At 49.0% G+C, this 70,850-nt stretch overlaps 1 protein-coding gene across 1 annotated transcript; it reads left to right on the top strand.

The window, feature by feature from the left end:
- The first annotated feature begins 47,307 nt into the window (after positions 1-47,307).
- Positions 47,308-55,010, top strand: LOC134432916 (serine/threonine-protein kinase PAK 3-like). Its single transcript, XM_063181788.1, has 6 exons — positions 47,308-47,446; positions 48,102-48,219; positions 49,064-49,163; positions 49,580-49,776; positions 52,840-52,977; positions 54,318-55,010. Exons 1-6 carry the CDS (start codon positions 47,370-47,372, stop codon positions 54,402-54,404), a joined length of 717 nt encoding a protein of 238 aa, XP_063037858.1. The 5' UTR covers positions 47,308-47,369; the 3' UTR covers positions 54,405-55,010.
- The last annotated feature ends 15,840 nt before the right edge of the window (positions 55,011-70,850 follow it).

The following is a 70,850-nucleotide window of genomic DNA, read 5'->3' as shown; positions in this document are numbered from 1 at the left end:
TGGCAGATCTACTTGTTCTCACACAGAATCCTTGGCTGCAGGGACACATTCCCTTTGTTCCTGCCCAGGTTTCAGGACTCAGAGTTGTCTTTCCTAGGAGCTGCTCCTTCAGCTGCCTCGGGAGGGCCTTTTGGCCTCTGGACCCACACTCTGGCTCCATTATTAGGGCTGCTGCATCCAAACCCTTTATCTCCACAAATGGTGGTGACTGGAGGTGGATCTCCTTTTTTCACAATCATTCTTAAAATTGCAAGATTGATAATTGTGCTACCCTGTCATGGGGTTGAATAATCCAATTTTGTTCATTATTGTTTAACAGAATTACTGTAATTTCTCCTGGATATTCTGCATCAATTCCTCCTGCCATGACAGGAACACTTTACAAGGCCAAGCTCCAAGGGAGCAGTTACCAAAGCAAAGTGTCCTGGAGGAATCTGAATTCCTGTTTCAGAACTGATAGCTCTCATTTGCTTTGAATTTCTCCTAATGAATTCCAATGCAGGAAGGCCCAGCCCTGCAGCCTCTGGGCTGGCCCTGCCAGGGGCCATCACAGCCACAACAATTTCCCAGGCAGCCCAAGTTTCACTGCCCATGGCTGGATTTGCAAATTGGGGTCAGCCATGCACAGCCAGGGGGTTTCCATTTTCCCAGTGGGCCATTGTGAAGGACATGGAGCACATCTGGGAGATGGGTTCTCCATGGGCAAAGGTTCCCATCTCCTCATTTTTCCAACTGCTCTTTTAACAACCCCTTCACCCTTTCAACCCTTCCTGCAGCTCGTGCATAGTCTGGTACATGAAAAACCCTGCAGGCAAAATCACTGTATTTTTCACAGGAACAGACAAAGAACTCTGCATCACAGTATCAGCACACCCTGCATGAATAGCCAATTTCATCCCTTCCTCCTTTTTCCGTTGTATACAATCTCACAAAGTTGACCACAGACATTAGGGTCCTGGCCAATTCTGTTCTGTAGGGTATTTAGTGTTACATCCCTGAGCAGCCAAAGCTACCAAATTAGCATTGTCAGCACTATTTCACATTATTATATAATTTTATACATAGATAGTGATATTTTATACATTTATCTATTTATACATAGATAGTGATATAGAAATATAGATAGATACAGACATAAATAAATATATATAAATAGATATATTGAGGTCTTATTATACTATAAATACATATATAATTATTATGTATATAGATATTTCACTTGCACAAATGCATCTGAGCTCAAGATTAAAACCTTCTTCTCTTGCTCCATGTGGGAGCATTCCAACCATAATTGTTTCTTCTGAAGGTGCTGTTTCCTATGTACTCTCAACAAATTCATCTTTGTCTGCCCAAACCCACAAGGTCTTTTCCTTTTCCATGTGCAATTTTTGGATGCATTTGAAGACATCCAGGGGTTCAGCTTCTTTTACCCGACTGCCCCACGGCCCACACAGGGCTCCAACCTCAGCCCACTCCAGAGCCAGGGAACTCCAGGGAAGGGCTTCCCAGCTGGGAATTTCTGATGGCACTGATTCCTCACATTTACATTGAACAAGTGACATTTTTTTGGGATCTGGACAGACTGTGCCAGTTTTTGTTTTACCAGTGGGCAGGGTCAGCACCAGAGACACAGAGTCCAACTGAAGGAATCAGTGTCATTCACTGCAGCTCCAAGCAGCAAAGAATCACAAAAGGAGCAGCTCAGCAATGTACCCAACCATCCCCACCAAAGATTGCCTGCAGTGATTAAGAAAGATCCAGCAGCATTTACCCTCAGCCTTTACCATCCCGCAGACCCACACAGCAGCTGGGGAAGCTGTCACAGCCAAGGGCTGCAGAGCCACTCCAGGGCACTGGGAATTCCTGCAGGTGCCTCCAGCCCCAGGTGAGGCTCCAACCCCGCTGGGAGAGGGCCCAGCTCTGACAGTGCTGAATGAACAAACTGACAGCACTGCTAATGTGGCAACATCTGCTTTCATCCTGCTCTTGGGTCCCTCCCAAAGCCTGGCCAGGTATCAAGGAGGAACCAAGGGAGGTGACTTTGACCATACAGCCCCAAACAAGGCCAGATGTCAGATTTCATGGCCTTGTCTGGCTTCTAAATACACAAAGGTCAATACATGTTTCACTAATGAGTGGCTACATCTATCTCAGTGCTAAAATCCATGCCCATTTCATTAGGGAGCAGATACAAAGATAACGTTTGCTTGGAAGGTTCATCCAGAGGCCACCTTTGGCTCAGGGCCTGCTGTCCAGGCCTCACTCAGGGCTGGTGTCCAGGCCTTGGCACTTCAGGGACGTGCTTTAGTGCTGGGCTTGGCACTGCTGGGTGACCGGCTGCGCTGGGTGAGCTCAGAGTGCTTTTCCAAAAGAGAGGATTCCATGATTCCATGATTCTATCCACTGCATTCAGTAGGGGCTATTTTAGCAGCATTACTTTGCTCCAAAAGTTCCCTCTTGCCCAGCTCCTGTGGCCTGAGGCTTCAGCTCCTGGCGCTGAGCTGCTCATGCTGAACGAGACGACTCAGAGAGAAGAACACAGTCCATGCAATTCCTTCTGGGACACGGAGAGAGGAGGCTGTGCAAACAGGAGCATTGTTTGCTGTGGCCTCCTCTCTGCCCTTCACGCCTTTCAGCGCTTTGAACCAGCCAAGAGCTTTCTCCAAGAGCGCAATGGAGCAGCTGTTCCTGCTCCCAGGCCTGGCTCTCTCCAGTCTCTGCCCTTGCCTGCTTCTGTCCCTCGTGCTGTGCCCTCTGTTCCCCCAGGGCTCGCTGGCTGCTGCCCAGGACTGTGGCACTGGCACAGATCCAGTGCTCCAGAGCCTCCTTTCTGTGCCCTTGCAGCTGCCTGGGCACAGCAGCCTTTTCCATCTGGAAGCTCCCCATGGACAGGGAGTGCCCAGCTCCGTTCCTTGCACAGCCTCCAGGAGCCCAGGGCTGCCATCTCCAGTCCCTGCTGGCACTGGGGGCTCCCAGGTGCCTCAGGCTGCTGTGACACCGCTGCACACGGGAGGGAAGAGGGGCAGGGGCTGTGCTCAAAGTCAGCTCCATCTGCTGCTGCTGCTGCTGCTGCTGCTGCTGCTGCTGCTGCTGCTGCTGCTGCTGCTGCTGCTGCTGCTGCTGCTGCTGCTGCTGCTGCTGCTGCTGCTGCTGTTGCTGCTGCTGCTGCTGCTGCTGCTGCTGCTGCTGCTGCTGCTGCTGCTGCTGCTGCTGCTGCTGCTGCTGCGGGGTCATTTGTGCAGCCCTGGCCCAGAATCAGGGATCAGATCCTGCCAGTCTCTTCCAGCCCTAGCTGCTCAGAGTTTGGGCCTTGGAGCCTCAGGTGGCCAAAGGCCGCTGCTGCTGCTCCCTCTGTGTGCCCGTGTTCAGCAGTGCTGCTCCATCAGTCTGTGCCCAGCAACGGGGAAAAGCCTCAGTGTTGAAGTGAGGGGAGAACGACCATCCTGTGATGCATCGAACTCGATTTATTGATCGATCAGTCAGCTTAAATAATAGTGTTAACGAACTTCATGCATATTCTGAAATACAGGTTTATGATAGGCTAACAGAGAAAACTCTAACCACACCTTTTGTTTTACTACACCATTGATTGTTTACACAAAACAAAACCAGTGTTCTCACTGTGATATGAACGGTTCCCAAAACTTCCACATCTGTTCTCAGGGTGCCATCTTTTCCCAGAGAGAGTGTTACACTTGTTATGAGAAGACTGCCTGAGAACTTTATTGTTTATACAGTGATGCCCGAAAGAGTCTAATTGTTTATAGAAGTCAGGCTGGGAACTGCTTCACAGCTACCTGTTACTTTTCTCTCAATTGTATGCCTTCATGGCCTTTTTCTTTAAGCCATGCTTGAACTAAACTCCCGATATTTCCCCCGCTTTTTTCTTTAAGAGAAAGGAGTTTAGTTTGCCAGGTTTTCTCTATCATCCTACTAATCATCTTTTGGATACAGCTACAGAAACAAGGTAATATAAGTAATAGCAATAAGAGTACACTTAATATCTCTATAGCATATATTATAAGGTTTCTTAGCCAGGGTCCCAATCCGAAACTTTTAAGCCACTCATCAATACCTAATCCTTCTTCTTCCTTAAGTTTGTTGAATCCTACCCGTAGCTCTTTTAACTTAGCATGAATAGATACAGAATGATCAGATAAGTTCATGCAACACATCCCTTCAAACTCCTCACACTCATGGCCTTGTGCTAATAGTAAGAAATTCTATAGCAGCTCTATTTTGTAGAACAGCGTGATTAACACTCTGTACATCTGAAGTTAACATATCTAATATCTGTGAAGTTTTATTCAGTTCACCCTTAGCCCAACACCCTATTTGTTTTGCTAGAGTCAATGCTTTGCTTGCAGCACCCCATGGTAGGAAAGCTGAAACCATCACTTGCTTAAATTTACTCCACGGATCTCCTATTTGACTACAGTCTAAATTATGTAAGCTACGCTTTTGCCTGCTTATCTTATGGCTTAATTGCATTAGCACAGATATATTAGGGTGGAATAGAGATAACTTGCCTAAATAACAAGGTCCACTCTGCGGCTGAGCAGGTATACCATTCCAGGCTCTATCTCCGCAAATTAGAAATATACCCGTAGGTAATTTCTTAGGTGTTATGATGCTAGAGCCTTTACAATGGTTGTAGAGTTGTTTAGACACTATATTTGGCTTTAGAGCTGAATCCAGGGTAGCCCACATTTGTGTATGTTGATTCATCTTTTGAGGATTAGAATAATCAAAGCTAAACCACCCACCGTCAGAAGTGCTGGTCATGCTAGCATTTGCACTTCCGAAAAGCTCTAACTCCTCAGGTGGAGAATGCAAAGGAATATTAAGTGATTGAATTAACAGGCATTGACGGTAGCCGTCACTCTGACTGGCAGTATACCCTTTAGGCAATTTAATATTTACCATACTGCGCATACATAAGGCACGGTTATTAATAAAACTGCAGAATTCTTGAGGAGACCATACTGGAAGTCCTACCAAACATGTGCGAAAGGGGTTAGTAACTCCTCCAATGCTGAGACAAAGCGATGTCTGATTAATCTGCCTAGCAAGTGTTAACCATACATTATCTCTAGATTGACTAAAATGTGTTTCTTTTAATTCTTCAGCTACCACTACACCAAGTAATATAATAAAAGGAAACCTCATTTTTCTGGTTTTACTTTGACCTTCTTCTTCTTATCAGTTTTTAACCTTACTGTTCCCGAGGCCCGAAAACCACACCTTTGTAACCTTCTAATGCAGTTGTCTAATGCCTGATTGGGATCTCCTTTTATAGGCCCTACAATGGAATGTTGTGTTAAAGGCACCAGTTTTCTACACCTGACAGAGGTAATATATGATGCACTTTGAGCTTTAACCCTTTTCAAAATACACTGTACCTCCCACCGATAATAAGCCAAGATTTTCTGCTCATGCGATTCATAAAGATCTAAAGCTGAGGCAGTGTTTAGTCCTGTTTCATTCTGTAATGCCCACTCCCAATTATGTTCTCAGTTATGTCTATAATTACAGGTATTACACCATAAACGAAAAAGTGACAACTGATCCACCCAAAAGGTCCTGTCACAACCCCCACAACACAGTGCAACCCAAGCAGCACAATGTGGGCTGTGACATTCAAGACAGTTCTCTTTTGCCGGTCCTTTTATATGGAAAGATGATAATGATTCAATAATGTCAATCAGTTCTCTGGTCGTCCGGCAACGGCGTTTTATCCCAAAGGGTTAAACGCACCCCCAGCTGAGCCACAATGTCCGGCCTTATCAGGCATTGCAAGATAGGTGGTAATTGGACTAAGAAAAGACAGCTGTTAGCTGTTTTCATTCATGCGAACCTGGAGAGGAGGTGAACGGCAATTCTGAAAACAATCCTTTTTGTCCTTGAGATTTTCACATCCACCCCTTCCCCAGGCCTCTCAGAAAAGTTCAAAATCAGTTTTACAGTCTGTAATCCTTTAGTCATTTGGCTGAAATGGCATCAGCTGGGCGAACCTCAGTCCTTTGTTGATTTGGAGTGGTGAGAAAATAGTATACACTTAAAGCACTTAAAATATTTAACTTAGCAGACTTATTTGTAAATTAACAGAACTTAACTGGCTTCAAAATTCTATGGGCTAGCTGTGTTACACTCTTTGCAACATAAGAATAGGCAATTCTAATAATTAAATAGTATTTTCAGCTAGCAAGGTTTCTCTGAAGTTCACAACAACACTTTGCACACAAGCCATAAAATAAACGCCTATCGTAAAAGCATAAATCTATCTAACATCACTTAAACTTAATAGCACTTATACTTAAAATACTTAAACTTAAAATATTTAAACTTAATAGATCTTAACATTACTTAAACTTATCTTTACTTAAACTTAATAGATTTTTAAATCAACAGAACTTACATGTAAAATCTCTTAATTCTAATAAAACTTAACTATAACAAAACTTAACTGACTTTAAATAACAGACTTATTTGTAAATAATGTAAGATCAAACTTAACAGAATCTAACTTAACCTAAACCTAATATAATTTAAACAGAATCTAGCTTTATTTAAACTTAATAACACTTAAACTTAACAGGAGATCAACTTAACAAAACTAAACCTTAACAGTATTTAACATTTAACGGCACTTAATAGATAATTCAACTTAAACTACTTAGCAACGGATAAAACTTACTATAGAAATAAAATATAGCATTTACTATAACTTACTTACAGGCCTGATTCTAAAATATTAAGCTAAAATAACTTTCTTCATGTGTTTGCTATAGCATTTCTATACCAAAAAGCACACTCACAACATCTCACTCATACAATCAATCCAACACATCTTAACATTTTTAAACTTTTCAAAATATAATTTTAGAGTCTGATGTTCCACTGACTGAACCATCCGGGCTTCTGATGTTAAAATCTACGTTAATGCAGGTGATTTCAAAACAGCATAACCAATGCCGAGCCAAATCGGCTGAAATTTGACCCATGCATACAGTACGCTGATTCCAGTTTCATAGTCTCTGCCAGGAAGAACAAAAGTGCCTTTAACTTTCCTTGTTTACCATCACTTGTTTTTTAATTTCAACAGGGATCTTTTCCTTTTGCTGACAAAAGTTACATCCATTAGGCTGTTATGTCCTAGACCGAGGCATCCATTAGGCTGTTAGGTCTTAAACTGAAGCTTTTGCCGGCTGTGGGGGGAGGGAGAAACGCTCCCGCTGCAAAAAGTGCTCCAGTCCCGCGGCGCGTGTGTCGGAGCGGGCGAAAACCCCCCCGCTGCGCTCGGCTCTCTGTTTACTCGCCGGCAGGCTGACTCCGCTGCAGGCACCGCTGCACCCGTGGCGGCTCCCCCCGCGGCGGCTTCGCTCTCTCCCGGGGCGGCGCGCCTCGGCTCCCGCGGCTGCGGCTCCGCTCTCCCCGCCGCTGCCTCCGCTCCCGCGTCGCTCGCCGCGGCTGCTCGCCATGGCGGAGCGCCCGTGCCGAGTTCGGAGTAGCACAGCCCCGCAAGCTCCACGAGCTGCGGCCGCTGTCTTGCACTCAGAGAGATAGTAAAACAGTGCACCATATATCACTCGCCATGGCTTGCCTAGCTTCTTGGCAGGTTTACCACTCTCTAAAGCAGCCTCTGACAATAAATCACCGAATTCACGCAATTCCGTTAACTCGTAAACTGTGTGGGGATTCACGAAGACTCCCCATTCCAGACCATAAGCCAAAAGAACTTGCAATTCCTTCCGTAAGTCTATTCCCTTAATTTGCCTTTTTTGCAAAAACGTAATAAAAAGTTCATATGTGGCTTGCCTTTCCATACCTCTTTTAAGTGCGCACTTTTACCTAGCAGCGTTTTCCAAGGCGTCGGCCACACGTATCAGCTGGTCCCATCTATATGGTCGCCAGGGCACGGCGCGTATCGGCGGTTTTTTTTTCCTTCGCTTTGGTTTCGCGCTTATTTGCCGCTCCCGCTGCTTCGGAGCCTGAACCAGTCCTCACTTCTCGTGGTGTTCGCAATCCCCGTGGTGGTCGCGATCGTCGTGTCCGCTATCACGTCCGGGTGGTCACCATTTGTTGAAGTGAGGGGAGAACGACCATCCTGTGATGCATCGAACTCGATTTATTGATCGATCAGTCAGCTTAAATAATAGTGTTAACGAACTTCATGCATATTCTGAAATACAGGTTTATGATAGGCTAACAGAGAAAACTCTAACCACACCTTTTGTTTTACTACACCATTGATTGTTTACACAAAACAAAACCAGTGTTCTCACTGTGATATGAACGGTTCCCAAAACTTCCACATCTGTTCTCAGGGTGCCATCTTTTCCCAGAGAGAGTGTTACACTTGTTATGAGAAGACTGCCTGAGAACTTTATTGTTTATACAGTGATGCCCGAAAGAGTCTAATTGTTTATAGAAGTCAGGCTGGGAACTGCTTCACAGCTACCTGTTACTTTTCTCTCAATTGTATGCCTTCATGGCCTTTTTCTTTAAGCCATGCTTGAACTAAACTCCCGACACCTCAGCCCTGCAGGGCCAGGAGCTGCCGGGCTCTGCCTGAGCAGCTCAGCCAGCAGGAAGGGAGCTGCTCCACACGGGAACCAGGAGCAAAGAACATTCCTTTTGTAGGACATGTTTTCTATTTAGAGGGAAAAAAAAAAAGGCAATAAAAAACTTTATAAAATGTGAAAGATAAAACAAAACCCAAGTCTGCAGTGGAAAATCTTCTCAAACTTTGATTTAAGAGGTAACTGATCTTTTGAAACAGTACTCATTTATTTTGTAAATGTGCTGATGGCATGGATCCATCTTACTTACCTCAGCAATCTTTATAAAAAGTTTTTGGGGATTGTTTCCAATATTGTTATTTTAAATTGTGGTCGAAGAAAGAGGCAATTGCTTTGTGCCATTCCAGCTCCAAGCAGGACTGGGAATCGAAACTCTGTCAAAGCCCAAATCCTTTCCAAGATGATCTTCCTTCTCAGCCTTTGAATAAGCTACACATTCCTTTTGAAACTGTCAGGGATTTCTTAGAGACACAAAGTCCCACTGACAGCTTTTTGCTCTGGTTTGGCAGTGCAGATGGGCAATTCTCCATCCACCAGCTCCAGACTGCACTGCCTCAGGAGCACGGCCAGCTTGCCAGCTTTGGCCCACTCGTGGCACTTCTAGAGGAGGAAGAAAGTGCAATTGCACAATTCCAGACAATGAAGAAGGAAGAATGGGACACACAAAACACCCTGTACAGATCGAGGAATTCAGCTGGGACTGTGGAGAGTTTGGGTCCTTGCCAATTGGATGTGTGTCCCCAGCTGCAATCTCTGGGCCTGCAGCAGAGTCTCACTCACCTGCCAAAGCAGAAAGCTCAGGCGCTGTGCTCGCAACGGGCTCGTCTGATGCAGAGCTGTCAGAGCAATGTGAGGGCAGAGCCAGCCCAGCTGGGCCCAGGGCTGAGCCCAGCAGAGCCCTGGCAGAGCCCAGAGCAGCCTCAGCACCCGCAGAGCCCGGCTGCAAGGAGAGAAAGCAGAAAGTGCCCGTCAGCTGAGGGCTCCTGTGCCCTTGTGCCAAGGCCTGCGGTGCCCAGGCCATGCTGGCTGTGCCCAGAGCTGTGCCCAGAGCTGTCCATCCCTGCTGCCTTTGGCAGCAGAGCAGGAGGGCAGCACATGTGCCCAGCCTGCAGCCAGCCACGGCACATTCAGCCCTCAGCAGCTGCCCAGAGCAGGATGCTCCTGTGCTCGCTGCCAGCTCCCAAAAGCTCTGATCCCACCCTGCCAAGCACACAGGGACCCACCTCACGCCAGGCACGGCTGCAATAAAAGCTGCTCCCAAACCACGGCCTCAGCCTTCTCCAAGGGCACGGCCCATCCACGCCACAGCTGTTCCCCAGCACTTCCCCATCCACACTGGACCACCTGGAACATTTCCTCTGGAAAAATAAACAACACATTCTTGAAAAGAGATTAGAGACAAAAAGGGAAAACAAGAAAAATGGTAATAAGTCTTATCTCTGTCAGAGCCTTGAGGAAGGCTCCCTCTTGGGTGAGGGAAGCCCACACTTTTCTCTCTTCCCCCCTGCACTGTCCCCCAAAATCACGGTGACCCCAAAGCAAACAAGGGCAGTGGAGCAGCCCAAGCCCTTCCTTGCCTGCAAAGCAAAGCAGCTGTGCACAGGTTCTGGAATCCCACCTCTGCTCCCACCATGGGGCTTTGTTTGTGTCGGGCTGGCTGCCCCAATCCCAGCCCCAGACCGGGGCACGGTGGGTGCTGGGGGCTGTTGGCAGGGCCAGGAGCCCACTCCCATTTCGTACCCACACCAGCCCATCCTCCCAGCCCTGCCAAAAGCAGCTGGGCAGCCACTGAAGAATGAGCTGCATCTGCCCCAGCAAAGGGGGAGCCTTTGGTTCCCCATCACATTGGGTCATGCCCAAATCTGGCAGAATTTCCCCAGATGGGGACTCATCTGCAAATTCCCTGTTGAGTTTGGCTTTGAAGAAGGTGCCAGAATCAAAGTGCATCACCTTCAGCCTCCTGTGGCCAGGCTGAGGAAGAGCTTGTCATTACTGATGTCACCCTCGCTGTCTCCAGCAGCAGCAGCAGCAGCAGCAGCAGCAGCAGCAGCAGCATCCCCACCCGGTACAGCTTCTCCAGGGGCTCCTTCTCCTTCCCTGGGTGCAGACCAGGCTCTCAGGGCTCTGCCCAGGGCCCCAGCTGTCAGGGAACCAGGACAAGCAAAACCAGCTGGGATGGCGGCCACCAGTGCTGGGCAGAGCAGCTCAGCTCCAGCACAAGGGCTGTGTGTTCCCATCCCATGACCCCGGTGCAGTGACACTGGCAGCACAAAAAGCTCTGGGTTCCTTTGCTTCTCATTGCCAAGGCATGTGTGGAGCTGGAACTTACCAGGGCTCTGGATCAAAGTGTGCCTGTGGCTCTCTCCTTTCTTCTATGGCACAGGAATATCCCATATCCAAGGATCACAAAACAGGTCTTGCAGTGCGGGTCTGTCCAAGGGGTTCACGGATAAACACCACCTGATCAGGTCTTTGCACTCTGGGGAGAGAAAGCAGAAAGTGACGGTCAGCCGGAGAAGGCTCCTGTGTCGACGGAAGGGAACCAGGACATCAGTTTGATCATCACAGGCTCGATTTTATTGATCAGTACGGCGGGTTAAATACAGTTATTAATGAGCTTCATACATATTGCAAAAGTTGAGCTCAGGATTGGTCAGCTTACATATCAGCACCTACGCCTACTTCTACATTCCTATGGCTCTACTTTTGATACTTTCTACATATTCTTAGGATGTATTCAGGACTAATCTCAACTCCCTATCCTCATGTTGCAGCAAGGTCACTGCTGACTCTTCCTTTCAGCTTGCTGACTGCTGACTTTTCTCCTTCAGTTTAACCAGTGGCATTATATCAGTGTGGCCTTTCTCAGCTAACCAATTATTAATAATGCTCTCCACATTTCCCCCGTTTTCTTCTTGTGCAAGGAGATTAGTTTGCCATGTTTTTGCTATTGTACGGCTGACCATGTTTTGAATACAGTTAAAGATACAAGGCAAAATAAGCAAAAACAGTAAAATTACACCCAGCAGTCCTATAGCATAGATCACAAGGTTCCTCAGCCACGGTCCGAGTCCCAAGCCTTTAAGCCATTTGTCAATTCCTAAACCGTCTTCTTCCTTAAGTTTGTGAAGTCCCTGTTGTAATTCTTTTATCTTAGTGTGAATGGACACTGAATGATCAGACAGATTAATGCAACACATTCCCTCAAACTCTTCCCATCCATGCCCTTGTGCTAAGAGCAAAAAATCTATAGCAGCTCTATTTTGCAAAACAGCATGGTTAACACTTTGCACATCTGCAGTTAACATGTCTAGAATTTGTGATGTCTTGTTCAGCTCATCCTTTGCCCAGCATCCTAATTGTTTTGCTAAATTCATGGCTTTATTGGCAGATCCTCCTGGCAAGATAGTTGAAACCACCACCTGTTTGAATGTGCCCCAAAACCGTGGATCTCCTATCTTGCTGCAGTCTAAGTCATGTATGCTGTGTTTTCTCCTGTTTGAATTTTGACTCAGCTGCATTAGCAAGGACACATTAGGATGAAACAGTGACAATTTTCCCAAAAAACAGGGTCCACCCTGTGGTTTAGCTGGTATACCATTCCATGCCCTGTCTCCACAAATCAAAAATATTCCTGTGGGTAATTTCATTGGTGCTGTGATATTTGTGCCGATACATTGACTGTAATGCTGTGGAGAGAATTCACTCACATTCAGGGATGAATCTAGGGTGGCCCATGTTTCTTCAGGTTGGTTTAAATTCTGAGCACCCGAAAGTTTGAAGCTAAACCATCCACCAGCTGTAGTGTTAGATATGCTGGCATTTGTACTTCCAAAAAGATCCAATTCTTCAGGAGGAGAATGCAAAGAGGTGTTAAGTGATTGGATTAGTAAGCATTGACGATAGCCATCACTCTGACCTGCAGTATACCCTTGTTGCACCGGCAATGTGATGTTTGACATGTTAGACATACATAAGGTTTGATTGTTTATCAAACTGCAAAATTCTCCAGGAGACCACACCGGAAGTCCCACCAGGCATGTTCGAAATGGGTTAGTGACTCCTCCAAGGCTAAGACAAAGTGATGATTGGTTAGTTTGATTAGCAAGTGTTACCCATAAATTTTCCCTTGGTTGACTAAAGTGTGTTACTCCTACTGCTTCACTTGCTACAGCATTGAGCAGTATAACAAAAACAAACCTCATTTTTCTTTCTGCTTGCTTTGCTTCTCCTTTTCTTCCTTCTGCTTACGTTGTTTTTCCTTTCTTCGCTGTCTTTTCCCTGGTTTGCTAGATTGTCTATTGTAAGGCTGAGTCAATTCTTGAATATACTGATCTAATTCTAAATCAGCATCCTTGCCCACAAGTATAGCACGAGGTAAGTTTGAAGGCAAATCAGCTTTGCAGCGAGCTGCTATGATGCGTGAGGCTTTAGTAATTTCAAATATTCTAAGGTTTTCCTGTAACTTCCACCTAAGATATGCTATAACCACTTGTTCTGCACTCTCAAAGAGCTGTAATCCTGTCCGTCCTGGCAGGCCAGTACTTTGTTCAAGAGCTCTAACCCAGATATGATTTCGAATCCACTTTCCAAAACAAGATGTACACCATAAATATCCCAATGACTTCTGTGAATACCAATAAACCTGATTACAATCTGCACAATGCAAAGCTACCCATGCATAGCATTTATCTTTATCCTTTTTGCAAACATAACAAGGAAGCGAATGTAAGTATGGACCAGTATAAAATTGTGTATCTTCAACCCAATGCAACCAATTCAATGGTGGTGATTGCAAAGCCTCTTCAGCCTTTTTACTATATGAGGCTAACAGCTCAAGGTCTTTCTTTAACACAAGGTGTATCTTATTTCGTAATCGTAGTTCTTGTTCGTTATCCTCCTCAACAACTATATCCTCCCGAGGGTCCCACAACAGTAAAATTGTTCTAATCATAGAAAATTAATTAGCAATCACTGATACCCCTATTCAAATGAGACCGTTCCCTTTTTTGCCTTCTTTTTCTTATCTGTCTTCAATCTTGCTGCTCCTAATTTCACTGGTCCTGCCACTTTCAAACTTAATTTTTGCAACTTATCAATGCAGCAATCTAATGCTCTATCAGGATCCCCTTGGAACGGTCCTACAACTGAATGCTGTGTTAAAGGCACTAATTTCCTACACCTTATAGAAACTATACGTGATTTACTTTGAACCTTAATTCTATTTACAATACATTGTATTTCCCATCGATAATAAGCAAGAACCTTCTGTTCAGGAGACTCATAAAGATTTAAAGCTATATATGCGTTTTGCCCTGTTTGTCTCCTTAATTCATCTTGCCAGCTTTTTCCCCACGTATGCTCGTGTTCACAAGTATGACACCACAAATCCCGTAATAAAGATTGTTCTATCCAAAAAGTTCTTTTACAACCCCCACAACGTAGAGCTATCCAGGCAGCACAATTTTGATTGTGACAGTCAAGGCAATGTAGTTTCGCTGGATCTGTTAAATGAAAAGTTGATAATGAGTCAATGAAACCAATCAACTCCTGGGCCGTCCGGTAGTGACGTGTCAGTGCTCTGTCCACCACTTCCGAGTACCCCTTCAATTGAAACAGTAGTGGTTGTAGGACTAGAAGCAGTTTCTTCCCCAGCCACTCCTTGTCCTCCTCCGTAAGGCGATCCACCAGAGGCTGCATGAAAAACAGGTTTAGTCCACTTAGCAGGCACCCACAAAGGCCCTGTAAATGAGGAAACACAAAGATACCCCCGACCCCAATATAATACCTTTGCAGGTTTTTCCCATAATCCTGTACTTGGGTTCTTATACTTAACCCAGACCTCTGTTTCCTTAGTATTTTCCTGACCTGACCTTGGATGATGTTTCATTGCAGGGGGGGTATCATCTTCCCCAAAAATGCATAAATGATTAATCACATATAAAACCTTAGCCAAACATGCTTGTGGATCTGTCAAATCTTGATGTTTTTCAATATACTGCTTAAGGGTACCGTTTGCTCTTTCCACTATTGCCTGTCCAGTAGAAGAGTGTGGAATACCTGTCACGTGCTTAACAGACCACTGATTCAAAAATTTCCGGACCCTAGCACTTACATAACCTCGACCATTATCTGTTTTGATACTCTTTGGAACTCCCATAACAGCGAAACAACTTAACAGATGTCTGATAACCTGTATAGCTTTCGGTCCTGCCTGAGCCGTAGCCCATATGTAATGACTGTATGTATCTATGGTGACGTGCACATGCTTGACTTTACCGAATCTAGCTATGTGTGTAACATCCATTTGCCATATCTCATTTATTTTTAAACCTCGAGGATTAACTCCAATGCCTAGACCTATCCCACCATTATGATAACTACATGTTGGACATGCTCTGACAATGGCCTTGGCTTCTGACAAACTCAGCTCAAAGTGTTTTGCTAAACCTCTTGCATTTTGATGATATCTACTATGTGCTTCTCTGGCCAATGTGTGCTTGTCAATAGGACAAGAATTATCAATGGGTAGGGTAACCAATTTATCTGCATGTTCATTCCCTTCTCCTAAACCTTCAGACCACTTATGGCTCCTAATATGAATCACAGAATATGCTGCCTTTCTTTCTCGTAAAGCCTTCCTTAACTGTATCAGTAACTCATACAATCGTTTATTATTCACTTCCTTAATTGCTGCTTCCTCTATTCGTTTGACTACTCCTGCAACATACATAGAGTCTGTGACCACATTTAAAGGCTCCTGTAAGTTGGACACCGCCCATACTACTGCTAACAATTCCAAAGTTTGTAAGCTATCTGCAGGGTCTGCTGTGAGGAGTTGATGCTTCCATTGTCCTTTTTCTTGCCAGGTAACAGCAGCACGCCTTGATTTCTTTCCTGCATCTGTAAAAACTGTAATAGCTCCTTCTATGGGGTTTTCTTCTCTTAAAGGTCGAGTAATCCAGTTCCATTCTGTCATCCATTGCAAAACTCTAGGCACTAATTTACTAGTCTCTACTTTAGCAGGTGACATCAATAATGCTTCTTGTAAATTCTTTGAATTTATCAAGTACCAGTCCAAGGTTTCTTTTTCCATAGGCAATCTAATAGTAGCAGGTTCTCTACCATCCACTTCAAGAATTCTGAGACGCCCCTTTTTGATTAATGCAGCCAATTGTTCAATTTTTGAAGATATTGTTTTCTTATGCTGTAGTGGTGGTGATAACCATTCCAACACCTGTATCTCCCCCGTTTTCTTTTGCAACTTAGAGAGAGCACCAAGCAAGTGGCAAGGGCTATTCCAGATAGTAAGGTCAATGGGGTGGTCGAGTTGTCGACGAGACACATACCCTTGCTGTACACAGTTACTAATTTGCTGCAAGGCAAGATGATGCTCCTTTGTCAGGTGTACAGGAGTAGTAGGGTCCACACCTTTTAACAAAGGCCGTAGGGCTTCTAATAAATTATTTGGTATTCCCACAATAGGCTTCAGCCACTGTAAGTCTCCCAGCAACTTCTGTGCATCATGTAGAGTTTTAATGTCCAATTGTAATTCCAATTTTTGTGGTATCACTATTTGATCCGTCAAAGTCCATCCCAAATATTTCCAGGGCTTTGTAGTCTGAATTTTCTCTGCAGCAATAGCAAGTGAATATGCAGCAAGAGTATTTATAATGGTGTTAATCTGTAAAGAGGAGAATGGCTGTTGCTGTGCAAACAAAATATCGTCCATGTAATGATATATTATAGTTGCTGGCCATTTATGACGTAGTGGCTGTAATGCTGCATCAACATAAAGCTGACATAAAGTGGGGGAGTTGCGCATGCCCTGCGGAAGAGATGTCCATTCAAATCTTTTATCTGGTTCCCCACGATTTATTGCTCGTAAAGTAAAAGCAAATCTCTTCATGTCATCAGGATGCAGGCCAATAGTGAAAAAACAATCCTTTAGGTCAATAATTAAAAGTGGCCAGTGTTCTGGAATCATAGCTGGATTTGGAAGACCAGGCTGTAAGGCCCCCATTGGTTCCATTTGGTCATTTACAGCCCTTAAATCATGTATCAAACGATATTTCCCTGATTTCTTTTTGATTACAAAAATAGGTGTATTCCAAGGGCTTGTGGACAGTCGTAGGTGCCCTTTTGTATATTGTTCCTGTACCAATTCATGGGCATGCATAAGACTCTCCCCTTTTAATGGCCATTGCTTAACCATCACCGGTGTATCCGTTTTCCAGGTGAGTGGAATGGGGAAAGTCCAAGCAATGGCAATTACCCCAAAGGGTGCTGATTAGTTAACACCACTCCCAATTGTGTTAAAATGTCCCTTCCAATTAAACAGGAAACTGTAGGAGGCAGTTGAACAATTGAAAACACAGCAGATATTTGTTGATTCTCAATGCACACAGACAAAGACGGCGACCTGCTTGCCAATGTAAATCCTCCTACTCCTGTGAGCATGTTTGATGAGGGAAATAGAGGCCAATGTTGTGGCCATGCTTCTGGAGAAATGATGCTAGTATCTGCTCCTGTATCCAATAATCCATAAAGGGTTATGCTTTGATGCCCATAGGTAATTTCAACCTTTTGTTTTGGTCTATTTTGTAAATCCACAGTTAAAAGTGTAACACCAGTAGAGCCAAAACCTTTTTCATCCCGTGCTTGTCCAGTAAATGATTGTATTCCTGATGTCATTTGTGACAGTGGTACCAATTGTGCAATGCGTTGTCCCTTTGTAATTTTAATCGGAGGATAAAGGGTGTAAGCCATAATTTGTATTTCCCCTGTAAAGTCCGCATCGATAACACCAGGCAAAACAAATAATCCCAACATAGTTATAGAGGAACGTCCCAGCAATAATGCTCCACATGTTTGTCCATTTAATATAAGAGGACCCTTTATTCCAGTGAGTATCCTCTCAGGCTGGTTTGTCATTAGTGTGACGTCTACTGCTGCTGATAAGTCCAAGCCGAGGCTCCCGGTTGTTGCGGGTTGCAGACAGGAGGTGGCAGCGATGTCACGGCAGCTGCTGGTGTCTCCGATGTCACGGCGGCAACTTGTGTCTGGGCGCGGCCCCCGAGATGCGCGCTCTGCAAATAGTTTCCCGACCGGCGCCTACAAGCCGTAGTGTTGTGGGAGCTGGATCGGCAGTGTTGACACCATACGCTAGTTGCTCGGCACGTTCGGCGTGTATGTCCTTCGTTGCCGCATCGGTAACACTTGAGGAATGGCTTCGAACCTCCTTGAGTGAATGCCAGAGAGCCATTTCGGAGAGGAGCAAGAGCAGCTAGCACCTGATTTTGAGTGGACTCTGCTTGCTTTTGCAACCCCAATCCTAATTCCTTTAAGGCTTCTGCTATAAATGCCTGTGAAGCTGTTGGCATTAATGCCATTCGCTCTAATGCTTCCTCAATAGTCCAATTTGCCCCTAAAGTAGCCAACACTCTCTGGGTTGCTGGATTGCTATTTTGCAAAGCACACTGCTTCAATAGCGCCCTATTCATGTAATCTGCCACACCTGCACGATCTATAGCAGTAGCTGCTCTATCAATAAAATTTCCAAATGATTCTTCCCTTCCTTGCTTAATACCCATATAAGCCGGTAACCCTCCTGGCTCTTTAACCATATCTATTGCAGCACGCACCAACCTCATAGACTCTCTAAGTTTATCAGCTCCCGATATCATCTGTGCCTCTGTACGCAAATATGCCCCTAAGCCCATCAGCTCCTCTACTGTCACCCCATGTAATGGGTCTCCCTGGGCTCGTTGTACAGCAACCGATTCATTTACCAACACGTGCCAATGGGCATTAAATAATAACTGCTGATGCTGAGTGAATATCAACCGAACTATTCCTCTTAAATCATTAGGACATAAAACCTGAGTATTAAAAAGATAATCTAACATTTGCTTAACAGGTTCACTTTTTACTCCAAACTGACTAACCGTAGAACGTAGCTGAGTTAACAACTTCCAATCTAAGGGAGTATATTCTGCTATATTATGCGTAAGGTTCCCCTGTGCATCATACTGTGGTGTGTATGTGACTGGACATGCAAGACTAGAAGCTATTTCCACCGCCTCACCATCCCCCATTTGCATTACTTCCTTCGCCAAAGCAGCCCAAGCTTCCCTCCTCTGTTTAGCCATCTCCCCCCACGGATCACGGTGTGCCCCTGGGATGGGATCTGGCCCTTTAAGGGTGCTATGCTGCTGGCGCTTCGGTGCAGACACCGAGCTTTCGCGCGGGGGGGGCAGTGAAGCAGAGGCTGGCTCGTGCGGGGCAAGCGGGAGCCCCCCCTCCCCCGCTGGAGCTGACAGTGAAACCGGAGCCGGCTCACACGGAGCCAGCCTGCGGGGGGCAATCCGCCCCCCCGCTGTAGCCGGCTCGGGTGGGGGAGGTGACCCCCCCACCGAAGCTGTAACCTGAGCCGGCTCATTGAGGGGAAGCGGCGGAGGCAAGGCTGGCGGCGGAGGCGAAGCTGGCTTGCCCCTACCCCCACCATCCGACCCGCCTGAAGCTGGTGGCGGAGGCAAAGCTGGCTTGCTCCTACCCCCACCATCCGACTCGCCCTCCCCCTCTGACAGGAAAGGTGCAGACGGTTCCACTGCGCCTATAGAGAAATCCTCCACACCACTTTGCTGGGGACTCTTAGGCATAAGTACCTTAGTTACAGAAGGTGCCAGGGGATCATCTTCACGACCATACCCTATATTCCTCTTATGAGCTTCTGTTGCCCTTTCTGCTGCCTTTCTCTCAGAGACCTGCTGAAGTAACGTGTTATACACCACCTGCCATAACTTCCCGAATTTCTTTGCTGACTTATCATCATCTAGTACTGTATCCCACAATATTTCCCCAAACTTTCTCCACTCTGATAACTCATGAACTGTATGAGGATTAGAAAAGATACCCTTAGCATGGCCATAAGCTAATAACCCTGGTAACTCCTTTTTTAAATCTATCCCTTTTATCCCACGCCGCTCTAAATAGGCGGTAAATAAATCATATGCCGCTTGCCTATCCATACCTATTAATCAGCGCGCGCTGTTGCAGCTCTCCAGGCTCCGGCGGACACGTATTGGCTTAAGTCACAGTTGTGAACCTTAAGGGTGCTTCAAATTCCGGCACCGTCCCGGCTGCTGGGACCCAAACCCAACTTCCTCGAACGTGGCGTAATCCCTTTTCCTTTTAATCCGAGAAAAAGGGCAGAGATTCGGTTATGCCCGCATTCTCCACCAATTGTCGACGGAAGGGAACCAGGACATCAGTTTGATCATCACAGGCTCGATTTTATTGATCAGTACGGCGGGTTAAATACAGTTAATAATGAGCTTCATACATATTGCAAAAGTTGAGCTCAGGATTGGTCAGTTACATATCAGCACCTACGCCTACTTCTACATTCCTATGGTTCTACTTTTGATACATTCTACATATTCTTAGGATGTATTCAGGACTAATCTCAACTCCCTATCCTCATGTTGCAGCAAGGTCACTGCTGACTCTTCCTTTCAGCTTGCTGACTGCTGACTTTTCTCCTTCAGTTTAACCAGTGGCATTATATCAGTGTGGCCTTTCTCAGCTAACCAATTATTAATAATGCTCTCCACACTCCTGTCTGCTTTACCTCACTATTCCCGTGCCCAGGCCATGCTGGATGTGCTCAGAGCTGGGCCTAAACTTTCCCATCAATTCCCTGTTTTGGAGGAGAGCAGCACATGTGCCACCTCCTCAGCAGCTGCCAGAGTGGGATGCCCACGACCCCGCTGCTGGCTCCCAGCACTGGCATTCCCCCCGTGCCCAGAGAAGAGGATCCACCTTGAGAGAGCCGTTGTGGCAGCGGGAGCTGGCCCCAGCTGAGGTTCTGGCCCCTCCTGAAAGGGTGCTCCCCGCAGACCATCTGGTGCAGCAGGATGCCCAGGGACCAGACCGTTGCTGCCTCGCCATGGTACCAGCCAAAGTCGTTCCATTCTGGGGGGCTGTAGGACAGTGTTCCTATGGAATACAGATGGAGTTCATCAGGGGGATGCTGCTGCTCCCAGAGCCTGGCCCCAGCATCCCTGCGCCTGCGGGGGCTGCATCAGGGGCACACAGGGTGACCACTGCCCTCTCGCCAGCACCTGGGACTTGTGCACAAAGTTAGGGTTGGAAAAGAAGCCTCTGGTGTTGGAAGAGGGCAGCCCTGGATAGGCCCACCCATGACATGCAAAGGAAAAACCCACTCCATGCTGGGGAAAAACGTGCCCTTATCCTCCCTGCCTGCATTGCCCCAAAAATATAATGAAGCCAAGGCAAACAGGGCGAGTGGAGCAGCCCAAGCCCTTCCTCTCATCTGCACACCAAAGTGGCTGGGGCACAGGTTCCACCCTCCCTCTCTGCTACCCCCACCCACGGGGGTTTTGATCGGGCTGGCTGCCCTAGCACAGCCCCAGTCCTGGGCAGAGTGGCTGGCAAAGGCTGCCAGCAGGGCTGGAAGATGGCTGCCCACCCAGCCCCGCTCTAAAGCAACTCAGCTGAAGATTCAGTGCCCTGACTGGCAGCAAAAGGGAGAACTCCCACTGCCCCAGCCAGCTTGGGCTGAGAGATGTTGGGCCATGAGATGTTAGCAGCGGGAGCACAGCCCTGTGTAGGCTCACCTGCAAAGTGAGTGTAGACTGTGTCCTGCAGGTAGGTGCCACAGCCAAAGTCAATCAGTTTGGCCTGCCCGGTGTCCAGGTCAACCAGGATGTTCTCTGGCTTGATGTCCCTGTGCAGGACCCCGCAGCTGGTGCAGTGCCGCACAGCCTCCAGCACCTGGCGGAACAGCTCCTGCGCCTCCTCCTCGGGCAGGAACCGCCGTGCCCGAATGAAACGCTGCAGGTCCTGACACTGCTCTGGCCGCTCCAGCACCATCACGATGCAGTTGGGGAGCTCGAGCCACTCCAGCAGCTGGACCACACCGGGGAAGCCAGTGGACACCTTGGCCAGCAGCACGACCTCCAGGGGTGCGCTGGTGCCGTCGGGCTGCGGGAGGAGCACGATGCCGTCAGTGGGGCGATGCCGTGCCAGGCCTGGGGAAGCCCTCAGCCAGCCCGGGATGTTCTGCGCCCTGCGCTGGCCCCACGCCCGCTCTCCCTCGGGGCGTCCTGGTGGCTCCCACTGTGCCGGGCCCCGGCTCATCCCTGGCCGGCAGCCCCGGCTGCTGGCCCCACTCACTCACCAGCTCGCCCCAGTGCCGGACGCGGTTCCGTGGCACCCTTTTGATGGCCACCTGCAAGCCAAGGGCAGCAGCAGGGTGAGCTCGCCGCCCGCACTGCGAGCCCCATCCTCCGCCCTCCGCCCTCCTCCTCCTCCATCCCCTCCTCCTGCGCCCGCCGCCGGCCCCGCCACTCACCAGGGCGCCGTCCGAGAGCCTCGTGGCCGCGAAGACTCTGCCGAAGCCGCCGTGCCCCAGCAGCGATCCCAGCCAGTACTGCTCCTGCAGGGCCTCCTGCGCCATCCCTGCGGGCGGGACGCGGCTGTCAGCGCTCGGCCCGGGGCCAGCGACGGTCCCCGAGCGCCCCTCACCCGCCCCGGGCCGGCCATGCCCAGGCGTTCGCTCCCGGGAACGCAGCACGGGAGGCTCGGGGCCGGCGGCCGCGCTGCCGAGCGGCGGAGCTCGGGCCGGGGAAGCCGCAGCGGAGGCGGCGGGAGCGGCCGCGTCACGTGTGTCCTCCGCGGGCCCCGGGAGGAGCTGGGGCCGGGGCCGGGGCCGGGACCAGGGCTGGGACCGGGGCTGTGGCCGGGGACGGGGGCGGGGCCGGGGTTGGGTCTGGGGCCGGGGTGGGGCCAGGCGGAGGCAAAGGGCGGCGATGCCGCCTCCGCCCCAGGCACCGATGCTCGCCCAGCAGCGCCACCGCCAGTACGGCCAGAGCCGGGCGGAGGCGAGACCGCGGCGGGACGGCCGGGGCCGGGCACTGGACAGCCCCGCCCGGGGCCGGGGGCGGGCCGGGGGCATGGCCCAGCCCTGCAGGGGAGAAGGAGGCGGGGAGAGGAGAGGGACGCCGGGCAAGGGACCCCGAGAGAAGGGTGCTCGACAGCGGGAAAGGGAGAGAGAGAGAAAGAAAGAGAGAAGAGAAAGAAAGAGAGTAATCCAAAATATCTCTTTGCTGCCGCCGCTTCTGCTGCCGCCGCTGCTGTTGCTGCCACTGCCGCCGCTGCTGCTGCTGGAACTGAAGCACCGGGGCCGTTCGTCCCCGTGTCCGTTCCCCGCTCGCCCCACGAGCCCCACGTTCGAGCCCCGCGCGCCCCGGGGACAGCCCCTCCGTCTGCCCAAACAAGGGAACTTTGCAGTGCTGAGCCCGGATGCAGAGCCCTGACTCCTGCACGCTGGCACAGCGATCCCCTCACTTGCTGCTGTGCATTGTCCTTGCTGAGGGTCAAACACTGTCGGGCCACCTTCCCTTGGGGTAGGATTCCTACCTGAGCCCAACACTGCACTTACATCTCCAGTGTTGCTTTCCTGTAAAAACAGGGGAAGGAAAACTGTGTGTGGCTCATGGTATTTTAGTGTGTCTAAAAATCACTAAGTCACCAATCTTAGAGGTGAGGTGCATCTGGAATTACTGGGATGCAACATAGAAAAGGGGAGCATAGAAATAAATAGAGGAAAACATCTTGGATTGTTTCTTTCATTTTAGTTCTGGAAAGCTGTTTCAGTTTTCCAGGAATCTTCTCCTGTCTGCTCTTCCCAAGAATCTCTCATGGAGAACAAGGTCAAGCTTCTGTCACAAGATTTGCCACCGGGAAATTACGCCACTGGTGAAATTTTCATGATGACTGTGCTGGCTTAGGGCAAATTTTGGGAGGAAATCTCCAAAAGGGGTCCTTCTAGAAAGCAAGTTCAAATGGCCCCTCCCCCTACTAGTTCAGGAAAAGACTTCCCTCGAGAAAAGTGAAAAAAGCCCCAGTTTATTTAACAAGTGAAGTATTCACAAGCATGAAAAATGAATAATATTAAATAAAACCTCTGACAGTGGTGGAGATGGCAAATTCAGAAAGTCCTTTTTGTGAGTTGTAGTTGGCTCACTCGGTCTCTTTTAAGTCCCTCTGGCGCTGGAATGCAGCGTCCCAGAGCTTGGTGGGCCACAGGTGTTTAGCTGCTGCCGGTGTTTGTCTGGGTTTTCAGTCCAGAGCAGGTTTAAATAGTTCCGAGAAAAAGGAAAGTCACAGTCCAAGGAACTTCTCTTCCTAAGCTAGCTAAAACCAAATTGCTAGACCTGGGCTGTGAAGGCATCGGGAAATTTCCAAATCTGGGCACTGGTGGTCCCAGGAAACACCAGAGCTGGATGGTGCTGGTGCCAGAACCTGCAGATTTCCAAATTTTGGCTTTCTGTGCCAGCAAATCACTGGACTTGGGCTGTGCCAGCACCAGGAAGTTTTCAGATCTGGGCACTGGCACTGCCAGCCAACACCAAATCTGGGTGGTGTCATTGCCAATGACAGAAATCTTCCAGATTTGTGCTCTGCTGGCACTGAGAAATTTCCAAATCTGGGTTCTGGTTACATGAAACACAAGATGTGGGGGCAGTGCCAGACCCAGTAGCAGGAAGCTGCCACAGGTTTTGGGTTTCTGTGCCAGCAAATTGCTGCACTTGGGCTGTGCCAGAATAGGGAAATTTCCAGATCTGGGCACTGGCAGTGCCAGCAAACAGCCCATTTCAGGCTCCAGGCTCCAGGAAGGACTGGGTCTGGATGCCTTCCGCTTTTCTTTCCTTCTTTCATTCCATCTTTTTTGGGATCCTGCTGCCAACAAACTCCAGATTGGGCGGTGCTGGCAAGGGGAAACTGCCAGGTTTTAGCTTTCTTTGCCTGCAAATTCTGGATATGGGTGGTGCCAGAAGAGGGAAATTGCCAGATGTGGGCACTGCCAGATCTTGGTGGGGAATGTGCCGGCACTGGGAAATTGCCAGATGCTTATTTTCTGTGCCAGCAAACTGCTGGAATTAGGCTGTGCAGGCATCTGAAACATTCCCGATCTGGGTACTGGCGGTGTCAGCAAACCCGAGATCGGGCTGCTGTAGGTACCTTGTATTTGCTTGGTTTTGGCTTTGGCTTTCTTTGCCAGCAAGTTGCTGCACTTAGGCTGTGCCAGAATAGGGAAATATCAAGATCTGGGAACTGGCAGTGCCAGCAAACACCACATTTCAGGAAGGAATGGATCTGGACCCGTTCCCTCCCTGCATCCCTCCCTCAACCAGGTGCCAGAGGGGCTGGAGAGCAGCCAGGCAGAAAGGGACCTGCAGGGACTGATGGACATCAGGCTGGACATGAGGCAGCAGTGTGCCCAGGTGGGCAAGAAGGCCAATGGCTTCTGGCCTGGCTCAGGAATGGTGTGGCCAGCAGGAGCAGGGCAGGGATTGTTCCCCTGTGCTGGGCACTGCTTGGGCAGCACCTCGATTGCTGTTTGTAGTTCTGGTGTTCCCAATTTAGGAAGGACATGGAGGGGCTGGAGCGTGTCCAGAGAAGGGCAACAAGGCTGGGGAGGGGTCTGGAGCACAAGAGCTGTGGGGAGTGGCTGAGAGAGCTGGGGTTGTTTATCCTGGAGGAGGCTCAGGGGAGACAAGGTGGTGTCAGGGCACAGGCTGGACTTGATGATCTCCACAGCCTGTTCCACCCTTGCTGATTCTGGGATTCTCTGAAACCACCCTTGCAGCAGTTGCAGGAGGAGCCCTGGGCCTCCTCTTCAGAAGCTCCAGCAGCCCAGGTCCCTCAGCTTCTCCTGCCAGCCCCAAAGCCCATCCTGTCAGTCCTGCAGAGCCTCTGCAGCTCCTCCTCACTGCCCAGAACAGGGAGCCCCAGAGCCAGACACAGCAGCCCAGATGTGCCCCCTTGGCCTGGGGTGCCTCTGGCAAGGGAGCAGCACCAGGCACTGCAGGAGCCTGCAGACAATTGATCTGGAGGCCAAAGCTCCTTAGCTCCTTCTGAAAGAGCAGGAACAGTTCCTCATTCCAATGTGGTGGAATGCTGGGCACCACAGCTCCAGGTGAGGACTGGACACAAGTTTGCTCCCACTGAGTGCTGTGATGGGTTCTGCAGGAGCTCTGGGCTCCTGTGCTTGCCAGGCACAATGAGGAGAGAAGGAGCCAAGTGCACTGATGTGGAAAATGGTTTTGTAGAAAGTTTTTAGAGCCTAATAGAAGGCCCACAAAGTATGAATATGTATATAAATCTTGAGACAAGGAATGGTAACTTAAAAATTTCCATGGAATAGGACAGATATTGTTGAGAGAGAAATGGAGCTAGAAAAAAGTTTCTAAAGATGGCCTTGCAAATAAGACTTTGGAAAAACAGAGCTATGAAAGATGCATTGTAGTGGGACCCACTAGGAGTAGTTTCAAATAATTGGCTTTAAGGCATCTACAACATGCCATGGCGAAAAGGCTGATAGACCAAGAAATGCTTATAATGTATTATAATTAGGAAGTAGTTGGCTTCTGATTGTGATGGCGTGAATTATAACATCTGTATTGTCTCACCCTTCTCATGAGACTGAAAAAGGAATAAAAGTTTTTAAAACACCTCTCAGTGTCACCATCTCTAGGTCAAGAAAAGAGTATTATCCAACACACTGACACACCTTTGCCTCGAGCATAACCCAGCCTGGACCAAACACACTGAAAGGTTTCCCCTGTGGCCCATGTCTCGAAACATCAGGTCTGCTGTTTGACCACTCAGGTTGGTTTGGTGTCAAGGAGTCTCCCTCAGAAATACTGGGTTTGTCCTCCTCTGTGCCTTTCCCTCAGCAGCCTTGGGGATGCTCCTGTGTGAAGCCATCTGTCTCACACAGTTTCAGACAACTTCAAACAGGATATTGTGCAATAAGTTGTCTCCTCTAAAGTGTTCCAACAACCCCTTTCCAGCAATAGGAAATTATTACTAATAGATGAAAGTGGAAAACCCCAACAGTTTATTAACAAACAGAATCCTCCCATGACACGCGTTACAAGAAGGCGCTGGGGTCTCTCTCGGAAGAACAGGAGCTGTCACGGAGCAGTTCCAGCAGCTGATGGAAGCTCGGGGGCTCGTCCGGCGTCGGCTTTCTCCCATGGCAGAGCTCCATGGAGCGGGCAGGGCAGTGAAGCAGCTGGGCTGGAGCCCCTCGCTGCCTTGTCTCCCCGGCGTGGCTCAGCCCACAGACTCTCGGGCTGGGAGCGGGGCAGCTCCGCTCCTGCCGGCACCGTGTCCCTGGGCTTGGACAAACAGTTTCCTGCCAGGAGAGCCCTGCACACTGCTCCACAGATCTTTCATAAAGGCCCAAACCAACTCCAAACACTCTGTCAGCTGCAGCTTTTCACAAAGGGCTGCAGCAATCCAGGACAGCTGCAAGTGAGTGTCGGAAGGCTCTTGTCTTGTTCCTGACAGCAGAATTCTTGATGATCTTGTGCAATTTTCTTCATATGTAACATGAGAGCTGAGGTTTTTTTGTTAAAATACTTCTTGATGAGTAACAAGCCGTGGGTGTATGAGGTACATGACTGATGTGTGAAAGCATGAGCATATCCTCCAAAGTGGCCAGTTTAATTGTCCATTTTATTACACTTGTATTTACTCCACACTAATAAGGAAAACCAAGCTCTGCTTGGAGGCAAAACAGGCATGGGATACACTCTGGTCCCTTGCAGTCTCACCAGGCTGGCAGTGACAAAGCAGGCAGTCTGCTTCATTGTGAACCACTACAGAGCTGCATCCCAATCTGGTTTAAGTGGCGTGGTATTATTAAGAGCTCCTTTTCTGCATGAGATACAAAAAGGAGATCCCAAATGATCTTCATGCAAGCATGCAGTAAAGAACTGGTCCTGCTATCTTAATGAAGCATTTGCTTTGGCAATTACACTCTTCCCATTCATCTTTTGATGCAGACACCTCAGGTTTTCCCCCACACCCTTGCAAGTCACTGTTTCCCATTTCCTGTTCTTCCCTAGAGATGGTGCAGTGGCTGCTTTGAAACAAAAAGCCCTGAGATCTGAACAGCCTGAAGGAGCATGGAATGCTAACTAAGTGCTCATATTGGTAACACCCAGGTCTGACCTTCCCAGAGCTCTGCAGCAGCAGCAGCAGGACCATGCATCATTCCTGTTGGTGGATGTTCATGTTTCTGATGTGCAAGAGCAATGACTTTGAGGAGGGACAAAAACGCCCCTCTCCAAACAGTGGGTGTGCAAGGAGATGTGAAGTTTCACAGCCTTTTCTAGGATATTTTAGAAAGATCTAAGAGAATATTGTGGCATGGGGTAGGTCCCTAATTTTGTCTCCAGAGGAATCCCCACAGGGCACATTCACTCTGCCGCTGATGGCAACCCCATAAGCTCATGGACCAGTTTTCCCTGCAATGTGCCAGCCTGCCTGGGCTTTACTAGGCCGGGACTAGATCCAGAGCTAAACAAACACATGGAGCCAGGTGACATTGTGTAACATCAGAAGCTGGCAACCATAAGGACTTTGCTGTCAAAAGGTTTCAGTTTGCACTGGGCCCAGAAGTGTTTTTCCCTAAGGCAAAGCAAATTGAAATGTGAAGTTTCAAAGCTGCAAATGACTATGAAAGGAAACTGCAGAATAATTTCTGGAAGGCAGCATTGTCAATGATCATGCAGCCCACCAAGAGCTGGAGCTGAATCCAGAATTGCTTCTTCCTGCTGTGCAGGAATTCATTCCACTGGCAAGCACTGGTCCATGGGAACAAATGATCCCTAGCTCTGGGCTGAATTGCACCCAGGCTGCAGTGCAGATCTGAGGAACCCTTGTCACTTGTTATTGGCCTCACAGTGCACTCATCCTTCTGCAAACAAGGTGCAAACAACACAGCTGGACTGCTGTCCCGGGTAAATATACGTACAGGTGACTTTGCCAAAGCAGTGTATCATTTCCCAGTGAAATACACGACCTCTTCTTACCTATGGAATTGTGATTGAAGACACCTGTGAGCCAGATCTGTGGGAGATTGCAAAGGAGCAAAGCTTTGGGATTTGGGCACACTTCTCTTGGTTTCTTTGCTCAGGCCTTTGGTGAGCACAGAACACACCTAGGTAGAAAACCTTTGACTAGACAGGATCTTTTGGATCCATTGTCCCTCAAACAGGTCAACAGGTGACTCTGTTGTAATGCTAAGTAACAAAGAGCAGCACAAATGACACAAAGAAACCATGGCCAAAGAGGAAGAGGAGAGGCCCAATGAGGAAAGGATGTGGTGAGACACTGGCACATTGAGGGAGCTGCAGTCCCATAATCTCTAGGCTGGCAGGTCCTGGTCTCACATTCTCCTCTTGGTTTTTTCAATTTTGTTTATTTATTTACTTTTTTCATCATCAAAATAAAATATATAGAATTAAAAACATGTCATCAAAACTTAAAGACAGAATCAAAACACATTAATTCAAAACTACATCTAAAGATCAGAACATATGTACAGCTGTAACTATCAAGCCTAACGCATCAATCCTATTCTTCAAACACTCTCCATACAGGCGGCAGCTTCTTCCTGAGCTTGGAGGAGAGAGAGCTCTTCTGGACGGGAGGCGAGGACTTTGTGGGTGAGGGAACATCGGAAGTGTCCAGAGAAAACTTCTCGGTAAGACTGTAACAAGTCAGATCTGCAAAGCGGAGACACAAAGTTTAACAGAGGCCACCATGCAAACCTAAAGCATCTGAAGCTCCATATTTCATGGGACACATTTCCTGGAAATGTCCAAACAGCTGCACAGGGAAACATGCTCCTGCTGGCAGACACCGAGGCAGGCCAGGGCAAACCCTGAGCCACTTGCCCAGAGCTGGCACAGGCCCAGCCTGGCCTCTGGGCTGCCCTGGGACAGCAGGGAGCCCAGAGCCCTGTGCTCCCCAGGAATGGCTCAGCTGCACATGCACCCTCCTGCTCCTCTGCCTGCCCCACAGCTCAGCAGCCCCACAGCTCCAGGGGCACTGGCAGCAGCACAGCTCATTGCAGGGGCACATGCAGGGCACAGCTGTTCCCTGGCAATGTGCACAGCCTCTCTGGGCTGCCACAAGACCCTTCCTGCCAGCAGAGATTGGCCCAGCTCCCCCCTCACCTCTGTGTGAGGCTCAGCCATGATTGCCTTCACCTTGTCCTCAGTCTGGAGTTGCTTCAGGCCCCCCTTGCCATGAGTAGGAAGGGCAATGGAGAGAGCAGGGGCAGATGCCCACCACAGAGACCTGCTGCAGGATTGAGGCTCTTTTCACCCATGTATCCCCAAATCTGCAGAACTCTGGAAAACAACAAATGCAGGGAAAACACGTGGTGGGCTATGAAGTTGCAGAATATCCAGCAATGCAGCCTGTTTCTTCTGTGGGGCTTGGCAATGGATCCATCTGAATGTTTTACCCTATTGGAAAGCTGAGGAAAGGGTGGCAGGCAGTTTAGCCAGGCTGTCCTGTTCTAGAGAGTGTCTCTTGGGAACTATCAGGCCCAGCACCAACATTTAAGGCAGCATTTGCTTCAACTGTCCCATGGCTGTCAGCCTGTGAACGTGCCCGTAAAGTGATTCATCATCTCAAGGCTAACATGAAACATCACTTTGAATAGAAAGTAGAGCTCTAAGGCCATGACAGTCATACAAGACTCCTTTGGCAGGAGCTGCACCTGCTGTGCAGGCTGTGCCACACCCAGCAGATTGTCCCCCATGTGCTCCATGGGGGCAAGGACCCTCCTCATTTCTCAAGTTAGTGGCATCATGAGGAGACGTGGTTTTCCCAGGGCCTCTGTGGTTAGCACTGTGAAATACCAAACACTGCTCACAGCTGCAATTGCAATTGTCCCTCTGCCCACAAAAGCACAAGGCTCTATCCTTGGCCTTTGCAGGCACTTTCCCTTCCCCATCAGTCACCACATCTAGGAAAATCTGACAGACTGGGAGAACTCCAGGAAGCAGCAGGAAGCTGAGTCAGAGGAGCTTTAGTTTGGACATCAGGAAAAAGGGTTTTTCACCCAGAGGGTGGTTGGGCACTGGAACAGGCTCCCCAGGGCAGTGGTCACAGCACCAAGCCTGACAGGGCTGAAGGAGCATTTGGACAGCAATCTCAGGCACTTGGTGTGACCCTTGGGCTGTTCTGGGCAAGGCCAGGAGCTGGACTCAATGGTCCTGATGGGCCCCTTCCAGCTCCCCATATTCTGCACTTCTGTGATTCTGAGAACTGATGGGCTGCAGGAGGGCAGAAATAGGTGATGAGAGGACAGAAGTGAGGTTGGTTGGAGAATCAAGTCACTGAGTTCACAGAAGATGCAGGATACAGGACCCTTCCCTCCCACCATTCCCCTTCTCTGTCTCATCCCTTCTCCCTCCCACACACACAAAGGTGAAGAACATCACTAAAAGAAGAAGAACCTACTTGACTCCCATGTCCATGAGAGCAGTCATTGCTCGTGCAGGAGTCACATTCTCCACCAGGATCCCCAGGCTCTGACTGGCTGCTTTCTGAACAAATTCTGGAGAGCTGGACACCATCTGGAGAGGGACCCGAGCAACTTCATCCACCTCAGAGTCCATGTCCTTCTTCAAGGTCACAGAGAGCTCTCCCAGAGTGACAATGGCAGAGCAGGACACCTTGGAACCGAGATTGGTCACCTGTGGAAGCCATGAGGGGAAACATAAGAATCACCTTGGAAAGAAAACCAGTTGCCTTCAACAGAAGTCCCAGGAAATGACAACACATCCCACTGTGTCCAGAGGAACATACAAGGACAGAAGAGCAGGAGAGCACAAGCACAAAAAGGCACTTACTCTGGCACCAATTTCTGGCTTCAGACCTGCTTACTGCAGGCGTAAATAAAAATTTCATTAAGTGTTCTATTTAATCCTTCTTAAATGTCCACATCTTTGTTTTTAGGCCCTTTTACTAGAAAATAAATAAAGAGCTGCTTTCAAATCATGAAGGAAAAAGTCATAAAGGTAAAAGAGTCAGGTTCTCCTGTTCAAAAAATCAACACCAGCAGCTGAAGTACTATGCCAGGAAACAGAAAACGCAGGCTCAGGTCGACAGAATAATTTGCAGTGTTGTATTACATCTTGGGCAGAGACTGGGACTCTGGCAAATAACGTCGATAGTGTCTCAGTTTCTGCATTTGCACATTGCATTATAAAGGCTCCACACTCAAAGATGAGTGTCAGATACCGAACCTGCCAGTAAATACAGCAGCATGTACCCACAGTTCCTACAGATAGCTGACAGACACTAGAAGTATCAGGTCTAAAACCAGAAATGAAGGCAGACCCTGAGCACACATGGAGATGAACAAGCACATACCTACTCTACACACTGTGTATGAAGTATGGGGGACAATTCAGAACAATGTTCTCACCTCACTGGTAACTGCCAAGCAAACCTCACCAAGTCTACAAAGCAGGACCTCTGAATGGGACCCAGCCAGGTGTCTGATGGTGAAGAGTCCCTCCTCCTTCAGCTCCCTGAAAGGCACAAGATTGATTTTTCTCTCCACCAAGGCAGCACCCTCTGAAATGACCAGGCTAGCAGCTCAGTTGAACAATGGGAGGTGCTTTTCAAGGAGTGCTTAATGAAATCATGGAACGCGTTGCCCCAGGATGCTGTGGCTGTCAAAAGCATTCACAAACCCAAGAGGCAAAGAGAGGGGTTTCAGAGTGGCCATTTGAGAAGACAGCCTTTCTGAAATCTCTGGCACATGAGGCCCCTCTGTCACTGCTTCCTAGGAGCTGTGCGACTGGGCCATGCTGCTGTTTGTTGTCACCTCCCTGTACCTGTCCCTGAGACACAGTGCCACCGGGCTGTTATTGGGGCATTTTCCTTTTTTGCCAGCCCCAGCAGGCATTCAGCAGGGAGAGTCTGCACTGCCACTCTGGAGCTGAGTTTCCACTCTGTGATCTCGGCCTCTCTGTCACCCCCTCCACTCCCCCTCACACATTCCCCAAAAAAGCAGCAGGATGTCTGCTGGGACCCCCTCAGCCTGCAGGAAGGCCAAGTGGGTCCGGGCCTCTCCTGACCCACAGCACAGCTTTCTTTCATCCCAGCATGGAAATATAAAAACTGTATTGTCACATCACACAGAGGGCCAGGAGCTTTTTATTTTGGCCGCAAGTGTCCACAGGGCATTGGGGAAGAGGAGAAAAAGAGTGTTTTGCAACAGGCAACCTGGCTACTCAGGCAGGATGGTAGGAAAAGTGTCTGGGAGCTGCTTTTTAGGACTTTGGTTGTTCTGCTGAAGCTTCTGACAAAGCTGGTGGGCAGATTCCAGAGCTGTGGAGAGTTCCTGGGAAATTTGTCCTTGGATATGCCTACGAATGCTCTCCCAGCCGTGAACTGCCATCTGTGTCCTGTCCATATGTTACTGCCTTGACTGTTGAGTGTCTGAGGTGCCTCTTGAGGCTGCTATGGACCTCCTTCACCAAGGAATGGATTGTGATACAACATCCCTTCCTGCTTATATTTGGGCACTGACAGAGCCTGGACCACTCTGGCTCGGGCTTGGGCTCTGGCCAAGCAAGATTGCTGATGAGAGCAGCTCAAGGTCCTCAGCTCTTCCCTGCTGCTGTGACAGACAGACATGGCTATGGGGACAGAACAGAGCTGCCCCATCTGCCAGGGCTCTAAGAAGGATGTGAATTTTTCTCTGCCCTGTCACCACCAGTTCTGCCTGGGCTGCATCCTGCAGCGGACAAAGAGAAATCCAGCGTGCCAACTCTGCAGAAGAATGATAGAAGCTGTCATGTTTTCTGAGTAGGATGAACAGGACTACATACAATTTGCCATCAGCTCCCCCAAACAATTGCTAGAGTCCAGCAGAGAGAGAGCCTGGCCACCTTGCTGAAAACAACCCCCCAGACCCTGTGATGTCTGCTCCATCTTCCCCACAGGGAACACTGTCCCCAGCTGAGCAGGGGCTGCAGGACCAGAGCCTGTGGATGGCCTCCTGCCCAAGGAGTGGGCCCAATTTTTCAAATAACAATGTCATCTGCTGGACCAAAGGTGGCCCTGGCTGCACCAGAAGCTGGAGGGAATATGCCAGCACCAGAGATGGCTGGTTAAGGAATTCATAGAGCAGCATCCTGCACACCCTCTGTGCCTATGGTCAAGTTGCCAAAACCTTGGTGCCAGTACTGCAGCTTCTCCTCTGTAGCAGTCTGAATTGCTGCTAGCATAGTCCAGGGTAAAGAAGCAAAAAGGACCTTTGCATAATCTCCACAGATGTTTTATTCAGCTGTGCAGGGAGATGTTCAGCTCCCAGCACCCACACACAGAGGGTCTCACTTTGTCTCCACAGGGGCCTGGGGGCTGACCCTGATCTCGGGGCAGTACAAAGACAAGGGGGCCAATCAGGGAATAGGGAAGGTGTGGCTCAGGAGCACAGTAACAGACACAGGAACAGGGGAAGGAGCCAATGGGGTCTAACAGCGTTTGAGGGAAGCTTCTTGTGTCTCCCTAGACCAGGGAATGCCCCCCAGGGTCTCCACAATTCCCGGTGTTTTATATTATTAGGAAAGCTTCTCTGAAGGATCAACTGAATCAACACAAAATTACAAAAACAATCAAAAGCGCTCATAGGACAATTGTTCAAAATGCAAACAATTCTGAGTTCCCAACGTGCCAACAGATTTCTTGGAGTGTCTTAGATCTGCAGGGTTTTCTTAGCGCAGTTTATCAGGAAACTGAGTCACACATACTGAACCTCTGGTCCATGGCCTCCTCAGTGCCATCGTGCAGCAAGGAGGCCCAGAGGCTGCTGTGCTCTGGTCCTGTCAGGGATGAACACAGCGGCTCTGTGGCCAGTGCCAGCTCCAGCTCCAGCAGCTCACAAGAGGAGACTCCTTCCAGAAGCTCTGCTGGCTCCAGTGTGGCAGACCAGCAGAGCCCTCTGGAAGCCCCCCTCCATTGCAGCCACTCCCAGCTGCGCCCATCATCGCTGCAGAGCAGGAGCTGCCCCAGAGGAGCCGCGGCAGGAGCTCATGGCAGTGGCAGGTCCCTGTGCCCAGGGCAGAGCCACAGAACCTCTGCTCCTGCCTGGGACAGGGGCTGCTCACCCTGGTGTCCCACCGAGAGGAGGGATCCTGGGCCCCAAACTCTGCCCAGCCCTGCAAAAGGCCACCCCGCCAGCAGTGCCAGCAAGGTTCCTGCAGCCATTCAGCCAAATCAGAGGAAACAAATGTCTCTTCAGCTGACACAGTCTCTGCACACAGCTTCCTCCCCCTTCTCCTGGTGCCTTTCCCTGACTCCAGCAAGAGCTGCAGGAAATGCTGTGTGAGCCATGATGATGGAAGAGCTACTGATAAAAACACTGTGGCGATGCTTTCAGAGGAGTCATGAATGGAAGACTGACCAACCTTCCAGCCAATGGTATGCCAAAAGTTTCCATTCTTTAAATAATTGATTGTAATTAATGAGTAAAAAGAAAGACACGGAAACAAATTTAATCTCCCACAGCTTCTGGCTTTCCTCAGGCTCCATGGTCTATGTATTGCTAGACTTACTTCATCTAGGCAGAATATTAACTGCCCTCACTTGCTGGAGACTGACCACAAGGTCTCATCTGTGGTGGGCAGTCCCTAAAATTAGCTCAGCAGAGGCATCTTCAGCTGTCCAAGTGTAGCAGAAATACATATTCTCTGCTTCATGTCTGTGTGGCAGCAGCTGCTGGTGTGGATTTGTCAGCGTTGCTTCATGGATTACTCCTGGCAAGGAATTGTGTGCACAGGCACAGTGTGATGGCTTCGATCTCCTCTAATTACTCCAATCGGATGATGGCCAGAACTTTTTGGCAAAAAGCATCATGACAGAATAATTTACAATATTCTCCAAACTACTCCTGTGGTTTTGATTTTCTTACTGGTTAGGTTCAGTGTCTGGCCTCAAGAAATCAGTCCAGAGAGAACAGGCAAACCTCAGCTTGCAAGTTAGAGTGCAAGTTTTTAATCTGCTGGTTTTGCAGCATGTACAAAAAACTCTTCAACATATTTGCAAATAAATCTCTTAGTTCTTGCTATACCTATCCAGAACCTGACTCTCTCCTCGTTTTATTTTGATATGAGATCCAAGCATTATTTTTTTTCTGGACAGGAAAGTAAGAACCAACTGCAAATACAGACTACAAGTGTGAATCTATACTGCAGGAACTGAGCTTGAAATTAAATGCAAGAAGTGATGCTATGGTAAATGTGAACATTTAGTGCTGGCATAAGAGCCTTCTGCAATGCTCCACCAACCCATGGTTCACATTGCTACAAACTCTCATTCTGGTGTTACAAAGAGTGTTGAAGAGCTGACTGTAAGTAAAAATATAGCCAGAATGTTATTTTTGTTAATATGGCAAACAATGACTATCTAATAATTCAGAGCTCATGGAAGTGAGTATTCAGATTTCCACTTAGTATGTGCTGGCAGTTTTAATTTGAAATCAACAGGTTCATCCAAATCAAGTTATCCATGGGAATTAGTTTGCTCTATGATCTACCTAAAAATGCCTCATTGTCTGATAAGTTTAGTAGAAATTTGCAAAGTCAACAGTCCACAAATTTTCATTTCTTGTTTAGTGGCTATTCTGCAGGAAAGCTTTTACAGTCTAATCAGTTTGGATGTAATTAAAATGCCAGTACATTTCACCTAGCCATTTTGGTATTAGAACAAAACTGTATGACTGCACAGCCTTTTAAAAATATTTTAAAATAAATTTTCAAATCAACAGTCTGAGTAGGACTCAGAATAAAAACTCTACCAAACTTCAACTCCATTGGAAGATTCCCTTGTCACCCTGTGAATCAATTCTACATTCAGAAGATTAAAAATCCCATTTATGGTGGTTTTGGTATGGTTAGGAATTGGGGAAGGATCTTCTTCCTTCTCAGCTCCATGCTGCAGTGCCTTTGGGATGTGGCCTGCTGGCCGTTGTTTGTGCAGCCCTGGTGTTTCTCCATGAGGCAGAAAATGCAATTGCATTTCCAGCCCAAAGCCCATGAGGAGTGGGGCGTGCAGAGCTGTGCCAGACCCAGGCCAGCAGCTGTGCCGCCAGAGGGTTTTGGTTCCTGCCCAGGGCAGCTGGTGCATCTCTGCCGTGAGTGCCTCCCCTTGCCAGGTGCCCATGGACAGCAGGTGCAGGGTTCTGCAAGGGGCATGGAGCAGGGTGGGGATGTCTGCTGGCAACAGAGTGCAGCGGAGAGCAAACAGTCCAGGATGGTCCTGCAGTGTGTGACAGAGAACTCCTGACACAGCTGGTGACGGAGCCAGTGAGGGAAGGCCCTGCTGGGCCTGCTGTTTGTGAGGAGAGAAGGGCTGCTGGGTGACAGGAGGGCTGGAGGCGGCCTTGGGCTCAGGGATCACAAAATGCTTGTGTTTGATTCCCAGAGAAGGAACGAGAGATGTTGGGGAAGTGTTGACCTGCAACAAATTGTGAATGTGTTAATCTTTAACAGGCAGTGCTTAGTCGTACCTTCCCTCACGCCAGTGGTTAATGTGTGCAAGTGGATGTCTTAGCCTTGAGAATAAAGACAGCGGGCCTAATGAGGACATAGCTGCAATGCATTCAAGGAGAAGAAGGCTCTTAACCATGGAAGGAGAATTTGAGGAACAGGAGGTTCACCACATGACCACCAGAGACCCTCAAGAGACCCCTACTCTAAATGTCAGTAATTTTGGGGAAGTGATTTAAACATGTCAAACACTTTGTGAGAATGTTTAGCCTGTGAGTTTGAGCAAAGTAATGAATAAAAGTAATGAAAGTCATGTCTTAGTTCCGTGGATACTAACCCGTGGGTGTGCATGTTTCAGGGAAGTGATTCCTCATGCACCCAGCACTGAAATAAAGTAATGCCTCTTTTCTCACACTGAGTTGGCAGTGTGGATTGGGCCCTGCTCAGTAACGTTCATTTTGGTCATTTCTATTGAAGCATAAGGAATGGTTCAAATGAAATCTTTTCCAGCTGTTTCCCTTTAGTTTACCTGTTTGAGGGTTAAAATTGTGTGCTGCAGCTGTGCTGGGTGTGTGCAGAGCAGTGCAGCCCCAGACACCCCTTGGCTTGCCCATAGGTTGTCATGCCTTGTTGCCAGGTGTGCCCAGCTGTGGCAGGAGAAGGAGCCCGCAGCGCAGTGGGCACCGTGCCCTGCCCAGCCGGGGCTCTCTGGCACAGAGCAGCAGCAGCGCCAGCACCGTTCAACCCGCTCCTGCCTTGGCTTCCCCTGGCACACAGAAGCCTCTGGAAATCAGCACGGCCAGCGGCGTTCCCAGCTTGGAGCAGCTGCTGCTGGTGGGCAGATGCTGCCATTTCAACTGCTGCCAAAGGGGAAGAAAGGCAGAGATGTACCCGCACCGGAGCCCTGGGCATGTCCAATAAAGGTGCAAATATGTGGGGAGATTTGTTAGGAAGGATTTCAGCTGTGATGCCAACAGTGGCCTCTCTCCTGGTTCTGTGTGTTCTGGATGAGTAATGCAATGGTTGGCTCTGACAATTAAGAAGCAGATGTTATGTGGATGTTCAAATGTGTAGTGATGGCATTGTAATATATCCTCCCATAGTCCTCTTTCCCATCCCCCTTGTAATAGCCTTGGTAGTCAGGGCATTTGGGGAGGGCTGGCTTGTGACCAGCAGGCAGGGTGTAACAACACCTGACCTCCAGTCAGGATGCAGGAAAGTAATCTCCACCAATGGACAGCAGAGAAAGAGTTGACTGACAAAACTTTTGGAGGAGCTGAGAGTATGAAAGACAGAGCGTCCTTTTTGTAAATGACCAGGTGGCTGCTAGTCACAGAGACTCCCATTGCAATAATTTTTCTTAGTCAGTCCTTTGTTAAGGTTTACTAAACCTTTAAAATTTTAAAAGTGAGAGTCATTTCTCACATGTGCAATGCTGTGGGCCATTGTCTTGGTCTGGTTTCCTTTGCTTGGGTCCCAATTGAGTGCTCAGCTGGAATACAGGCTGTAGGTGCTTGAGACACTCTTGGAGTTCCTCTTGGATCCCCTGAACAATAGGGTTTGGCTCATGAGGGGAATTTGTGCTGCTTTGTGACAGAGAAGAACTTCCCAGGCTCTTTTGTGTTTGCTGTAGGGAAGGTTGGTTATTGCTGTGCATAAACTCACAGACCAACAAAGAGCTGTCCCTTTGTGATGTCAGGCCATGGTTGCCACGTTGTCGTAGTGGCATCAGAAGGTTGCCTTGGTGCACGGAAGGCCTGAGTGTCAGGGCAGCCCAAGGCCTGCTGAGAGCAGGAGTCCCCTCCTGGTCCGGGTGTTTGTCAGTGGGAAGCTGCCCACTGACAAGAGGCTTGTTCTTTTAGTGTTGGGGCAAACTTGCACAACACTAATAGCATGATTCACCACCTTGCCAAAGCAGCTTTTGCTGCTTATGGCGTTTCCTTTTCTATTTATTATATAACACACTTTGCACGTAAGTAGAGGTTTCCCTTCTGCTTGGTTAGGGTGTAAACTAACCTGGCTTTTGTATGTCTTCCTGCTCTTTCTTATTGACGGAGTTTCTGATTTTGAAACAGAAAGAGCATTAGGATGCCAGTGCTTTGGTAAAGCTCCCGTCATGACGTTCAGCTACAAAGGGGGTGTCTGTAGCCACAGGGGCAGCATTTGCAGGGGAACCGGCAGGGCTTCCGTTCCCTGCACGGGAGAGTCTGTGGCAGCAGAGTCTGTCATTTCCTCAGTTTGCTGGGACAAGCAAGACACCTTTGAAAATGCAGACTGGCAGACCTTCTTGGAATGCCTTTTAAAATCTCTGCAGTTGTTCCCAGAATTCAGGGAAAGCTTATTTCTGTTTAAATTTTGTCATGAAAGGATTTAACTGTCTAACTTGACCCTTTACCAAGTGCTTAACTAGTGATTCTCTTTGCAAGGAAATGCAAACTCTAAAGCAGTGAGTGTCTGCCACAGCTCAGGGGGATTTTGGGGAAGCATTTCTGGGCAAGCATTTCCAGCAAATAAAAGAGAATTAGTGCATGCAGTTGATTAAAAAAAAAACCAAAAACACAAAAAAACCAAAAAAAAAGACCTGAAGGAGTGGATTTAAAAAGCTGTTTTATGTGTTTTCTAGAACAGGAGCATTGAGTGTTAAAGAACAATTTGGATTTTATTGGTCATGTTTGTATTCATTTACTGGCTAAACAGGTTGAAGTATAGGCAAAAGCAAGAATGCTGTCCTGATTCCTTGCTGGCTGTGTGAATGAAATATACCTCCTGGAGGGATGTTACAAAATGGGAAATCTTCTCTGTTTGGGTTGACTTTTCTGTTGGATTCAGCAGCCCAAGCAGTTTTCACACACCATCTGGTTCATTTTCCCTGCCCACTACAGGTCACCTGAAGCGTGTAATCAGCAGTGCTGGCCCTGAGGTGAGTGAGAAAGGAACATTTCATGTTCCTGGTGTTTAAGAATTGTAGAGGAAGTTGAGAGCTTGGCCAGTAGCAATAGCGTGTAGAGGGCCAGCTAGGAAGGCTGAAAGAAAATCAATTTTCATGCCTGCAACCAAAATTACAAAGGCATAAGTGGATATTTTAAAATTTCCATCTCAGAGCTTTGAAGAACTACAAATCCAGTTTTGCAGAGAGAACCTTGCTTGCTGACGGCAGATAGGGTGGAATATTTACTTAAGAGCAATTTCCTGTACAGTTGAGTTAGACCATTTTGATTTAGTCAGAGTGCCTTACAATTCTATTCTTATCAAACTTTATGATATCTATTTAGAAGATATCGTTGTAGAACAGGAAGGCCATCTTGCAATGGTGCCTGCTGTATCTGAAGTGCAATGGGCACCTTTGTGGCTGGGGAGCTGCGTGGGTCCAAAGGACGCAGGGCTGGTGGCCGTGAGCAGCTGAAGATGAGGCAGCGTGGGGCCAGGGGGCCAAGAAGGCCAAGGGCACGGTGGCTGTGCCAGCAGCAGTGGGGCAGCAGGAGCAGGGCAGGGAGCGTGGCCCTGTGCTGGGCAGCGCTGCGGCCACAGCTGGAGTGCTGTGTGCAGCTGTGGGCCCTGGGAAGCAGAAAGTCATGGAGGGGCTGCAGCGTGGGCACAGAGGGACAGGGGAGCTGGGCAAGGGGTGCAGCACAAGGCCAGGGAGGAGGTGCTGAGGGAGCTTTAGCCTGGACAATGGGGGCTCATGAGGGACCTTCAGGCAGACTGCCATTGATCCCTGCCTTGGATCCATAGAGCCAATGCTCAGCACGAGGGTTGTTTCCCTGCCAAACATCCCTTCACTGCATCCAAGTGCTTTAGACACTGGAGTAGGTAACACTTTCATATTTTGTTTATTTGTTTGTTTGCTAGAAGGACAAGCCTTGGGTAATTTCTCCTTCTCCAGGGAGCAAGGGAGCTTTTTCTCAATCTTTCCTGCCCTTTTCCAGCACTGACAGAAACACATCACTTTCAGGTTAATGACTCCTGTGTCTTTTGGCAGCCTAGGGAATCAGTTTTTGTTGTGTTTGGGAATTGAGCAGGAAATCAATGCCCTGGCATTCCAGCTGGTGCTCAGAGATTAGAGGAGCTGGGAGGGGCTGGGCTGCATTTTTGATTCCAGCCACTTCAGCACCATCAGTGTGGCCGAGTCCAACAGAAGAACTTGCCCGAGCACAGATGCACAAAGAGTGCTGTTCCCAGTGCAATGCTCTGGGTCTGGTTGCATTCCGTAGGGACCCACACGCTCCAGATTCCCCAAGAGTGTGGGTTACTGAAGCAACATGAGAGCAAGTTCAGGATGGCTGCTGATTGGGGCACTGCTGCCGAGTGCTGATGTGTGTAGTGACAGAAAGGACAGTATTGATTCAGGGTAACCCCCCGTGGGGAATAATGTGCTTTGGCTCTATGATTTAGAAGGTTAAAGAAATGCTTTCTTAAGCTATGGTATATTACACTAGTACTATATTAAAACTATACTAAAGAGATACTATACTAAAAAGCTACGAAAGAAAAACTCGTGACTGTCTCCAGAAAGTCATGACACAGCTTTTATCTAATTAGCTAATCAAGCTAAACAACTATCACTAAAATCCAATTAACAAATCACTTTCAGTAAACAATCACTGTGACACATTCTACATGTACTAAACAAAAAGAACAGCCAGTAGAGATAATAATTGTTTTCTCTTCTTCTCTAAGTTTCTCACTACCTTCCCTTAAAAAAACCTAGGAGAGGGAATTATATCTCTCTGTGTTCAAAGAATGTAAATACCACAGCACAGTAAAGAGAGATTATAAAAGTGAGATCTGTCTATCTATCTATTTGAATCTTTCTGGCTCTGCTCCAAAGCAGTGGAAGATGCAAAGCTCACCTAAAGCCATCCCTTCAGGAGAGGAGTAGCGACAAGTTCCATTGATGGATCCTGAGCAGGCAGAGATGTTTCCCCCTCCAGAGATGGTTGTTTCTGCCCCTCCTGTTTTCCTCTCCAACCTCTTGTGCCTTGAAGCCTTCTTTTTATTCTTTAAATTTTTGCATTTCCTAAGGGAGTGGAACTATCCCATGCTGTAGCTGGGATCTGGCGACTTTGCTCGTACATGCATTACATGACACATGGTTTCCTTCACTGGCATCCCCAGGGCTGTGTAAGTGCATTCATTAATGGGGCCCTATGAGAAACTCTGTTACTGCTGGTCAGAATTCTCAGTTGACAAAAGAGGGAGAAGAAAAACCTTGGTCCTCCTCCATATACTGAGATGGCCATAGAGGTTCTCTGACTTCCATCAGAGATCTTTGCGTGCATCCTTATCTCCTGAATGACCCGGTTTTCTAACGAGAGTGTGGATGTCAGGAGGAAGGAATGCTGGTGCAGGCCTGGAGAGAATGTGAACTCCAGAAGTGTCTCTCACAAGGAGTGAGCTCACCCAGGAAGCCCCTGCAGAGCCAGGATGGAGCTGTGGGACTGGGCGGGGAGTCAGTCACTACTGAAAGACAAACAGGACATGGCAGAAGCAGAGGGAGGCCCTCACCAGACCCTTGAGAAATGCCACCCCTTCCCTGTCAACTGCCTGAGAGGCTGCTGGAGCTTCAGTCCTAGATGGCCCCTGATTGTAGGGCCAGGGTCACTTTGGAATCTGTGCCTCCACTTGGGCAGAGAACGACCCAGGAGAGCAGCAGTACAGTGCTTTGGGAACGTGTGAGCCCAGCAGCCTTTGAGTCTTGGCCCACAAAGGGCGTATGGGAAGCTGAAACCCATCTTCTCTTGCTTTCTGTGCAGGTGCTTCTAGAGAAAGAGCAGGAGCACACTGCCTCATCTGAGATGCCATGCCAGACTCAGGGAGAGCTGTTCCCAGCCCGAGGGCAGGAAGAGCAGCTCAGGCAGCAGGTGGAAGAGCCACAGGAGAATGGCCAGGTAAGCCTGACTGGCCAGGTGACAGAGGGAAGGGCAGGAAGAGGGGCATAAATAAACCAGAGCTCCTGGGACTGAGGAGGCCAGGGGTCCCACAGGCACTGGAAGCACAGAGCCTTGGAATCTGCAGAGATCAGCACCAGCACAGAAGGGTTACAGTGGAAGCAGAGCTGGGTAGGGAAGCAGAAAGAAGGGGCTGAATAAATGTGATTTTGAGGCTAAAAGAGGGAAAAGCTGAGCCTGATGGCAGCTCTCAGTCCCTTGCTCTGCTTTTGTGTGCACAGAACATCAAGGCAGAGCCACAAGCAGAGCTGCCTGAAGCTCAGAGTGCCATCATGGCAGCGAAGAGAAGGAATGAAGACATCCAAGAGGAGAAGAATCTCCCTATGCAGAGGGGCCATCAACAAAAACAGGTGAATGAAGGAATGGCAGCCACTCCACTAATGAAAGAGAGTCCTTTCCGTTGTTGTTTACAGAAAATTGACGAACAGCTGGAGGCACAGCTGCAGGAAACTGAGGCTAGGATCAAGGTAAGGAAGAAGAGGCTAGACGAAAAAATTAAAATGATCAAAGAGAAAATGAATTGCCTCCTTCAGGAGCAAAAGGCTCTAGAAAAGCAAGTGAGTGAAATAGCACTAGGCACTGCAGTCACCCAAGGGGTGCTTTCTGCCTGCCCTGCCTTTCCAGTGCAGAGCAGCAGGGGTGGGTGATGCCTCTGAGTGCCATCCTGATGAGGCCTCTGTCAGAGCTGCTCGCAAGGACACTTCCTGCTCTGCTGGATCTCAGCTGATGCTCTAGACAGTGGCATTACTCCTCTGGCCATTTAGCCAGCAGTCATCTGAATAAACTCCTGCTGGTTTCTTCCAGGTGGCCTTGTTTCTTGAGCTGTTTTTGCAGGTGAACAGGTCACTCACATAGATTTGCAATACAAGCTACAAACTGTCTGTATCCCTTGCGGATCTGCTCCTGTCCTTTACTTTCTTCCCAGTCGATGACTCCTGGCTGACAGGGACAAGCTGTAGTCTCTGACTGCCTTGTTCTGTTTGACTTGAGGTGGAAGTGTTGCCATCCTACCTGGCAGCCTGCAGAGAGTTCCAGCAAATGACGGGCAACCAAGAGCCCCGAGGCTGGCATGAGGCCCAGGAACTGACCCATCCAGAGATGCTGCAGGATAAGCACGTCCCGAGGAAGGTGCAGAAAAAGAGAATTTCATGGCAGGAGGTAGAACATTAGAATGAGGAGCTGCAAATGTATCTGCAGACCTAGGAGGGGGAAAGGAATCTTTGAGAGAAGTGTAGCAGTCGTTGCTGCAGTCATCCTTTAGAACAAGAAACTGGCTATGGACTCGAGTAAAAGCAGCCTTTTGTTTTGACCATTTGGTTTCACAAGGGGACATCCAAAGCAATCCAGTTGAAGAGCTCTGCATGTGGCTGACAGCAGCTTCCTAAGGGCTTGCATTTCAAATGGCAATCTCTCTTGCATTTCAGGGCAATCTCTGCCACACCTTCCTGACATCAATTCATTTCTTGTCTCAGATCTACACCGACACTGACACTGAAGCTGCTGCAGAAGCAGCAGTGCCGTCCCAAGGAGCCTTTGCTCCCCAGCTGAAGAAATAGAGCCTGAGCCCTTGGTTCACCTCCCGTGCTGACCCAGCTGCTGCTCAGCAACAGGAGACGGCGGGTGACTCCCTGGAGCAGCAGAGTACGTCTGGTATCTTTCTCATCTGAGGGACAGTATGTTGTGTGCACGTGTCAGCACAGCTGTACCAAAGGGTTCTGCTCAGTTTAGTGTCACAGAAGTGCTGGCAGTGCTCCGAGGCAGCAAGAGAGAGCTCTGAGTGTTCCTGCTGCCTCTGAGGGCAGCTTAGACTGGCTGGAGTTTGCCTGGGCTTCCCTCTCTGCCGAAGGCAGAAGCAGGGATTGTTCCTGGATCAGCAGAAGGCTGTGACTGCTTGAGTCCCAGCCACTGGCAGAAGCCCTGCTGAGATCAGTCTCTAGGAGAACACATCAAGCCCTTTGTGATTCTGCAGCACAACCCAATGAATCTGCTTCTTGCCCTGCCAGTGCTGTGCTCTCAGATAAGATCTGGTAGGGTTGAGAAGAGAGCCCAGTGGATTCTGTGTATACCATCACCAGTTGGGACAAAAAGGGCACTGATCTGTGCCTCAGTGTGGCTGATCTCAAAGCCAATCCTGTTGTGTCCTGAATGGGGGCAACAGCTTGTCCGGGGCTCAGGCTGACTCTGGCTTCTTCCCATCAGTGCCTGTCAGTGCTCATGCTTGGGCTTTGCCAGCCTTGTTGTGGTCTCTGCCCTGCCCCTGAGGGCTGTGGGAATGCAGAGGCTGGAGCCTTCCTTACTGGGAGGGTCCCGCTGCTGCCCGGCTGCTGCAGCGCGGAGCTGCCTGAGGCCGCAGCCCCTGCTCTGGGCCGGCTTCTGCCTCGCACGGCCTGGACTCACAAGAGGGTCAGCATCTCCTCTTGGCAGTTCTCTGTGTCACAGGGGCGCCTGAGGAGCTCTGCTGTCCTCTGTGCCCGTGCCCGCCGTGCCGAGTTGGGAAGATGAGGACGCGTGCGGTGCCGAGAGGGCGAGTGCAATGGGAGCGACTGAGCCGCGCTGTCAGGGTGAAGAGAAGCGGCACGGTTCTTCACGCGGGGCACGGGCAAGGGCGTCTTTGGGCTCAGCCTGCTCATAAAGGGTGAGGGTCCTGATGCTGAAAGCCCCGTGGGGATTGGTTCTAGCATGAGCTGCTCTGGTTTACAAACTCAGAGGCATTCTTCTGGCAAACTGCTGCAAGGTGGAAAAGATGGGAACACTTGGCAATATTCTGAACTTGGCATCTGTTCAGAGGAATTGATTCCAGATGTCCAGGTGCATTTAATCTTAGCAAGTAGAAAACCTTTTCTAAATCTCACAGTGTTTATTCCCAAGAAAACAAAGGCACTGTTAGTTCCAGCTCTCCTTAATGTTTCTAGATGGCAAACTTACTTGCCTAGGTAGGTATTCTCTTCTGATCTCAGTCTCCTCTGAATATATCTCCCTGTGCTTCCCTGTGTGCCTGCTGTCAAGAGGTCTCTCTCTTCAAAGGATGATGGAAATCAGTCTCTGTGCCAGCCACTTGTGCTGTGGGCCTGCTGTTCTTTTCTTGTTGTTCCAGTTCCTGTTCCTGTTGTTGTTAGCCAGCTGTCCACTAAGGGAGGCTCAGAGCCCCAGACAGTGGGGCTGCCTTTTGTATACCTAGAAGGTGGGATCTCTGCTTTGAAGTGAACATCTTGCATTTTGTTTCCCTCAGGGAGAATAGTGAAGATGGAAAATCCTATTCTAAAATACATTGAACTGGAAAATATTGGCAGTGGGTGAGTCCAAGCAATGTTAATTGTACAAAACTATGCATCAGATGTTTTGCGTGTGGAATAGGTATCAAGTATAAAGTCAGACAAGCTGCAAGTGTGTTCAGGCACTGGGCTTAGATTGTCAGTGCTGATCAGAATTTCTAAGTGTGCTCAGAAGGCACTGTCAGAGACATCTCCATGCTTCCAGTATCCTGCAGGTCTTAGGCATTTCCAGCACAGATCTCCTGTTTGCGCTGGCTTTCACTGCAAGATCTAAATGGCTTCTCCTTTCTCTGCTTCTGTTTTGGTTCTAGGACTTTTGGAGATGTTTGTAAAGCACTCGACACTGCCACAGGAGGAGAGGTAAATGTCAACAGCCCCTGCAGACTCTGCTGCACTCGAGGGCTTTCCCCTCTGGTGTGAGCTGTGGCTGGAGCTTTGGGCAGAGCTGTACTGAAAAGGCACAAGAAGCACAGACTGGTGCCAGCCCACAGAACACATTTGGGACTTTGTCCTCCTCAGCTGCCGGAAGGAAGGCACGGAGGGCAGCGGTTCCTTTCAGAGAAGGACGCGCTCACTCGCTCTCCATTGCTAAAACAAAGGTGGTGCCTTCGAGCACCTCACTGTTCTTTGGGGCTACAGCTTCAGAGTCCTGAATTCTCATTTCTGGCTGCCAGCAAATCCATCTCAAAGTTACTGGCAGATCCTTAGCCACCTGCAGTTCTGCACTTGGGAACTGCACATAGGGAGAGATCAGCAAGGCGTCCCTGAAAGCCCTAAGCCCTGCCGATATCACAAGATGTATCCACAGAGTATTAAGGCAAGGATTACTTCTTCTGAATCCCAAATGACACAGCAGAGAGTGTGGTCAGAGGTTTGTGGGTGATAACTGAGACACTGCTGTTACCAAGTGGTCAAGGCAAAATGTCAGTGGCCCCATGTGTCCTGTAACTGGCTCCCAAGGGAGCAGAGAAATGGGCTGTTGGAATGTCAGCTCCTGATTACAGCACTGCCTAATCACAAGGCAGTTTGGCACAGCTCAGCTGTGTCATTGCAAAATAACTTGCTCCACATGCCTTGTTGTCTCGTGCCACCAACCTCTCAAGTTACTGATTATCAATGTCATTTTAGGTGGCCATCAAGAAAATACATGTTCAAGGACTGAAGATGAAGGAACTAAAAGTCAATGAACTCCTGGTCATGAAGGTGAACAGGAATCCCAACCTGGTCAACTGTTTAGACAGGTGTGTTGTGCTTTTGTCCTATGAATATTTGTTCACATATTGCAAACATGCAAGGTAAAATCCCACTTTGGTCACTGGCAGAAAATAGAGCTGTAATTATTGGCTAATTATGATTGCTCTTTTCATCTCCAGTGGATGGGAAGAGATTGCATTTTGTTTGCATGAGTCTTTGCTGGCACATGGCATTTGAAAATTGTTCAAAAACCCGGATGAGTTGTGTCTTACTAAATCAATGATCTCTATATTCACAGCCACCACTTTGGTTTCGAGCTTGATTTTTTTCAAGTGTCTTCTTACATCCAGGTAAACTAACAAGGTTTTCCCTTGGATTGTTGCCACTGTTTTCCATTGCTATGCATGCCAGGAAGACTAAGTGCTTTTTTCCAGAAACACCATGCATGACAGGCTTTTTATCTGGGCTGTTTCTAAGCTGCACATTTTGCTTGCTGCCCATCTAAGACATCTCCTTTTTCGCAGCTGCGCCTTTCTCTTTGAGACTGCACAGATGGCAAACAATGCACAGCCAAGAGTGGATGTCTCTTCCTTTATTTTGTCTTTGTCTCAAAGGGATCTGAAAAGAAGAGTCAACCCGTCTTTTCCAAACAGCAACCTAGCCATGTATATTCATCTCCACGCCCTTGTTTCCTTCTTTCAGCTATCTTGTGGGTGAGGAACTGTCCCTGGTTATGGAGTACATGGATGGAGGCACTCTGAGCAATGTCATCAGCCAGACCTACCTGTCGGAAGATGAGATGGCAGCCATCAGTAGGGAGGTCAGCAATCCCATCTGTGTTTCCAAGGGCTTGGGCAGCATTGTCTGGGAAACAGGGCCTCAGAGCTGGAGTGATTTCCTGTGCCAAGCTTTGTTTCTGTGTTGCTGCTATTCTATGGGCAAGTAAAAGCATCTCAAGTGAAAGGCCTGCCAGTGCCCCTGCACTCCCTGTACTCAGTGCCAGTACTCTTATCTCCTGCTGTTGTATTCTCGCTCTGTCTCTTGTATTTGTATTTGCTGTTCTCCACCTTGCCTCTCTAAATGTTTGCCTGGAGTCTGTCTTCACTGCATTCCTTGCCTGTGAAAGCAAAGGTGCTGGTGGCGGGATTTGAAATGATCAGCAAAGAAAAAAGACTCATTTCTCACAGTACTCAGCTGAAAAGGATAGAAGTGCAGCCAAAATGCTCTTTGCTTCCACAAAGTGACTGGTGTGATACATCCAAGCCTGTGCTGAGGCCAGCAAGAAAATCTTTGTCATGCAGCCTCCCACCCAAAAGTGATCCACTAAAGACCAAAGGGAGGGACTTTTCCTTTCCAAACCCCTCCTTTGTCCTCTGCAAGGAAAAAGCACGTCTACTGCAGAAGGAGTCATCCTGGCTGGTTGGCAGGGGACAGCCTACAACAGCAGGTGCTGCTGCTCTTTCAAAGGCTGACGTGCCTTTCCTCAGAAAGGTCCTGCTCTGCAAGTGTTGGAGCAGCAAGCTCTTCCTCTCAGTGGCCATTACTGTTCTGCCCTTACTCCCCATTCCCCTGGAGAGGGAATTTTTTCGATTCTTTGTTTCCTTTCTTGTGGGATGAAATCACATCACTCATTTTTGACCTCCTCTTTCTGTTTTCTCTCTCAGTGCCTGCAAGGACTGCAATTTCTTCATTCAAACCACGTCATCCACCAAGATGTGAAGAGCAGAAACATCCTTCTCATAACTGACGGTTCTGTCAAGCTGGGTCAGTATATTCTTGGTCAGGTGCAGGCGTTCCAGGGATGTGGGTGTGGGGCTGCTTGGAGTGACTGCCAGCTCCCCAGAAATGGTGCTGGTGGCAGTGCAGGGACCCCTGCTGCGAGCTGAGGGCACAGTTGCAACGTGCACAGAGGTAGAAGGAACCACAAGCAGTCAAGAGTGGCCTTGCTCTGTGTGTGTCCCTTCCAGACAGGGAGCTACAATCTAAAGCTTCAGGGGAATGAAGTCCACTGCTGTGAGCAGCGTTAAGAAACCTGGGATTTTTTGGAAAGCCCCAAGGAAATCGAGCATGGACAGTTCTCCAGGAGATCCAACAGCACATTGTTAGCCTGAGAGTGGGGAATTCAGTTGCTTGGTTTCCTAATTGGAGCTGGCTTTCATGGTTTGTTGTTTTCTCCACAGCTGACTTTGGCCTCTTTGCTCAGCTCAGCCCTGAGCAGGGCAGACGGAGCTCCGTGGCCAGCGCTGCTGGCTGGCTGGCGCCTGAAGTGGTGACAGGTCAACCATGTGGCCCCAAAGTGGACATATGGTCTTTGGGAATCGTGGGCATCGAAATGGTGGAACAAGAAGTTCCTTCCTGGAATGCAACTCCTGTCTTGGTAAGGTGCAAATACTCACTGATCCCACTGTCTTTCTCACCTGTCCCGTGTTCTGTGTGCCATTGGACAAAATCCCATTGCCATCTGCTGGCACCACTTCCACCAAGGTCTCCTTCTGAAGATGCCCCCGCAGCACATCAGCATCTGCTGTAGCTTTGGTTGTATCAGAAAGGGAAGTGGCAGTTCAGAAACCTAACCAGTTCAGAAACCTGCCATTTTGGCCTCCAGCCATGCCTGACATTTCTCACTTGTTTTTCGAACAATGTTGGAACTCTGTTTCTGAAGGACAACAATTTTTCAGTGGAGAGGGTAGACATGTGATAAACATCCTGAGCAATGGAGGTTAGACCTTTCCAGTTTAAATTTTATAGAAAACATAAGAAAAAAAGGAAAAAGAAAAGTAAACAAAAAAGAAAAAGAGAAAAAAACCTACTACCAAAGCAATGCCCAAGCAGTTCTGCTTGCTTTTTCATTTTTTAAACACAGCTCTTCTCTTCCATTCTGTAGCATCTTTTCCAAATCCTGTGGATCTTCAAAACTTTCAGGCTTTCAAGTCATCTGTACATCGTTCAGTCATGTGTGTGGGTGGCCTCGATAAGTTTAGGATGTTTTTTTCTCCGACTGCAGTTGCCAAACCCTTGGCTGTTTCTGGGTACTTTAACAAGTTGATGAGCTTGTAGGCAGGTGCCTGGGCTGGGATCCAACATGGGCAGTTGACACCGGTGCTGTGTTTCTTTACCACAGGAGCAGGGCCATCCCTGGCCTGCACAGTTCTAATGACAGGGAGGGCTCCAGCTCCCCACCATGGCCAGTGGCTGAGCTCAGCTGAGAGTCAGGATAAAACCCTCTTTGTCACCTCTGGTGATGTGGGAAAAGGACAGAAAGCCGCATCAATTATTTGTACACAAGGGGAGTGCATTGCCATTTCTGGCTTTGAAATTCTCCTTTGGGTTAAAGAGGATAATAGCAAAGTCTCTTTGGTCACCATCTATTTCAGCGCCACGAGCACAGAGTTATCATGACAGTGGTGGGCATTTTTATGGAGACTCCAAGGCCTCTTGCCATTGTTTTTTTTGTCTATTTGAGATGGATTCTGCAAGTTGAGGTTTGAATAGTTCCAAGTCGGTGTCTTATGTTTCTAAATACCGTCTTGCAAAAGCAGAATGAGCTCTCTCCCTCTGACTTGTCAGCGTGTTAGAGCTTGGTTCCACATGAACCACACTGGATATGATCAGCCGATGTCTTGCCAATCTACACTGTAATTCCTTGGCCTGAGGAGTATCAGAAAGACCTGCTGAGCTCCATGGACACTGTCAGCTGCATGGAAGTGAGCATCCTTGGCCTTGCTGAAGAAACTGGAGCTCAGCTTAGTGTTGCCTTCTGGAGCAAGGCAGGCGACCTGGTTCTGAGGATCAGCACAGCAGCCCACTCTCCAGGGCCGCTCGGGCCAATGACACACGCAGACATCAATATGATGGACGGTCAAAAGGCGTTTATTACTTCTTCTCGTGGGGTCTTATAGTCTAAGGGGTCTCTACGTTAAAAGGGGGTTTGTCTTTCTTATCTATGGTTAGCAAGGAATGGAAAAGTACTGGGTAAGGAATGGAAAGTTACTAGCACTACTGTTAGTGGAGCCACATTCCTACTGTTAGTGGAGCCACATTCCTAGGGTAATCTCTTATCTTAGAGGAACAAAGGGTCCTGGCTTTCCGTGACATCGCGTGATCTTCCGCAGAGCCTTTCCCTATCTACCACAGCTTAGGTTAGATGCTCTTGAGCAGGAGAAAGGCTGGAATCGTCAGGTGTTTCCAGAGGCCTGCGTGCCCAGAGGGACTGAGTTCTGGGGAGCAGCTGGATGTTTCTGCACATCATGGAAGGGGATTGCCAGACAGCTCAAGCCTCACCACAGGCAAACACTCCCCAGCTCTTCTCAGGCAACATTTGCTTTGGGTTTCAAGTTGTTCCCACTTATCTGGCTGCGAAGATGCCCCTCAAACCACAAGGCAAGCCTTTCAGAACTGGTGTTACATTTCCAGAAATTAAGAAAAGAAGCCCAAACACAAGAAAGTTGCTAAGGCACTGGTTTTTAGAGAGGAACTTAACCCCCTGTGCAGTTTCTTCTCACTGGGAAACATGCCTGAAACCTGGCCATGAGGGTGTAAAGGCCACAGAGTCTCTTCTGCTTCTTGTGCAGTGCTGCTGAAACACTCAGTGACCGTGTTTCTCTCCTAGCCCAAGCTACATTCTGCCCGTCACCAAGCCAGAGCCTGGTGATGTGGAGAGCCTGCCAGAACCTCCCATTTGTTTCCTGGCACTTTCTAGGATGGGCCTAGCATTCATGCATTGACTTGAGTAGCCAATTGAGCAGAGGGTGACCGTAGGGATGGAACCTCTCCTTCTGATTTGACCATGAAAGGTTTTTCTTTTCCATGTAAGGAAAGCAGAAATTTTCAGACTGCTGAGAGACAGAGCTGCAGGTGGCTCCTGTATGTCCAAGCAGGCGTTTTCATGCCAGTACATTTGTGCATGCATCTTAATGTGTCTGTGTTGAAGATGAGATTCCCAATGTTTGTTTCCTTACCTGAGGAATACCTGGTGCATTTCCTTTCTTTCCTTCCAATTCCCATTGTTTTCAAGAACAAAGCAAAAAACTTGATTCATTTTGTTTTATGGCAGCTGTGCTTAAGGGACCAAGAAGCACTGCAGAGATACTTTTCATATACTAACCCTTGGATAGAGTAGAGTTAGTATAGCAAAGTCCTTCTTCCAAAAAGCCTCTCAAGTTGGTATGAATCCTCAGGGAAGGAAATGTGATTGTGCTGATGTAGTTCCCACTAACTAGGTCAGTCAACGAAATCAGCTGCCAAGGCAAGATCTGTGGGATGTTGGAGAGGCTGTGGCTGCATCGGGGTTTGGGGTTTTGGTTGGTAAAGAAAAGTCATCTCTGGATCTCTGCCAGGGCAGAAACTGCCACTGCAGAGTGGAGCTTAATCAATGGGATCTGGGAGAGCAGTGACAGATGGGAAAGAAGCAGGTGGAGCCTGGTGTCTCCTTTTTCCCCAGCCCCAACTCCTGATAGCCACAGGAGGAAGACAAAAGCTGAAGCAGCCCAACCTATTTTCATCCTGCCTGCGTGACTTCCTGAGCTGCTGCCTGCAGAGAGACGAGGCACGGCGCTGGTCTGCCAAGGAGCTCCTGCAGGTAAAATGTGAAGGGGCTGCAGGTGAAACAGGTTCTGAGGGATGGGCTCCTCCTCCACTCAAGCCCAAGGCATCAGATGAGCCCCCTTCCTCCTCACCTCCATTCTTGCTGCTCTTCAAATGAAAATGGTGAGGAATCCTAGTCTGGGCTGGGTGGCAGGGCCCTGTAAAGGTCCTCTGGTGCAAGTGTCCTGCAATAAGCAAGGACATCTTTAAAGAGGTCAGGTTGCTCAGAGCCCTTTGCCACCGGAGCTGGAATGGTTGCAGGGATGGGGCTCCTACAAGCTCTTGGGGCAAGCTGTGCCAGGGTCACACCATGCTCGGAGTAAACAAGGTCTGATTAGATCCTATTTGTGTTTAAAAATATTCACCCCCATCCTATTGTATCTGGCCCTGTTAAAAAAGATGTCGCCCACTTTCTTCAAAGCCACTCTGAAGTCTTGGAAAGTGGCAATAAAGTCTCCCTGGGGCCTGTTCTTGACAAAACTGAATAACTCCAGCTCCCTCTGCATTTCCTGAGTCAGAGAGGTCCTCTAGCTGTTTCTGTCACCCTCTTTTGTAATTTGGTGGGGTGTTCAGTTTTATCTAATGGCAAAAGAATTGAAGTAGAGCAATGCAGGGTTCAGAGACATGAAATGGTGGTGGAGGAACCCAAGGAAGCCAGTCCCAGCCTAGGGGTCAGAGATTTGGCTGTGGGCAGGAGGGGCTGTGGGGGGCTCACTGTGAGCCTCTGAGGGGCCCTGGTTGGTGCCCCCCAGCCCACCCTCAGAGGTTTCTGCCATGCAAACAGGGACAGCTGGGAGGGACTTGTCCCAGCCCCATCTGCTGCCTGGCACGCTCAAGCAGACGGGAACTGTGCCAGGGTTACTGCCAGGTTGTGTGGCAGAGAGGGAACTGCAGGGCCCAGTGCCACTGGGCTGGCCCTGCTAGGAAGGAAGGTGCCATCCAGCACACGAGGGGCAGGGCATGGAACGGTAGACACCGCTCTGTCTCCCTGTGGAAATCAGCACAGTGCCTGTCTTTCAAAGAGAGGAACCAGTCTGAGGCTTTGGAGTTTCCTGAAAAGTAGAAACTCCAAGGACAAAGAAAGCACCATTTCTAGAGTACTGGCAGGGCAAAAATCTCAGCAAGATGAAGACACCTGGATAAATGGATGAGTGGGATTCTGGGTCAGGTTTGCCTGTGATGGCAAAGTCCTGCACATAAAGTTTGAGGTGTAGATGGTCCCATTGTTCCTCTTCCTGTATCCTTCTAGGAGCCAGAGGAATCCTGTGAAGCACTGAGCTTGGAAAGTCATGGTCCATTGTTTTTTGTTGATTTGTTTTTTTTCCCTTTGGGCAGCATCCATTTGTAACATTTGCTGAGCCTGCGTCCAGCCTGGTGCCGCTGATTGTTTCAGTGAAGAAGAGGAGGGAGACAAGAACGTGACAATCACATCAGGACCATTTATTCCTCAACCAGTTTAGAGTAGGATTGTAGGTTAGGACTAGGATTAGGATTAGAATTAGGATTAGATTTAGGATTAGGATTAGGATTAGGATTCGGGATAGGATTAGGGTTAGGGTTAGAGTAGGATTGTCTAATAGGACTGCAGAGTAGGATTGGAAATGAATAAAGTTTCTGAAACCACACCTCACCTTGAAGATTACCTTCCTTCTCACTCTGCAAATAAGCTCAAAAATTCCTTCTGAATTGTCTGTTGTTTCTTAAAGGTGGAAAGTGACACAGTGTCTTTGGCATGGTGTGAAAGTGGGGAAGGATGTTCTTCATTCATCCTCTCCAGACCACACTGCCTTTGGAATATGGCCCACTGGTCTGTTTTTGGCCAGCTTTGGTACTTATAGTTGAGGCAGAAAGGGCAATGGCATTTGAAAGCAAAACCAAAAGAAGAATGAGGCAGCCCAAACACCCTGTGCAGATGCAGGCCTTCAGCTGTGACTGGAGAGCATTGGGGCTCCTGCCAATTGGATTTGGATCCCTAAATGCAATAATCTCTTTGGCTGGAGGAAAGCCTTGCTCAAGTGAGAAAGCAGAAAGATCAGAGAGGGTGCTCGGGAAGGTCTCCTGTGGTGCAGAGCTGTCAGCGCCTGTGAGGTGAGAGCGGGCCCGGCCTTGCCCGGGCTGGAGCCCCAGCAGAGCCCCGGCAGAGGCTGGAGCAGCCTGAGCCCCGGCAGAGGCAGGCTGGAAGGAGGCCCTTGGAGCTGCAAGAGGCAGCAGCCGGGCCCTGGGTGCCTCTTGCTGGGAGCGGGCGAATCCTCCGCCCTCAGAGCCCAGGTGGCAGCTGGCTGCTGCCGAGGGGAAGCGCAGCCGTGCTGGGCACAGCCCAGCCTGGAGGCCATGGCCGTCTGGAGTGTGCCCAGGAGCAGAGAAAGGCCAAGGGCAGCCGCGGGCCGCTGGGCTGGCTGAGGATTCCTCCTCTTCTGCCAGCTGCCCTGCAACTCCTGGCAAAGGCCAGCAGTGTGTGCAGCACTCTGGGCACCGGGGCAGGGAGCCGGGCTGCTCGGCAGGCTGGAGCACAGGGCAGCTCCTTCCAGCCCGGCACTTGTGCCAGGGGAAATGAGGCCAGCATGAGGCAGGGACAGCTTGGCAGGGCCCATCTGCAGGAGCCAGTGCCTCACGCAGCTCTGGGAGGAAGCGCCTGCAACCCTGCAGTTCTGCACTGAGCCAGAGCAAAGGTGTGAGATGCAGAGTGTTTGGCAGAAATATTCAGGCCCACCAGGCCAGCCTGCTTTGTGCTCTCTGGCGCACAGCAAGCGCTGTGCAATGCAGCTCTGAGCTGCTGGGAGAGAGGCAGTCGGGGATGTGCCTGAGGTGAGTCAAGGGGATAGCTGAAAATGTAATTAGGATAATTGAAAAGTGAGGATGAGTCGAGGGGCCAGCTGGGAATAGAATTGGGATAGTAGAAGACTGCATATTTTAGTTAAGATTTTAAAATGACTTAAGAAGTTAAGTTAGTAATACAGCTAGCAGAAATCACGTCCCTTAGTTAAAGAGTACCAAATATATTAGGAACATAAAGCTAGGAGTGACAGGGATAGAGGAAGCAATTGTGAAGAAGCAGAGACCATAGAAATACCTTGCCTTAAGAATAATTGAACAGTTAGGAGAGCCTTGGACAATGAGCAGGTCAAAAGGTCATGCCAACTGGCCATGAGAGAAGAGTTCACCATGAGGAAGGCTGCTTTCTTCCTCCCATACAACCACTCCCTCATTTCAAAATCCCATCAACCCAGTTAAGGGAATACAATTGCGCAGCTGTATAGGATATTCAGCTGATAAAAATGTGAAGCAGGAGGTAATAATTATGTATTATGGGTTCTTAGAAACCTAATGTAAAACCTTTTCTGTAGAAATATAGAGCAGGAGTCTGCAACTCCTTGCACGTGTCTTTGGAAACTAGTTCACATGTGTCCAGCAGTGCAATAAATACCCTTCTTTTCAACTATAATTAGTTGAAGAGTCATCTGTCCATGCTTCAAGGGTTATGCTGGAGTAGCGAACTGATTTGGAAGGGAGCAGAAGAGTTTCAGCAGGCAATTTTTGGAAGAGATGGAAGCCTCTTGTGACTGAAGGGAAAGCCATTTGGAATGGACAAATGATCTCAAAGTCCATACAATTGTATCTTTGTGTCTGTCCTGGGTTGACTATGTGATGCTTTTATCCCCAATCGTCTCATTCTGTTTATGTTGAATAATAATAAGTTTTGTACCTTTAAGAGTGTTCCAGAGAGTGAAGGGGGGGAGAGAAGAAGCGCGCAGTTTGTTTTCAGACACTGCACTCACTCCTCCACATTTCTGCTCCTGACTGTGTTGTCTGCGGACAGACAGCGGGGCAGAAAGGTCTTCTTTTGCTTTTTAGTTAGTTTTTAGCTAGCTGAGGCAAAGAAATTCCCTGGACTGTTTTTTTTCCTTTTTCTTTGGACCTCTTGAAACTGCTATGGACTGAAAACCCAGGAGAGCACCGGCAGCGGCATCTGTGGCCCACTGGGCTGGGCCTGGCCTGCGACAATTCCAGCACCGGAGGGACTGATCAGAGACTGAGTGAGCTGAGCTACAACCCGGGGTTTTCTCAGTTTGTCATCTCTTTTAGAGTGGAAAGGAGTCTCATTGTTTTGATATTGTTTTGGATTTATAGTTTAATAAACAGGTTTTTTCCACCTTTCTCCAAGGAGGTATTTTTTCCCTCCCGGACCAGTTGGGGGGAGGGGCTGATTGGATCTGCTTTTCCCACTGGAGCTCCTTTGGGGGATTCTTCCCCAAAGTTGCTCTGAACCTGGACAAATACATGAATTGACACCCAATGCGCGGCTGGAAAAGGTGGAAAAAAGCCCTATTAATTGTGTGTTTGTTGTTGTTAAAGCAGTTAGTCGCCATGCTGCTTGGACCCCTGATGTCTCTGGTTGTGAAAACCTTTGTGTGGCTCTGGGCTCTAGATCTTTTTGAGGTTTCAATACCTTTCTGGTCACTAAGATTATTGTCCAAAGCATGTAATTTTTACAGTAGAGGTGTACGGATTAGAATAGATGTTGTGCTGGCCTTGGTGATAATGATTTATAGGGCTTTTACAAAGATACTGGAGTCTGTTTACGATATGTATGGTTTATGGTTTCTTCATCCTACCCTGCATCCCAATTCCAGTAGTACGTTTTAGAAATTTAGTAGTAATTACACTCAGTCTGTTAGAAGAAGAGCTGAGAATAAGGCTTTCCAGCCTTTACTTCCCTTCTTCTCCTTTGGATCTGTTATGTCACTTTTTGAGAATGTTCAGTTTCCCCTGAATGTTAAAGAGACCATCTTTCTGGTATTTAATCTGTAAGCTTCCTCTATATGGTCTTCAGCTTCTCTAGAATGAGGGCTGAGATATCCAGAGGAGCTGGTGAGACCCCTGACCCAGAAGCAGATGCAGGCGTGAAACATCCTGAGTGGTGTGGAGAATGGGAAAATATAGGCCAAACCCTGAAAGAATTTTCTGATCCTGTAGACTGGGATTTTCCACGGGAACAAATTCAGAACGCAGCAGAGGTGGGGAAATACCTAAAAGAGAAGTGCCATGACGATTCTAAGGAGAAAAGGCTCATTGCAATAAGCTGGGCCCTGGCCTATGCTTATCGCACTTTGTTAGATACTGTCAGGCAGCCGACAGAGGCAGGGGGGCAGGGAGATAAATCATGTATCCCAGTCACTCAAGCTGTAGATGACAGCCCAGGCTCAAAGCCAGCAGCCAGACCAGATAGTGAGCCTAAGCCAGCATCTAAACCCATGGCTGTTGCTACCAGTACTAGAAGTGGGAAACGCACGGAAAAAACTGATCGAGCAGTGGATGATGATGATGATGGTGATACAGGAGAAGGAACCTCAATGCTTCCTGACATAAAATCAGGAGTCAAAGCGGCAGGTGCAAGATCAGATGCAAATATTGAGTCTTATTCCCTGAAGGACCTTCGTGGCCAAAGGAAGGATTACACCTGATGACCTGATGAATCCATAATTAGTTGGCTGGTCCGTCTCTGGGATGCTGCAGGCGAGGCTACAATTCTGGATGGCACTGAAGCCAGGCAGTTGGGATCCCTGTCACAGGATCCTGCCATAGACCAAGGACTGATGAGCGGGGCTAACCCTCACAGCCTCTGGGAACGGGTCCTAAGAAGTGTAGCACAAATATACCTGTGCGCAGATGATCTCTATATGCAGCAAACCCAGTGGAAAACCATAGAACAAGGGATTCAACGCTTGAGGGAAATGGCAGTAGCTGAGATTGTCTTCTCAGATGATGGAAACACTGTAAATCCAGACTTGGTACCATGCATATCTGTGATGTGGAGAAAACTTGTACGACTTGGGCCACGAGAATACGCTTCTGCTTTAGCAATAATGAAGCGGGATGATGGTGAGGAGACTGTGCTGGATATGGCAAGGAAGCTCCGAGCATATGCAGACACTGTGAATGGCCCAACACATGCCAGAATTGCAGCGGTGGAAACACATCTTCAAAAATTAGAGGACAAGATAGAGGACGGTCACAAGAAACTGAGGGAGGAGATTAAAGAGAGCTTTCTCCAAATCTCGGCAGTAAAGATCAGAGGTTCTGGTACCCAACGCAGACGTTCCCCAGATGGCGAGAGAAGGTACATCCCATGAGCTGAGCTGTGGTTCTACCTGCGTGATTGTAGAGAAGACATGGGGAGATGGCATAGAAACCAACCGCTGCTCTGGCACAACGGGTGCGTGAACTGAAGACTCAGAGAGGAAGTTCCAAAAGGGAAGCAGCTCCAGTGGCCAGTAACCGAACTCTCACATATGATGATAATGACAATATTTTTGATCCCCTTGAAGGAACCTCCAAGGCATATGCCCAGGGAAAGAAGGATAACCAGGCGTAGAGGGGCCCTGCCTCTAGCCAGGTAGAGGCTGGGGAAAACCGTGGGTTTTGGACTGTGTGGATTTATTGGCCTGGCAGATCTGAACCACAAGAACACAAAGCTTTGGTTGACACTGGTGCTCAATGCACATTAATCCCATTGAGACATGTGGGGACAGAGTCTGTTTCTATTGCTGGTGTGACAGGGGGATCACAGGATTTTACTTTGGTGGAAGCTGAGGTGAGCCTGACTGGAAATGAGTGGAAGAAACACTCTATTGTGACTGGCCCAGAGGCCCCATATATTTTGGGCATAGACTACCTTCGAAGTGGGTACAAAGACCCAAAGGGACTCAGATGGGCATTTGGAATAGGTGCTGTAGAGACAGAGGGTGTCAAGCAGTTGAACAGCTTGCTTGGACTGTCAGAAATCCCATCTGCAGTAGGTCTCCTGAAGGTGGAAGAACAATGAGTGCCAATTGCCACCTCAACAGTGCACCACCGACAGTACCGAACGAATCGAGCTGCTGGGATCCCCATCCAAAAAATGATCCGAGAGCTGGAGAGCCAGGGGGTGGTCAGCAAGACCCACTCACCCTTCACCAGTCCTATTTGGCCTGTGCGAAAATCTGAAGGAGAATGGAGATTGACTGTGGACTATTGTGCATTGAATGAAGTGACCTCACCCCTGAGCGCTGCTGTGCCGGACATGCTGGAACTCCAGTACGAGCTGGAGTCCGAGGCAGCATGGTGGTACGCCACTATAGACATTGCCAATGCATTTTTCTCCATTCCTCTGGCAGCAGAATGCAAGCCTCAGTTTGCTTTCACCTGAAGAGGCGTGCAGTACACCTGGAACCGATTGCCCCAGGGGTGGAAGCACATCCCCACCATCTGCCATGGACTGATCCAGGCTGCACTGGAAAATTGTGAGGCTCCAGAACACCTGCAATATATTGATGACATCATTGTGTGGGGGAAGACAGCAGCAGAGGTGTTCGAGAAAGGGGAGAAAATCATCCAGATTCTCCTAAATGCTGGCTTCGCCATCAAGAAGAACAATGTCAAGGGACCTGCTCAAGAGATCCAGTTTCTGGGAGTGAAGTGGCAAGACAGATGGCGTCAGATTCCCACCGATGTCATCAACAAGATCACAGCAATGTCTCCACCCACCAATAAGAAGGAGATACAAGCTTTCCTAGGCACCATAGGTTTTTGGAGGATGCATATTCCCGAATACAGTCAGATCGTGAGCCCTCTCTACCTGGTCACCCTTAAGAAGAACACTTTCCACTGGGGCCCTGAGTAGCAACAAGCCTTTGCACAGATCAAGCAGGAGATTGCTCATGCAGTAGCCCTTGGCCCAATCAGGACAGGACCAGAGGTGAAGAATGTGCTCTGCTCTGCAGCTGGGAACCATGGCTTGTCCTGGAGCCTTTGGCAGAAGGTGCCTGGGGAGACTCGAGGCTGACCACTAGGATTTTGGAGTTGTAGCTACAGAGAGTCTGAAGCCAACTATACTCCAACAGAGAAAGAAATCTTGGCTGCCTATGAAGGAGTCCAGGCTGCCTCAGAGGTAATAGGCACTGAAGTACAACTCCTCCTGGCACCCCGACTACCAGTATTGGGGTAGATGTTCATAGGCAAGGTTCCCTCTACGCACCATGCCACCAGTGCTACATGGAGAAAATGGATTGCTGTTATCACACAGCGCGCCCGTATTGGAAAACTGAATCGCCCTGGGATTCTGGAAATAATTACAAACTGACCAGAAGGTGAAAACTTTGGTCTCTCTGATGAAGGGGAACAAGAAGTGACACGGTCTGAAGAAGCTCCACCATACAACCAAGTGCCAGCAGAAGATACCCGATACGCTCTCTTTACTGATGGTTCATGCCGCATTGTGGGAATGAACCGAAAGTGGAAAGCAGCCGTATGGAGCCCCACACGACAGGTGGCAAGGCCACTGAAGGAGAAGGTGGATCAAGCCAACTTGCTGAACTCAAAGCTTTCAACTGGCCCTGGACATTGCTGAGAGAGAGAAGTGACCAAAGCTCTACCTTTATACTGATTCATGGATGGTAGCCAATGCTCTGTGGGGATGGCTGGAGAGGTGGAAACAGGCTAACTGGCAGCGTAGAGGAAAACAAGTTTGGGCTGCTGAAGAGTGGAAAGACATCGCTACCAGGGTAGGGAAACTGCCTGTGAAGGTCCGCCATGTAGATGCCCATGTACCCAAGAGTGGAGCTGATGAGGAGCACCAAAACAATGAGCAAGTAGACCAGGCTGCAAAGATAGGGGTGTCCAAAATAGACCTAGATTGGGAACATAAGGGAGAGTTATTCCTAGCTCAATGGGCCCATGATGCCTAAGCCATCAGGGCAGGGATGCCACCTATAAGTGGGCACGAGACCGAGGGGTGGATCTAACCATGGACAGTATTTCTCAGGTTATCCATGACTGAGACGTGTGCTGCCATCAAGCAGGCCAAGCGAGTGAAGCCCCTCTGGTACAGTGTGCGGTGGTCCGCACAAGTATGGGGAGGCCCGGCAGATTGACTACATCACAATGCCCCAGACACGCCAGGGCAAGCACTACGTGTTGACCATGGTGGAGGTCACCACTGGATGGTTGGAAACCTACCCTGTGTCTCATGCTACAGCCCGGAACACCATCCTGGGCCTGGAAAAGCAAGTTCTGTGGAGACATGGCAGCCCTGAGAGGATCGAGTCAGAAAATGGGACTCATTTCAAGAACCACCTTATCAACACCTGGGCTAGGGAACATGGCATTGAGTGGGTGTACCATATCCCCTACCATGCTCCAGCTGCAGGAAAAGTGGAGAGGTACAATGGACTACTAAAAACCCAGTTGAAAGCTTTGGGTGGGGGATCTTTCAAAAATTGGGAGTAGCATTTAGCATCTGGTTAGTCAACACCCGAGATTCCACCAACCGAGCAGGTCCTGCCCAGTCTGAGTCCCTGAATGTAGTAGAAGGAGACAAAGTCCCAGTGGTACATATCAGAGGTTTGTTAGGGAAGACTGTGTGGATCAATTCTGCCTGGAGTACAGACAAACCCATTCGTGGGGTTGTCTTTGCTCAGGGACCAGGTTGCATGTGGTGGATAATGCAAAGAGATGGAACAACACGATGTTGTTGTTCAGGGAGATCTGATTGTGGGGTAAGAATGATATGCAATATCACTGTTCATTGGATGTTACTGCCATTGTCTGTACATTAAACCATACAGATATGAGATAGAAGGAAATGTGTAAGAGTTGAAGGTCTGGGCAAGTGGAAGATGGAGAAGGAAATGTGTAAGTGTCGAAGGTCTGAGCAAGTGATAGATGGAGCTTTAGGTGACTAAAGTGAAAAGGGGCTCTGCAGCTCTGTAATATAGGGCCTGGATTCAGTGGTCCAGTGTGGGGATGTGATGAAGGCATGGTGGGTATTGCTTGTAATTTTGGGGAAACAGATGGAAATTTTGTATGAATAATGTATGATGTGTTGTAGTATGTTGATGATATGGGGATAAGGGGTGGAATGTCCTGGGGTGACGTTATGATGCTTGTATCCCCATTCACCTGTTCTGTGCCTTTAAGACCGACTCTGAAAGGTCAAAGTTTTGTTTGGGTTTCTCTTATCAGGGACACAGAGACGAGCAGTACAAGGGGCTGTTTTTCACTTCTTGCTTTCAGCTTGCTGCTTTGCTTGCTCTCTTTTCTGCTCTCACTTCTGCTCTGCTTTGGCCTCTGCGTATTAGCTAGTTCTAGCTAAACAGTCCACATCCCTTCCTGGACTGTTTCTCCTCTCCTGTTTCTGTGACCATCTTGAACCTGCTCCGGACTGGGACCCGGGAACACCATTCGGCTGCAGCAGCTTCCCCAGTGCCGGAGGGACTGAGAACAGAGCAACCATCCCCGAGAGAGACTTTCTGATTTTGTCATCCTTCTCAGAGCAGTGTCATCGGGTATTGTTCATTTTGTGTGCTGGGGGGTGCTGTGCCTGAAATAAACAGGTTCTTTCCACCTCTCTCCAAGGAATTTTTTCCCGAACCGGTTGGGGGGAGGGGCCGTGTGGGTTTTGCTTCCTGGAGGGGCCCTCCTTTGCAGATTCTTTAACAAATTTGCCCTAAACAAGGACATCTGTGCAATGCAAACAGGGGCTGCTGAGCCAGTGCTGCTGTGTCTGTGCCTGCAAGTATGGGGCAGTTGTGTGAGCTGGGGGAGAGGCCAGGGCTGCAGAGGGGGGATGTTGTTGGCAGCTCCATCAGGACGCTCTGGGACGCTGCCCTGGGCTGTGCAGCACACTGGGGATGGATCAGTCCCTGCTCTGCTGCTCTTTCCCATCTGCCCCAGGGCCCTTGCAGAGCCCCAGCCATGCTGTTTGCCCCCTGCCTGCCCACGGCCAGCCTGGGGCTGCTCACGGGGGTTTCTGTGCTGAGCATTGGCCTGGGTGTGTTCTTGAGAGAGCCTGGGCAAGGAGCCTGGAGCCCCCAGGCCCTGGCCTGAGGCGTCAGCGCTGCCCCAGCAGTGCCCATGGCCTGTCCCTGCTGCAGCCCTGGCACTGCCACCTCCAGGGCTGAGAGCACTCAGGCCCTACAGCAACACCAGGGCTACCAGGGCAGCGGGGCAGGGCCACGGCAGCAGCACTGGCAACACCAAGTGCTGCTGCTGCTGCTGCTGGGCACAGCTGCTGTGCCAGCACTGATCTGCCCCCAGCTCTGCACACAGACACTGCTGCCGCAGCTCCACAGAAGGCAACACAAGGGCATCTCTGCAGAAAACTTTGCTGGGAGATCCTTTAATTCCTTTAAAGACACCAAGTGTGCAGCCCCTCATTGACACAGTCTCTGGCCACAGGAAGGTGGAGAGAAACAAAATGAGAAAGGGCATAAACAATGAACATTTTCTATTGACAAGATATAGTAAGTAAAACACAGAAAAAGACACTACAATGAAACAAAATAGATCAAAGATTACTTTTCTTCCACGTAATTGTCAGGATCGGGCAATATTTTAATGTTCCTGAAATCATCCAGTCATCAGTCTCCACACTGCAGCCTTGAGCTCCTGGTTCCTCAGGCTGTAGATGAGGGGGTTCAGGGCTGGAGGCACCACTGAGTACAGAACTGACAGGGCCAGATCCAGGGATGGGGAGGACATGGAGGGGGGCTTCAGGTCAGAAAATGTGCCAGTGCTGAGGAACAGGGATACCACGGCCAGGTGAGGGAGGCAGGTAGAAAGGGCTTTGTGCCGTCCCTGCTCAGAGGGGATACTCAGCACGGCCCTGAAGATCTGCACATAGGAGAAAACCATGAACACAAAACAACCAAGTGCTAAACAGACACTAACTGCAAGAAGCCTAAGTTCCCTGAGGTGGGATTTGGAGCAGGAGAGCTTGATGATCTGTGGGATTTCACAGAAGAACTGGCCCAGGGAATTGCCATGGCACAGGGGCAGTGAAAATGTATTGGCTGTGTGCATGAGAGCAGTGAGAAAGCCACTGGCCCAGGCAGCTTCTGCCATGTGGACACAAGCTCTGCTGCCCAGGAGGGTCCCGTAGTGCAGGGGTTTGCAGATGGACACGTAGCGGTCGTAGCACATGATGGTCAGGAGGCAAAGCTCTGATCCAATGAAGAACACAAAGAAAAATAGCTGTGCTGCACATCCTGCATGAGAGATGATCCTGGTGTCCCAGAGGGAATTGTGCATGGCTTTGGGGACAGTGGTGAAGATGGAGCCCAGGTCAGTGAGGGCCAGGTTAAGCAGGAAGAAGAACATGGGTGTGTGCAGGTGGTGGCTGCAGGCTACAGCGCAGATGATGAGGCCATTGCCCAGGAGGGCAGCCAGGGAGATGCCCAGCAAGAGGCAGAAGTGCAGGAGCTGCAGCTGCCGCGTGTCTGCCAAAGCCAGCAGGAGGAAGTGGCTGATGGAGCTGCTGTTGGACATTTGCTGAGGCTGTACTTGGGTAGCTGTTCATGGAGAAAGGTCAGTGACATGTTAGGAGGAACTTCTTCCAGCAAAGTCAAAGCCTTTTTCTACAGATCCTTCTCCTGTAACCCTCTAACACCCTTTTGATTTTCTAGCAGATTTTCCTTCAACTCCAAGTGGGGGAGCCTTGGCTGTTGGTGCCTGAGTGAGACTTAAGGTTCAGGGCAACTACATACAGTGTTTTTATAATTCAACATTGCTATGCAGATGTGGGAGGGGGACAGGGACCTGTCCTCATGTTCCACTTTGAAACCCTGTTAACACAGAAGGCCCTGTTAACATCTGCACCCCGAGGAATGGGAAAGTCTGTTTAAATATTCTAGAGTTTTTATACTCCTCTTCCCTTTCTTCTGCTGACTATTTTTGGATGTCAGAAACTCTCAGCATTTCTGCTGCCATCATGGAGAACAGAGTGAGATGTCTGAGGCAAAGTGATGAGTGGAGAGTGAGGGGAGGTGGTCTGTCTCCCAGGTTTTGTGGGCTTTCAGCATTCTCAGACAGAGGATGATAATGCTCTGATGTTTCCTTTAAAAACCATCCTGATAATGCTGAGAGCATATGGATCCCTCACAGTCCACCAAATGTCCATCGCTTTCTTATAGTCTCAGCCCCACATTTGCACCCAAGGGCACATAGGGCTCATTTGACCAACCCAACAGCATTTTCTCAACCTAGAACTTCTGTGCCTCACCCTGGGGCTTTCAGATAACACAGAGAGGCTCTAGGACAGGTTTGCTCCCTGGGTGGAAGCTCCCCGCTTGGATTGAAATCTCAGGGAGACTTCCAAGTGTCCTTAAGATGGCATTGGGTAAAGGGAGAGGCAGCTCCTTCCCTGGCTGCACTGACAGCATTGCCCAGAGCCGGGCACTGGGGACAGCGTCACCCTGAGCCAGCTGTGCCCCCTGGCAGAGCCCCCAGTGCCAGGCAGCTGCTCCCAGCCCTGTGCTCTGCAGAGGGAACTGGGCCCGGGGCTGCAGAGCTGCCCCATGGCTCTGCTGCAGCTCTGCCTGCACAGGAGGGGCTGCACGCCTTGGAGCCCCGGCCCTGAGGGCAGAGGCTTGGCTGGGGGCACAGGAGGGAGGGGGCTTGTTCAGAGGGAGGGGCTGCACTGGAGGGGGTCCTGTGGACATCTCTAAACTCTCCCTGCCACAGTATTGCTGGGTTTTGTTTCCTCTCATTGCCCAATCTCTTCTCTGCTTCCTGGAGATTTTCCTTCTGCAGGTGTTTTCCTGTGCCTGATCTCTCCCTGCCAACACTCACAGACCCCAAATCTCTGTGCCCTCTCCTTGGCCTGACAGAACCCTGGTTGTTTGCAGGGCACTGCCTGGGGGCAGGTTCTGTTTGCAGCTTGGAGAAAGGAGAGTTCAGACTGAGCCTGATGGCTCCAGCAAAGGTGATGCTGGTGCTGTCCGTGGAGAGAAAGGCTGAAAGCACATTAGGGATCTCCTGTGACCCTACAATCACCAAAAGTAAGAGTTTCAGATGCCTCAGACACTTGTCAAAATTCATAATTAATAATTCATAACCTACCTTTAATATTTATCCCCCCTTCCTGCCATTCTCCAGAAGCAGGAAACTGATTTCAAATCTAAGGAAATTTTCTCATTTTTGTTAAAATCCTTGACTGGGAATTATTCTATGACTGATTAGAACCCCTCAGCATATAAGAGTTTGATGAGCATTTCACCTCTCCTGAAACAAAAATACTCAGAATTGTACTCAGAGCGTCTGTAGGCATTGGGATGTTCCAGCATCAGGAGATGGCTCCAGGAGCTGCAGCTGCATTGTCCTGCAGCCCAAGAAACTTCTCAGCACCTTCCCAGCCCTGACTGATTGAAGCCCTCTGTGCTTCTGTGCTGTGCCCAGGGTGGCTGCAGGCAGTGCCCCAGCCCTGCTGGGCTGGCAGAAGAGCTTCTCATCAAGAGAAATGTGCTTTTGAAGCTCTTCTTGGTTACCAGGAGCTGCCTCTGTGCCAGGAGCCCAGCACAGCTCAGCAGCACAGACACAGCACAAGGATTTTAATGAGCCTCTGGGGCTTTGTGCTCAGGCCCTGAACATGAGTCCCTGAGAGGGAGCTGAAGAAATCTCTCCAGAACTCCAAGTCAGAATCCAACTCCAAACTTTCTTGGACTTTTAATGGGTCCCACTGAGGAACACAACTGAGAAAGTGTCCCCAGGCCCCAGGCAGAGCAGAGAACTGGAGGCAGTGCTGACAGGTGGGGACAAAGAGAAGCCAAGTCTTGGTGCCCTGGGGCACAGCAGGGTCTGTGCCATCAAGGCCTGGGAAGAGACACCTTGTCCTGAGGTCCTGGGACCTCCTGGCACAGCCCCAGCCAGGTTGGGCACTGTCAGCCCCTTGTCCTGCCCTCAGCATCCCCCCCTAGCCCACATCCCAGTGGCCTCAAGGATCTGCTGGAAGGAGTCCCTGGGGAGCCTTGCTCAGCAATGGCCCTGGGGGCTCCTGAATGCTCACAGAGTTTTTCAAAGGACTTTGGGTTTGGCTTTTGCCTTTGAGTCTCTGAGAGATTTGTGCAATCATGGCCTCCAATTATTTGCTGTAATGAGTCCCTGGAGAGGCTTCGTCAGTAACAACATTCAGTGGGCTCATAAATGATTCAAGGTACTTCAGTTATTTTAAGGTACTTGGTGTTTCCCTTTTGATACAGACTCTAAGAGAGGTTTCTGCAATCATGGCCGTAATTATCTGCTTTAACGAGTCCCGTGAGAGCTTTGTATTGACATGTAGTGGGGCTCATTAATACTTTGAGTTACTCAAGATTTTTAAGGTACTCTGGATTTTCCTTTCCACACTGAATCTCTGAGAAGTTTTTGTGCCATTCTGGCCTCCACTTCTCTCCTCCAAGGAGTCCATGAGGAGCCTGTGTAGCAGATGGACCTCAGTCAGATGCAACCATGATTTGAGACACTTTGGTGTTTTCTTCTGACTTTGACACCTGGAAAGGTTTGTGCAATCTCCTCTCAGGCCCTGAGATTCCACGGCTCAGCTCCAAATGCACCATAGGGGTTATTAGGATCAAGCAAGTCCTGACAAACCATGGCTCTGCCTTGATTTCCCTCTGCTCTAGTGCAGTTCATCAGAAATATTTCTGTAGTGGTTTTGGTTCACCAATTTGAGATTTCTTGGAGCATGCAGCATTTATTGTTGTGGGTTGTGTTGGCTAATTACCAGTGCACTCACTAGAATATAGTTACTCATTTCCTCCTGTGTGATAAGATTAGGAGAACGGCAAAGCAGGCTCAAAACTTTAAGAGGGTATAAGGAAAAGTTCATTATTAGCAACTAAAAGAAAGAGAATTAAGAACAAAACTTTCAGAAAACTTCTCGTCTCCCTACAACTTTTTCTTTCTTACTGACAATATAAAGAGACAAACCTAGAATTTTCAGTCAGTTTACCCCAACTAGAATAGTCTTTCTTGAGTTTGCTTAAGGAGAGGACTCTCTCTTTCATGCTACGGAGACTTGTCCAGAAGAGACACTTCTCTTGTCGCTCTCAATTTCCATGAATAGCAACTGCCCAGGAAAATCTGCAATTGGGACATCCCTCCCAGTTGTTCAAAGCTCTTTTACAGTTGTGTTTATGGGCCATGTCAACTTATGGGGTATTAGTTAAAAGATGAGCTGTGTAAGAGCAAAGGTTCTCCTCATCTATTTCTGAAATCATCTTCATCTCTGACGACATCTTTTTCTTCTCCCTGCGAAGGCACAGGATCTCATCACACTTCCCTTTATCCATGTTCAAACTTCTCATGGGATCACAGCTACTTTGACATTTGCTACTTTAGCATGCAGGCCTTTGCTGAACAAGTCATTTCCTCGTACTTTTCAATGCGATACAGGGAAAAGGAGAGTCTGATGTATTAGTTACATCCTTCTCCATAGCGTTACAAGAGGATTTCAGCCCCAAGATCAGGACATCTCCTCATCCCTCCCATCTGGGACACAACTTCCTCTTCTCTGCCCTCGGCGTCTTCATGTTGCTCCTCTATGTGCCTGCACTTTGTCCTTTTCTCTCACTCCAGGGAGGATGGAAGCACTGAAAGAGTTCATATCTCACCCGGGACCCGCAGATGGTTCCGTGACCCCGGCCGGGCTCAGTGCTTGCAGCCAGACCTGCTCCCTGTTCCCTCGGTTCCATGGGGCCCCACAGTGTCCCAGTGGTCCCTTGCTTCCATAAGGACCTGAGGTGTCATAATGCCCCCTTGGTGACACGAGGCCCTGACGGGTCACAATGGTCTCCATGGTTCCATCAGGCCCCACAGAGTCATAATGGTCTCTGGGTTCCATGAAGCCCCGCTGGGTCACCATGGCCCCCTTGGTTCCATGGGCGCCAGTGGTGCCACAATGATCCCCTTGGATCCATGGGCCCCAGTGGTGCCACAATGATCCACTTGGTTCCATGGGCTCCAGTGGTGCCACAAGGATCCCCTTGGTTCCATGAGGTCCCCAGAGTGTCCCAGGGATCTCCATGGGAAGGAAAGAACCCAGCCCCAGTGTTGCAGGGGCATCCACCAGAGGCCAAGGCCAGCCAGACTTGATGGTACTGGCAGATTTACCTGGGAGCGACCTTTGGATATACAGAATTTTGGAGGTGGAATCCCAATTTCAGACATGGACACCTGGAGGAGAAGGACGGTTCTTTTACATAAGAACGAAAGCAGGGAACACTGATATTTGAGGGGCAAACAAAAGGTGGCCATCAGAGGCCTGAGTCAGCCAGACCTCTCTGTTCTAATTGCTTTTGTATGAAAGCAACCCTTGGATATAGGGAATTTGGGAGGTGGAATCCCAATTTTGGCCATTCCTTTGTAGATAAGAATGACAGTTCTTTTTCAGAGGAAGGAAAGCACGGAGCCCAAGTGTTTCAAAGCCAGAAGAGGAGACAGGTGGCTCCTGTCCTGGCTCCCAAGCCAGCCAGACCTGATTGGCATGGCAGCTTTTGTCATAGAGGAATCCTTGGATATATGGAATTTCAGAGGAGAAATCTAACTTTTGACCTTGGACTACTTGAGAAGAAGGATGGTTCTTTTCCAGAGGAAGGAAAGCATCAAACACAGTGTTTTGATGCAGGTGAGGGACAGCTCCCAAGCAGCAAGGGCAGCTAGACCTGTCTGGCTTTCATTTGGGAGCAATCCTTGGATGTACAGAGTTTTGGAGGTAGAATTCCAGGTTTGGCCATGGGCACCGGGTCAGGATGGAGGGTTTTTACCAATAGAAAAGAAAAATGCCAAGTGTAAGTGTTTTTGAAGAAGATGAGAGGTGGCCACCCTTAGGCCAACACAGCCACACCTGTCTGTCCTGGCACCTTTTGTTTAGGGGCTATCCTGGGACATTTGGCATTTTGGAGGTGCAATCTCATATTTGGCTGTGGGTGCCTGGACAGGAAGACAAGTCCTTTTCATTAGGAAGGAAAGCACAAAGCCCCAGTGTTTCAGAGGCAGATGAGTGCCAGCCCTCAGGAAGCCAAGGCCAGCCAGTCTTATCAGTCCTGGCAGCTTTTGTCT

Source organism: Melospiza melodia, assembly GCF_035770615.1.
Source record: "Melospiza melodia melodia isolate bMelMel2 chromosome 7 unlocalized genomic scaffold, bMelMel2.pri SUPER_7_unloc_2, whole genome shotgun sequence".
Taxonomy (NCBI): Eukaryota; Metazoa; Chordata; class Aves; order Passeriformes; family Passerellidae; genus Melospiza; species Melospiza melodia.
This window is presented reverse-complemented; position numbering and strand designations above follow the sequence as displayed.

Excerpts from the sequence above, each read along its gene's own strand:
- LOC134432916 (XM_063181788.1), top strand. The coding sequence starts at position 47,370 with ATGAAGGAACTAAAAGTCAATGAACTCCTGGTCATGAAGGTGAACAGG. Across the intron at positions 49,164-49,579 it reads TGACGGTTCTGTCAAGCTGG|CTGACTTTGGCCTCTTTGCT; the intron begins GTCAGTATATTC and ends TTTTCTCCACAG. Across the intron at positions 49,777-52,839 it reads GGAATGCAACTCCTGTCTTG|CCCCAACTCCTGATAGCCAC; the intron begins GTAAGGTGCAAA and ends CTTTTTCCCCAG.